Source organism: Onychostoma macrolepis, chromosome 04 (assembly GCF_012432095.1).
Source record: "Onychostoma macrolepis isolate SWU-2019 chromosome 04, ASM1243209v1, whole genome shotgun sequence".
NCBI lineage: Eukaryota > Metazoa > Chordata > Actinopteri > Cypriniformes > Cyprinidae > Onychostoma > Onychostoma macrolepis.
In genome coordinates, this window is record NC_081158.1 from 1,283,866 (window position 1) to 1,355,954 (window position 72,089).

A 72,089-nucleotide genomic window follows, 5' to 3' on the forward strand; every position below is an offset into this window, starting at 1 on the left:
ATTAACCACTTGACCAGAAGGGGGAGTCCTTATCATTGTACTTTTTTTGTAACGAATGAATGAATCTTTATTGTCATTGGGCCTCATTCATGAAACATTCGTAAATATAGGAGTAAATTCTGAGTAATTTACGCGTAAAACGGACCTTCATGAAAACTCTCCTCCGGATTTACAAACGCTTCGTAAACATTAAACATGTGTATGTTAATGAATTCCAATCATTCGTAAATAGGGCGCTCGTGCACGCTCATTCACAATTAACATAATCCCCGTCTATGACTACAGCTACGCGAATTTCGAGTCCAGGAACGCAGTGGAATATTCTGGTTCACTTTCTCAAGTTTGGCTCCAGTACAGGTGCTGGTCATATAATTAGAATATCATCAAAAAGTTGATTTATTTCACTAATTCCATTCAAAAAGTGAAACTTGTATGTTATATTCATTCATTACACACAGACTGATATATTTCAAATGTTTATTTCTTTTAATTTTGATGATTAGAGCTTACAGCTCATGAAAGTCAAAAATCAGTATCTCAAAATATTAGAATATTTACATTTGAGTTTGAATAAATGACCATCCCTACAGTATAAATTCTAGGTCTCTCTTGTTCTTTGAAACCACAATAATGGGGAAGACTGCTGACTTGGCAATGATCCAGAAGACAAACATTGACACCCTCCACAAAGAGGATAAGTCACAAAAGGTCATTACTGAAAGATGTGGCTGTTTACAGAGTGCTGTATCAAAGCATATTAAATGCAAAGTTGACTGGAAGGAAGAATTTGGGTAGGAAAAGGTGCACAAGCAACAGGGATGACCGCAAGCTTGAGAATACAGTCAAGCAAAGCTGATTCAAACACTTGTGAGAGCTTCACAAGGAGAGAACTGAAGCTGGAGTCAGTGCATCAAGAGTCACCACGCTCAGACGTCTTCAGAAAAAGGGCTACCAAGCCACTTCTGAACCAGAGACAACGTCAGAAGCATCTTAACTGGGCTGTGGAGAAAAAGAACTGGACTGTTGCTCAGTGGTCCAAAGTCCTCTTTTCAGATGAAAGTAAATTTTACATTTCATTTGGAAATCAAGGTCCCAGAGTCTGAAGGAAGAGTGGAGAGGCACAGAATCCATGTTGCTTGAAGACCAATGTGAAGTTTCCATAGTCAGTGATGATTTGGGCTGCCATGTCATCTGCTGGTGTTGGTTGTTTTCTGATGTCCACAGTCAACGCAGCCATCTACCAGGAAATTTTAGAGCACTTCATGCTTCCTTCTGTTGACAAGCTTTATGGAGATGCTGATTTCATTTTCCAGCAGGACTTGGCACCTGCAAACACTGCCAAAGGTACCAAAAGCTGGTTCAATGACCATGATGTTACTGTGCTTGACTGGCCAGCAAACTCGCCTGACCTGAACCCCATAGAGAATCTATGGGGTATTGTCAAGAGGAAGATGAGAGACACCAGACCCAACAATGCAGAAGAGCTGAAGGCCACTATCAGAGCAACCTGGGCTCTCATAACACCTGAACAGTGCCACAGACTGATCGACTCCATGCCACGCCGCATTGCTGCAGTAATTCAGGCAAAAGGAGCCCCAACTAAGTATTGAGTGCTGTACATGCTCATACTTTTCATTTTCATACTTTTCAGTTGGCCAAGATTTCTAAAAATCCTCTCTTTGTATTGGTCTTAAGTAATATTCTAATTTGCTGAGATACTGAATTTGGGATTTTCCTTAGTTGTCAGTTATAATCATCAAAATTAAAAGAAATAAACATTTGAAATATATCAGTCTGTGTGTAATGAATGAATATAATATACAAGTTTCACTTTTTGAATGGAATTAGTGAAATAAATCAACTTTTTGATGATATTCTAATTATATGACCAGCAACTTTATATTGGATAAATGCAAAAAAGACTAATAGGCCATATGGCTAACAATAAATATTCAATAACGTGTGTCCACCAAAGTGTTTTTAGCCACCTGAAAAATGACAGGAGCTCTTCTGAAAACGGCCAGCTGGTGGCACTTGAAAACGCTTTGGTGGCACAATGTTTTTCCCATAGACTGTAAAAATAAAAGGCTTTTCCAGCTGTTCCGATTTGGTTGCTATGAAGTGGAATATCCACGGTAGTAACGTATTACTAGTATCTCATTTTGAAGAATATTATTGAATATAAAAGAGCAGTAACCAGTAATATTAACGTCTCTATTGTTGTTCAGTTGTTGTACAAGTAAGATGATTGGTCGGTGTGGTATTTGTCCCACCCCTCCTCCATTGATTGGACGGCTGGCTAAAGAGTGACAGTGACAAGCGCTGCGTTCTACCCAAAGCTAAACCGGAGCTAAACAATTTATCAACTCTTAGCGACAAAAAAAACAATAAAAAATTAATAAAAAAAACCCAGAGCAAACGACCTTGTAAAATATTATAATGGAAGTGCATCAAAATTCAGTGTCATCAGTTTGCCAAAAAGAACACAGAACCTTTTACGCACCATTTACACCTGATTGGGAGCAGGTGTAGATTTCTTTCGTACCAACTAACATTTTGAAAATACAAACATTTTCATGAATGTGAAAATTTACGTCAGAACAGCTTTACTAACGATTTACACAAAAATCCGTTCTGCTCGTGTTTCATGAATGAGGTTCTGTGAGCGATTAATTGCCATTCTGAATCAGCTAGCATTAGCCAGTTGTCGAGGTAGTTCAGTATGCGTATTCCCATCTGTCTCAGAGGGGAAAGAGCAGCGTCTACGCACTTCGTAAAAGTGTGTGGGCCAGAGACAGTCAAATGGAAGGACCGTGTACTTATAGGCCACTCCTTCGAAAGCGAATCTCAAGAATGGTCTGTGACGGGGCGCTATTCGGATATGTAAGTAAGCGTCTTTCAGATCCACAGACAGAAGCCAGTCCTTGGGCTGTATTTGCGCGAGGATCTGTTTCAAAGTTAACATTCTGAACGCCGTCGCATGAGAGCCCGATTCAGACGTCTGAGATCGAGAATTGGTCTGAGCCCGCCGTCTTTCTTGGGAACAAGGAAGTCTGGGCTGTAAAAGCCCGACTCGCTGTTCACTAAGGGGACCGTTTCCACGGCACCTTTGCAAGCAGTGTATGTACTTCGGACTGAAGAACATGCGTTGTCCGATACCGAAGTGTGAATAATACCTCTGAAACAAGGTAACCTGCGAGCGAACTGGAGCAAGTAACCTCGTTCCATGGATTTTTTAGAATCCAGCTTGACACGCCGGGGATGGCTTTCCAAGCTAAAAGCCAGGCGCTAAGCGGTTACTTTCCTACTAATGGCAGTTCACAGCACGGGGCGGGGAACTGGCATTTGCAGTGTGAGGAGAGGAGAATTGCTCTTGCGGGTCCAATTTTCATCTGCTCAGTGTTGAACGGAGGGATGGAGAGAAATCGTAAACTTACTTCGATGAATATCCGGCCTCAGCAAGAACTTATCCTTTCCTTTTCTTCTCAAAAGTTTGACTGTCTATATGTTTTTTGCAACAGATTATTAACCAATAGTCAGCTAACTTTCTGTAGATTGTGTTACCATCTTCTAAGTTGTCTACCAACTACTCAAAATCAATGTGTCAGTTGAAAGTCTACAGTCATGTCAACTTATGATCAAGACCATATTACATCATCCTTAATCAAGAGTCTCAAACGTATCAGATTAATAAATATTTAACACCTTTTTTATCAAAATCACTAGTTTAATATCTGTTGATAGTCAACTAAAGATTAGTTGCTTATCTGTTGCTTTTCAACTAATCTAAAGTTTACGATCAGCAGACTATTAGTAGGCATTCTCAACTAAACATTTGTAGATATATTTTAGGACCATCCAATTAAAGTGAAAAACAGCTGATAACAGTAGAAAGTAGGGGTGTGCAGCGGAGCCATTATTTGTATCTGTATCTGAAGAGCTCTTTTCCAAAACGAGATAAAGGCCAAATTAAAAAAAATCATGCCATTTTGCTGTGTACTGAACCTATTCACTGCTCCATCAATGCTTCATGCCAAATCGCTATATTTCCTTGTTTAAAACGTACTGCAAGATGCAGTTCCTTTCCAAACCGCTATAAGCGCCAAACCTGTTTCTAGCCTAAATGCGATATGTCCTCTTGACCAATCAGAATTTGTTCGATGCAATCCAACATGGCGACGCTTTAAAGCATTTGTTTGTGCTGCTCAGTCTTCAAAATGAGTGCTTTAAACTTTATTAACACTTTTGATGGCCTGGATGAGCCAGTGAGATCTACACCTGGGGGTAGAAAACGCCGACTGGACAAAGAAAATCACAAAAAAAAAAAAAAAAAAAAGGATTCAGGTTCGTCACTCAGGTGGCGGGTTAATACCCATTGTGGGATGTCAACACAAGGCTGGTGCGACCGGTTTCTGTCAGGCCGAGAAGCTGTCACCGGATGACCTGATGATGAACCTGAGTTACTTCCAAAGCGGACCTCTGTGAAGGCCGCAAAGAAGCGCGATGTGCTGGCACTATTAGGAACATTAGGTGTGTCTGATGTGGTGAGGGCTTTTTATGATGATGCACTGTATCAGGTGACTGACAATGCAGGCCATAGTGATGAAGATGCAGAGTGATCCATGCTCACGCACTCTCTCTTACTCTCTCTCTGTCCTCTCACACACTCAAAGCACATCTCTCACACACACACACTATGTGATTTGTTTTATGTATAGCGGACAATGGTCCTACTGTTTACGGGTTTGACACTTTACTGAATGCCAATGTATTACTGAATGACTTGCCTATTGAAAATCGTTATCATTATTGAATATTTTTAATAATTAGTTTTTTTCATGCACATGTAGTGGACAGATTGGTCCTACTTGTTACAGGTTTGACACTTTACTAAAAAAAAAGACGTTGAATGTATTACTAAATAACTTGCCTGTTGAATATTGTTATCATTACTGTCATTACTTTTTACAGGTTCGGCACTGAATGACTATTAGCCTAAATGTGTTACTAAATTATTTGAATGTTAACATTGTTGTATTTTTATTTAATTAGTGGTATTTGTATGTGTTATTTTTAAATTAATTGTTTTATGTGGTGGACAATATTGAAACATGAAATTGAAAATATTTTATTTTACCATTTAGTTTGTTACTATTTATTTTATTTGGCTGTTATTCATTTCATGCATTTGCATTTATTTGATTTATATTAATTTATAGCATGAGTCCCTGATGTCGTATGTTGCATGTTCTCTTGTTTTTATAATCGACAATATTGTTTCATTTAAGTATCATTGTTGAACATGTTCAGAATGAGCCAACAGACCATTTTAACAGGATAAATTGAATATTAACAAAATGTATGGGTATAGGTAAAAAAAAAATTGGAATTTATAGCATTTTGGAAAAGAGCTCTCTTGACAATCAGAAAATTATTTGTAGCCTATCTGTATTCAGATAGATCCGGAAATTACATGAAAATACCATTTTAAATGCAAAGCTGTTCGATTTGTAGTTTTCATTTAACAAATATGCCTTGTATAACTAAAGTAAGTATTCTTTTTTTAATTAAAATTATAACTTTGTAAATATCTTCTATTTAAAACTTTAACAAAAAGGAAAAATAACTTTATTCTTATTTTCCAGAGAAACTGTGTGTACAAATTTGACAAGAGACAAGCATCCACAATCTTAAATAAGAGCACTAGTAGAAAAAAAGAAGCTGAAATAAAAAAAATAGAAATGGAAAGAAAGTGTTCAGTAGCCTACTCATAGCAGAATTGTCAGGATGCTCTCGGAGCCAGGGAAACGAGGAGACGAAGAGCTCAGTAACAAGGATTTTATTACCAACTCAAGGCAAGGCAAGGCAAGTTTATTTATATAGCACATTTCATACACAATGGTAATTCAAAGTGCTTTACATAAAAGGAAGTGAAATAGTCATTAAAAATAATAAGAGATTAAAAATAATAAAAATCACAACAATAAAAACAAAGTGATTTAAAAATTGATTTTAAAAGAATTAAAAAAATTCTAGAGGATAAGGATAGAGAGTGATTATACATAGTGCAATCAGTTCGGACGTAGCACATTGCTCATTCAACAAATGCACAGCTAAACAGATGAGTTTTGAGTCTGGATTTAAAAGTGGCTAATGTTTTAGCACATCTGATGTCTTCTGGAAGCTGGTTCCAACTGCGGGCAGCATAATAGCTAAAAGCAGACTCCCCTTGTTTTGTGTGAACCCTTGGTATTTCTAACTGACTCGATCCTAATGATCTGAGTGGTCTGTTAGGTTTATATTCAGTGAGCATATCTCCAATGTATTTAGGTCCTAGGCCATTTAGAGATTTATAAACGAGTAAAAGTACTTTAAAATCAATCCTAAATGTAACCGGAAGCCAGTGTAAGGACCTGAGGACTGGTGTGATATGCTCAAATTTTCTGGTTCTAGTCAGAATCCTGGCAGCAGCGTTCTGGATGAGCTGCAGCTGTCTAATTGTTTTCTTTGGAAGGCCGGTGAGGAGACCATTACAATAATCCACCCTGCTGGTGATAAAAGGCATGAACCAGTTTCTCCAAGTCTTGACTGGAAACAAAACATCTAATTCTTGCAATGTTTTTGAGATGATAGTATGCTGATTTAGTTACTGCTTTGACATGACTACTAAAACTAAGGTCTGTCTCCAGAAACACCCCAAGATTTTTGACTTGGTTTTTAGTTGATTGACCCCTAGAGTCAAGGTATGCATTCACCTTGATAACTTCATCTTTGTTTCCAAATGCAATGACTTCAGTTTTCTCCTTATTTAACTGAAGAAAGTTCTGAGACATCCAACAGTTTATTTCATCAATGCATTGGCAGAGGGAGTCAATGGGGCTGTAGTCATTTGGAGATAAGGCTAGGTAAATCTGCGTATCATCAGCATAGCTGTGATAGGCAATTTGGTTCTCTCTCATTATTTGACTTAGTGGGAGCATATACAGGCTAAACAAGAGCGGTGCAAGAATTGAGCCTTGTGGGACTCCGCATGTCATGGTTGTCCACTTAGAAGGGAGATGTTATTATGTGAGTATAGGAGAGCATAAGTCTAAGTATGACCTGAACCATTTGAGTACCATCCCAGAAAGCCCGATCCAGTTTTCCAGTCTCTCTAGAAGTATGTTATGATCAACAGTGTCAAACGCAGCACTAAGATCTAGTAGTACCAGCACTGATATTTTGCCTGAATCAGAATTGAAGCGAATATCATTTATTATCTTAATGAGTGCTGTCTCTGTGCTATGATGTGCTCGGAAACCAGATTGAAAATTGTCCAGGTATCCATTTAAGTTTAAGTGGTTGTTCAGCTGATTAAAAACTACCTTTTCAATAATCTTACCTATGAACGGAAGATTTGATATTGGTCTATAGTTGTTCAACATTGTGTTATCAAGATTGCGCTTTTTCAGAAGGGGCTTAACAACTGCAGTTTTCAGGGAGTTTGGAAAAGTCCCAGAAAGAAGTGAGGCGTTCACCACTTCTAAGAGATCTGCTTCTAAACAGTTAAGCACACTTTTGAAAAAAGATGTGGGAAGTGTGTCAAGATAGCAGGTTGATGATTTAAGGTGCTGTACTATTTCTTTCAATATTTTGCAATCAATTGCTTCAAAAACAGACATAGTCACTTCTTTTTGAAATTGCGGTCGAATCTGTGTGACCTCTGCAAAAGTAGATATGCCAATCTCCTTTCTGATATTATTGATCTTCTCAGAAAAGGAGGAAGCGAACTCATTGCATTTACTGTTGGAGAGCATTTCACTGGGAATCTGACTTGGGGGGGTTCGTCAGTCTCTCCACAGTAGCAAAAAGAGTGCGAGAGTTGTTTAAGTTACCGTTTATAAGGTTTGAGAAGAAGGTCTGTCTAGCTGTGGCTAGTTCCACATTGAAAGCATGAAGGCTGTCTTTATAGATGCTATAGTGAATTTCAAGTTTTGTCTTCCGCCACATCCGCTCAGCTTTTCTGCATTGTCTTTTCATACTCTGAACTGCTGTTGATTTTCTCCATGGTGATTTTTGTCTGCCATTCTTCTTGCAGACCCTTGTCGGAGCAATATCATCAATAACATTCTTAACTTTTTAGTTAAAAGAATCCAGGAGAAGATCAACAGAGTCTGCAGAAATGCTTGATGTTAAAGATATAGCCTTCATAAATAGCGCACTAGTGTTCTCATTAATGCATCTCTTTCTGACAGAGACAGATCTAGATTCAGTGGTAACAGAGATCAATATATCAAAGAAAATACAGAAGTGATCAGATAGTGCTACATCCTTAACAACAATGGATGAAATGTTTAGACCTTTACTGATGAGTAAATCTAGAGTGTGTCCACGATTGTGTGTGGGTTCATGCACATGCTGGATCAGATCAAAAGTGTTTAAAACAGTAATAATTTATTTTGCAGTTTTGATTTCCGCATTATCTATGTGAATATTAAAATCCCCTGCAATAGTAAAACAGTCAGGAAAGGAGGAAATCATTGATAACAGTTCTGTGAACTCTTCAACAAAGGCTGGAGAGTATTTTGGAGGCCTGTAAATAATGATAAACAGAATGCGTGGAGCACCTTTCAGCACAATACCTAGATATTCAAAGGACAAATACTGACCAAATGACACTTGCTTGCATTGATAAACATCTTTAAATAGAGCAGCTACACCTCCACCTCTCCTAACAGTCCTGCAGACACTTGTAAAGTTAAAGTTAGGAGGGGCTGTTTCATTGAGGACTGTTGCACTGCAGCTGTCTTCAAGCCATGTTTCATTTAGAAACATAAAATCCAGGTTGTTTGTGGTTATAAAATCATTGATCAGAAATGATTTATTTTTTAGTGAGCGAATGTTTAAAAATGCTAACTTGATGGAATTACATTTTGTCTCTACAGCAATCTTAGATTGACGCATTACAGGCCGCAGATTAGATGGGTCAGCCGTACGGCTTGAGAAGGCCTTAGATTTTCTATCACGTGATAAAACAGAAATATAAAAAGCTACAGGCACACTGGGTTCCCGCTTGTTCTGTGAACATTTGTGAGTGTTGCTGCTAATATAGCGGGGACCCGACACATATCACTGAGAGCTGTTATCAGTTGTTTTTGGTTCACCTACAGCCGATGGAGGAGGGTTTGGGCCCTGGCGTTGTGGCAGCGGTCGAAGAGCTCTCACAGTAGGAGGAGGGAGAGCTGGGCCTGAAGTCTTTGGTGGTTGTGGGGCCCGCCGTTTTTTAGTTGATATCTGGGGGCTTGCAGCGAACGAGTGGGAGAGTTTGGTCCCAGCATACACCAGTTCCTCCATTTTCTGTGAGAAGCTTAGAAGTGGAGATTCTGGAGAGAGGGATAGTGTGATAGTCTAGTTATTATAAACTCAGGAACACAGGAGACATCAAACATCCAAAAACGACAATTAACACCTGACAAGACAACAGGGAAACGTAGGGCTTATAAACGGAACAAAATCAAACAAGGAGAACTGTAACAGGTGGGGAACAAATCAAACACGGCTGGAGACTAAAGAACTCATAATGACAGGAACAGGAACAAACCAAATATGGGCACGAGAGGAGGGGAAACACAAGACAGGACTGACAAGAATGACAATAAAGCTGGCTTGAACTAACTTAGATCATGTGTTGCGGGAGTCTGTGATCATTTACGAGTTTTTTTTTTTATCAACAGAGCGCAACAAATCATTTGGACCCTCCAAAAGCCTTGATCAAACATTGCTTTTCTTCTTGTATAATTAAATGTAATGCCATTCACGAAAAGGGCTAATGTAATGCGTTTTTACAGTTCGAAAAGGTTTGAAGTTAGGAGCGTTTTTAGGATATTTTTGTCGAGTTGATAACTCCAGACAAAGCTCTGATTTCTGAGACACACGCATAGACCCCAACGCGGCTATTCATTTGCGCTCATTTCATTCATATAGGCTAGTTTACACTCATTCAGTTTACACATCCAGGCCCATAGCCAGCTATGAGGTCCAGACCTCCGTAAATGTTTCATGTTCAAAAATAAAATTTGAAAACATATGAAAAATTATTTAAAATCATGTTGCTGAATAAATTCATGTGGCTGACTCGCAGCAGCTGCGCAGCGCTGGAGTGAAGGAGCTTGGCGCAAGTGCAGCCTCTACTCTGCTCCTCCATGTTGCCAGATCTAGTTATTATAAACGTTGCTGGACTTGTTTTAATACTTAATGTAACAGCGTTAATAAAGTAATTAAGGCATTAATAAAGTGGGAAGATGAAGGTTGAGGGTAGAGATTATGTATCCTATTTGCAAAATACAAGATTTAAACTTTTTTTGGTGCATTTTTTAGGAGTTTGGATTGTTGTGTGTTGTCTTCACTGAAACATGGCTAAAGAACAACATCCCGGACTCCGCCATTCAGCTGCACGGGCTAAACTGCTACCGAGCGGACAGAGATTCATCACTGTCTGGTAAGACTCGCGGCGGTGGCTTGTGTGTGTATATCAACAAAGAATGGTGTAACAATGCTGCGTTAGTATCAAAACACTGTTTGTCGCTGGTGGAGTTTATGTTTGTGAAGTGTCGACCGTTCTATCTGCCGCGGGAGTTCACGGCCATTATTATTGTCGCGGTTTACAGATGTTACTCATCCAGAATAATACTTCTACCGCCGCCGTTCCCGCGGTGGTAACATTTAAAAAGTGTATTTGCTGCCTTTTACCGCTAAGTGGCGCTTTAACCACAGACTCTGAAAAGTACGAATTTGAACGCGTTGGAGCACATTCCCTCGCGTTTTGCATAGCACTCTGCCGAAATTGGTTGCAGTTGGTCTATAATCTAAGATAAACTAGTTAAAATAATTCATATTCACAGAAGGAAATTTAGTACTTTAGTGCGTTTGTTATTCAGAACGAACTCAATCAGCATAGTAAATGTCAGTGTCACATTACTTCTCACAAATACAAATGTTTAAAATCTACATTTAATTCGTACAATAAACGTTACAGTTTCTACATGTCACGGACCTACTTTGTTATCTGTCCTTATTTAACAGGAACTAGCTACATTAGACAACTCCTGCACATGACATGCCCGAATTAGGAAATCGTAGAATTTTTTTATTTTTATTCATTCCTTCCTTAATTTTAGTGAAAATGTGAGCACATTGTATTATTTAATTCCCATTATTAAACAAGAAACGAATAAATAAAATCTGGCCAGGATTTAGCCAAAACAATTAAACAAAATAGCCTATACTGGACAAATTAATAAAACGTCTGTAATTTTAAACTCACAAGTTCTTTCATTATTCAACAAATACATTATATAACGAAATAGTATTTGTAATATAAAAACTAATAAAATTGTATTTATTTTTATTCGTCAGGATACAATTCGTTTTTAACAACGAATTTTCGTTTTTAACAAAACATTTACAACACAATAGGAAAAAGTGTCGCAGAGAGAGAGAAAAAAAGTAAGTTGTACAAAAAAGCCTGTTAGCTATTTTTATTCGTCTTGTCAAAATACTATAAATTCGTTTGACATTTTTCTGTTAATACAGTAGGAAAAGTGTCGCAGAGAAAAATAAATAAATAGGACATCTGTCATTTAAAATTATAGGTTAAGCAAAATATAAACAAAACCGAGTCCGTCCTTCAAGGACAGCGCATCATCCACACTTTGCTCCATCCTTATTCTACTGTCACTGATCGACAACCTTCCTGTTCTGTCTGAGGGCCGTACATCACCATCAGTAGCCTGCTCTGAGCATCACTGCGCACAGACCCCGCAAACAAAATACATGTTACCGACCGCTACCGCATTATTCCCGCGGCGCAAGAAATCTGGTCGGTCCCGCAGTTACTGCGTTAATGCAGTTAATGCAGATCTACTTTGCAGCCCCTACTTCGGAGCTCAACTCTCCCAAACCCCAACCTTCAACTGGAATTACACAAATGAAAATTCAGTCACACTGCTGGAGGCTATTTTTTATTTTTATTTTTTGCTTAACATAATATAGACATGTTCTATCTAAAACAAAAATAATTATAATGTGTAACATTAAGCAGTGTGTTTTCAGCTGCAGAATACACACACATTTCTGATAAAGATCTTATTTCAAGTTTTTCCGTGCCAGTGATCCTGCTGACCACAACTGGACGAATTAACTTTGGTTTTGTGTCCGAAAAGCAAGAGAATGGTTAGTCATTAATTTCACTTCATAATAATAAAGGCGTAATGCACCTCAAAAAATTACGTTTATGTATATGTAACCATAACAATTACTGTGTATAACATTAAATCAATGTTTAATTAGTTAACCCGCACCTGGACGCCAGCGCACTGAACGCTCTCTGTTTGCACATGTCATTGTTTACGAACAGATTAAATGAAACGTGACAGTGAGCAGTAATGGCGTCGGCGCGACGCCACGTGGGGGATGGGAAATGCTGAATGAATTCTCGAGGGATCCACCCTGCTTGCAGCTCGAGGCAGGGCTGCATCTCGTGGTAGTTTGATGTCGTGGGGGATGGGATCTCGTGAGAAAGTTGTTCATGGGTTCACCCATGTGGGCCCCAGATAAAATGCCTATTTTGAGCCCATGCCCACTCTGTAGCCCATGTGAAACCAAGGTGAATCCAAGGTGTTCAGTTCTTGATAATTACAGACCGGTGTGTTGGAGCAGGTCTATAAAATGCCGCTTGCTACCCGACTCCCGAGACAAACTTTCTCTCTCTCTTCTCCTTTACACAGCTGCTGTTGCAGCCATTACAAAAAAGTTCAGTTTTGGTTTTTAATGGCAAAGTGATTATATTTCGTTTCGTTTCTTTATTAAGTTCATTTAGAAACATGATTGGAACATTTTATGTTTGTTAATTACAAGTTGTATTTATTATCTTTTTAAATACCATGCGGCCAGCGCCAGACAGTGAGTTGAGCATATGTTTGATCAGTTTAGCCTTCTCAAATAAACAAGATATGGGACATAAAAAAACGTCGTGCATTTCACAATATACATTTAAAAATGTCAGATAAATGTGTGATACATATCAAATCGTTTGTGCTAAAGGTGGAAGCTGAAGCGCGCTTTGAAGGACATGGAGGCGCTAGCGAGATCACTTGCATTTTGTTTTTCTTAAGAATGGAAAATTAAAATGCGCTGTAATTTTTCCTCATAAAGGTAAGAGTATACATCATTAAAAGCCGCAAATAGTTTTATTTGTGTGCACTCACAATATTAAAAAAATGTGTTGCTTTTTAAAATAAAGAAAACAAACAAGCTCTTGATCTTGAGCAGGAACACTTCACAAAAATTGAACCGAAACTCAGCAAATACTTGCCTCACTGACATAATAAATGTATTTATAGAATGCTATAAAATACTACTTTACAATGAAATATTTCAAATCGAAAATTAAAAAGTCTTTCATTAGCCTATGTAATCCATGAAGATGCATTTCTCTCTAAAGGCGCACCAGTGAGGAGATATGGGGAGTAAGTGTGGAGCAAAGTGTGGATGATGCGCTGTCCTTGAAGGACAATCAACTCGGTTTTGTTTATATTTTGCTTAACCTATCATTTTAAATGACAGATGTCCTATTTATTTATTTTTATCTGCGACACTTTTCGTACCGTGTTAATGGAAAAATGTCAAACGAATTTAGTATTTTGACAAGATTAATAAAAGCCTATTTTTGTTCAACTTACTACAAAAAGTAAGTTGTACAACTTTTTTTGTACAAACTTTTTTTCTCTCTCTGCGACACTTTTTCCTATTGTGTTGTAAATATTAAACGAATGACAAGACGAATAAAATAACAAATACAATTTTGTGCAGGCTACACTTTTATTCGTTAGCCTATATCTCTCTTTCGGTAGCGGAAATTTAAATGTGAGATTCTGGAAACGAGATCTAAATTTAGTGAGAACGGTCGGGTCAGGAAGAAATTATTCTAATTAAGCAGACAGCGGGTGAACAAAGAGTGAATAGCGGGAGCGGGTGGGTGAAGGACAAAAAAACCCCAGCGTGTCAACCGTCCCTTTGCGCCACCTGGTGGTGATTTCGCGAACGACTTTCACATCTGAGTGATTTGTATTTGCCGCGGCGTTAATAGGCATTCTGGTTGACTACCTACTGTATATACAGGTGCATCTCAATAAATTAGAATGTCGTGGAAAAGTTAATTTATTTTAGTAATTCAACTCAAATTGTGAAACTTGTGTATTAAATAAATTCACATTTAACAAAAACCCACCAATTCACTATCTCAACAAATTAGAATATGGTGACATGCCAATCAGCTAATCAACTCAAAACACCTGCAAAGGTTTCCTGAGCCTTCAAAATGGTCTCTCAGTTTGGTTCACTAGGCTACACACTCATGGGGAAGACTGCTGATCTGACAGTTGTCCAGAAGACAATCATTGACACCCTTCACAAGGAGGATAAGCCACAAACATTCATTGCCAAAGAAGCTGGCTGTTCACAGAGTGCTGTATCCAAGCATGTTAACAGAAAGTTGAGTGGAAGGAAAGAGTGTGGAAGAAAAAGATGCACAACCAACCGAGAGAACCGCAGCCTTATGAAGATTGTCAAGCAAAATCGATTCAAGAATTTGGGTGAACTTCACAAGGAATGGACTGAGGCTGGGGTCAAGGCATCAAGAGCCACCACACACAGACGTGTCAAGGAATTTGGCTACAGTTGTCATATTCCTCTTGTTAAGCCACTCCTGAACCACAGACAACGTCAGAGGCGTCTTAGCTGGGCTAAGGAGAAGAAGAACTGGATTGTTGCCCAGTGGTCCAAAGTCCTCTTTTCAGATGAGAGCAAGTTTTGTATTTCATTTGGAAACCAAGGTCCTAGAGTCTGGAGGAAGGGTGGAGAAGCTCATAGCCCAAGTTGCTTGAAGTCCAGTGTTAAGTTTCCACAGTCTGTGATGATTTGGGGTGCAATGTCATCTGCTGGTGTTGGTCCATTGTGTTTTTTGAAAACCAAAGTCACTGCACCCGTTTACCAAGAAATTTTGGAGCACTTTCATGCTTCCTTCTGCTGACCAGCTTTTTAAAGATGCTGATTTCATTTTCCAGCAGGATTTGGCACCTGCCCACACTGCCAAAAGCACCAAAAGTTGGTTAAATGACCATGGTGTTGGTGTGCTTGACTGGCCAGCAAACTCACCAGACCTGAACCCCATAGAGAATCTATGGGGTATTGTCAAGAGGAAAATGAGAAACAAGAGACAAAAAAATGCAGATGAGCTGAAGGCCACTGTCAAAAAAACCTGGGCTTCCATACCACCTCAGCAGTGCCACAAACTGATCACCTCCATGCCACGTCGAATTGAGGCAGTAATTAAAGCAAAAGAAGCCCCTACCAAGTATTGAGTACATATACAGTAAATGAACATACTTTCCAGAAGGCCAACAATTCACTAAAAATGTTTTTTTTTTTTATTGGTCTTATGAAGTATTCTAATTTGTTGAGATGTGAGCCAAAATCATCACAATTAAAAGAACCAAAGATTTAAACTACTTCAGTCTGTGTGCATTGAATTTATTTAATACACGAGTTTCACAATTTGAGTTGAATTACTGAAATAAATGAACTTTTCCACAACATTCTTATTTATTGAGATGCACCTGTATGCATTGCAAATGTGGTACAATTAAAATGAGTGAATAATCAGTATGTCAGGGGTTCTCAACTCTGGCCATCAAGGTCCACTGTCATACAGAGGGTACGTCTCAATCAGCTTCATAGTTCGCTAGGTTGTGAATTAATTTATTGTGTACACAAACTCAGGCACTGGTAAGCACAGTGGCTCTCTACACACAGGTGACTATTTCCATCCTCATTGTACAATATCACTACTGACATCTATGCACAACAGTAAAACTGATATATTTTTTTTAATGCTATTTACAGCACATTATGATAAATACTTTGTTACATGTATGTGCAAGATTTCAGTCATAAATAAATATTTGCTAGATTAGACATTACCTGTCTAGTGATATATGTTTATGCTGAAATAAAATATTGGTTTGTGTTTTAAAATCTATCATGTGTCATTTTATAGCAAATTTTCTCTTAAGTTTTGAGATTCAGAACTTCCTATAAGGGAACATAGTGAGCATTGATGCTTCCTGGTTTTCACAGGTTTTTTAGGGAGCAAAATAAATTTTGTGATTGAGACAGCCCTTAACCACTGACTACTGAGCAAGGGACCCGAGTGATTCACACCCAGAGTTTAGGTCCACACCTGATCACGCTCACCTGTTTGTGACTTTATAGTTAGTAAAACTGATAAGTACTTGATTAGTTTGTTCAGGTGCACTGCACTATGTTGGAGCAAAACTCTGCATGTAAGTGGACCTTGAGAGACAATGTTGAGATCTCCTGCAATATATTCTGAACATGACAATTCAGAGAGGCAGGATAACTTCTAGATAGATGACTTACAACACTGGTGTCCAGTCCTGGGCATGGAGGACCAACGTTCTGCAGAGTTTCTGGTGATCCTTGATCAGCTGCTCAGGTCTGCTTAATTGGGGTTGGAGCTAAACTAAACTAAAAAAAGAGAAAGAAGACAACCAATTAATATGTTAATTTGATGTTAAAAAGTTAAACAAAGATAAAGTAAAAAATTTTGATTCATAAATATGCACAACATCTGAAAATGCACAAAGATGGGAAGAAAGCAATGTGTTTAATGAGAACTTTCAACCCACTGAAAAATAAGAAGCAATATTAAGTCAGATGCATTTTTATTTATTCTTGTTATTCTTATTCTTACTCTTGAAATAAGTTATAATTAACTTTTGGTTTATTGATGATTTTCAGTCTCTGAAATAGAAACGTTCTATCAATTATGGATGGCATCATACATACATCATATGTAACTATATTTAATAAGATTTCTAACACCGTGTCTACACCGGACGGCGCAACAAAATACAATAGAACCTATTATTATATGATGTTGTCTACACTAGATGCAGCGCGGCGCGACACAACAAATCCCTGACAGTAATCTGATGCCTCGTTCTATTTATGATGTACTGACAAAAAGTTCAAATGATTTTTAACAGTCCCTTTGTTGCATCCATTGTAGACACGGTGTGAGAGCGTGAAGCTTGGAGATAGAGAATGGGAATCTACGGCACTGTGCATTGCATTCTGGGTATACAATACAAATCACCAGAGGAAAAAATTACTATTTAAGTTAATATTTTTAAGAGCTTCTTGCATTTTATTAGAATAAATGTATTAATATTCAAATCCCTTGTGTTATTAAAGTTTGTGGTCAGTTTTTTATGTTTGTAAAATAAGTCTCTTATGTTCACCAAGAAAACTGCATTTATTTGATCATAAATAAAAACAGTAATGTTGTGAAATCAGTGTTTCCCCTAGGTTTATGACTTTGGCGGCGGCTTTGCGGAGGGGGTGTTCTGCTTTTTCTCGACATAAAAATAAAGGGGATTTAATATTGATAATAACATTGAAGACATTGTATGATTATTCCTTAAAGAATAATCAAGGGCGGGCCGCCCCCCTAAAATAATGGTAGGGGAAACACTGGAAATATTTAAAATAACTGTTTTCTATATGAATATATTGTAAAATGTAATTTATTCTTATTTTCGCAAAGCATGATTTCTGAAGGATCATGTGACACTGAAGACTGTAGATTCAGCTTTGATCACTTTTTAAAACATACTGAGATGGTATGGTATGAATGGTAATTTCACAATATTACTGTTTTACTGTATTTTAATCAAATAAATGCAGCAGTGGTGAGCAAAAAATACTAATGCATGACAAATCTGACCCTTAAACTTTAGGTAGTGTATATTTGAGGTATTACTTACTAGACAGATGGTTCATAATGTCTAGAGATGTTCTTCGACAGGAGATACGCTCCAACTCTTGTGCACGGCCGTCAGCATGGAAGAATCTAGGAACATAAACAATCTGTCACAATGCCAGGTTTATTTAAACTATAGCAGAGGTGAAATGCAAAAAAGAAAAATAATAATTTACAGAATATACAATTTAATAACAGAATGTACATTTTTAGGTTTACTTATTTAGTAATGCTCTTACAGTGTTATTTATGTTTGAACATCAAAGCCCTTTTAAAATAACTAACTAGCAAACAAACAAACAAACGCACACAAACACACACACACATACATATATATATATATATATATATATATATATATATACAATTTTGCAAAAGAAAATTATAGATGCATGGTGATATAGGCGATATCAGATCACCTGTGTTTTCTATTCAGAAATGTTGCTCCCTTCAGAAATGTTAAAATCAGGAACTTCTCCTGTGTCCTCCTGGGTTTTTTCTGATGCTTCTGAAATCACAGAACAAGTGGTACCAATATGTGTTTACCATGAAAGATCAAAACCTGTTTTCAGTTTCAGCACATTTTCACGCTCCATGTAACTGTGCGTTCACACCAGACGCGACTTGCGTGAATAAATCGTGCTATTCGCGCGTAGTTGGACGCTTGAACATTTTGAGTTTACTCGCTTTATTCGCGCGTGAAATTCGCTTCATACTTCCGACTGAGCCGGTCCCAGTTTGATGACCTGTTGTCCCGTGTCGGTGGGAGGATTTCCCGCCAGGACACCAACTACAGGCACTGTATTCCACCTGCAGAGTGCCTGTCCATCTGTCTCCGGTCAGTAAACTCTTTAATATTCTGTGTGATTACAAGTAATTAATGAGTGAGAACCTCCACAGACATATAGTCTTCACTCTTCTGAACACACAGTTATCAATACAGCACTTTAATGAAATGGCAATTAACTTTAGTCTACAACAGTCAGAGTGGGTTTTGAATTGTGCAGGTAACTGCTATATTATAATATTGAATAATAGTCTGTTTTTGCAATGTAGCAAGCAAATCAGAGCAAATGCTAAATAAAGGTGAAGTATTAAGGGCATTTTATCAAGCTTGTTGTTGTTTAACTGTAAAAAACTAAAGAGAAATGAAGATGTCTCAAACACCAGTATTATAAATTTATATTTGCTAATATGGAATTGCAGTCTGCATTTATAACAATGTTTATTTTATTTTTTATTTTCTCTCTCTCTTTCAGATATCTTGCCACTGGAGACTCCTTCCGGACCATCGCCAGCAGCTTCCGTGTTGGTGTCTCCACAGTCTGCAAGGTTGTCCCAGACGTGGTGACCGCAATCTGGGACTGCTTAGTGGAGGAGTTCATGGCTGTGCCCTCCACAGATGAATGGAGGTCCATTGCAGAGGGTTTTGAGAAGAGGTGGAACTTCCCGCCTGCTGTGGAGCACTGGACGGCAAGCACGCCCTGATGAAGGCACCCCAACACGGATCCCAGTTCCACAACTACAAGGGAACTTTTTCCTTAGTTCTCCTTGCTGTTGTGGATGCAAGGTATTGCTTCCGGGTGGTTGATGTCGGGGGATATGGGCGGACGAGCGATGGTGGGACTCTGGCCAACTCAGCCTTTGGCCAGGCACTCCGTGGTGGCACCCTCCATCTGCCACCTGACTGTTCTCTCCCAGGAGCTGACCACAGAGGACCCCAGCCCCATGTCTTTGTGGCAGATGAGGCCTTTCCCCTCAGGAAAAACCTCATGAGGCCATTCCCTGGGCGCAGCCTTCCACGAGAGAGACGAGTCTTTAATTACCGTCTCTCCAGAGCCCGGCTGGTGGTGGAGAACGCCTTCGGGATCCTGTCCTCACAGTGGAGGATGTATCACCGCCTCATAGAGGTTCAGCCTGATGTTGTGGAGAGGTGTGTGAAGGCGACGTGTGTCCTCCACAACTTCATGAGGAGATCTGCAGAGGCACCTGCTGTGAGGGGGGCGGTGCCAGGTGCAGAGGACTCGCTGCTGAGTCTCGGTCGGGTTGCAGCCAATAATTCTGCCAGAGAGGCCATCCGGGTCAAGGACAGCTTCATGGCTCACTTTTCAGCCGAGGGAGCACTCACGTGGCAACCGACCGAATAGTTTTTGTTTATTATATCTTGTGCTGTTTATGTCCTTTATGTTTTGCTCTTGTAAATATTCTCATCCTTTTGTCTTTTCTTTTGATTTACACCCTTTATATATTGTAAATAATCACATCTTTTCAACCTCTCTTGTAAATATTGCTATTTTTTTTTCATCCTTAACTCTTGTACATTTTTCATTATTTTTTGTTCAAGTTTAGATTGTTATATTTTTCTTGTTTTCAAATGATAAATGGAGCCAGCCTCCAAAAGGAATCCCTGTCTCGTTGTTGCATTCTCATTACACTATACCACAACACTGGTCCAATCACAAATAACTATTTTTAACTATACTATTGTGAGTGTATTTGCAATAGAATATAATTAGAATGAATGTACAAATGTTTGGCATAAGTATTCTAGTCTTAACATAGAAATAATATTTTTATGTAACAAATATAAATTATGATTTACTATGTTATGCACAAAGTAACACACCAAAAACTTTGATCATTGTATATAACATTTATTTATACAAAATAAATCAAATCAAATAAAAAAAATATATATAAAAACTATATACAAAGAACATTTACAACTATTTACATGCAGGTATAAAAAGGATCTTGCTACACGCGAATCAAATAAAAACTATATACAAAGAACATTTAAAACTATTTACATGCAGGAATAAAAAGGATCTTGCTTGGAAGAGGGAAGAGTGAGGGCCAAAGTGAAGGAGAGGAGAAAGGTGAGAAAGTCTGGTTCATTCCCTGCAGAGATTGCTGCCTCTTTTTTAAAACTTCTATTGAGGCTCCAATTGTTCCATATTAAGCAGAACTGTGCTGCTTTCGTAAATTAATTTGTGAATTTGAAATTTTATGAAATCTGTCGTCCGAGGCGGCAACTTCTGCAGGGAAGGGACCAGACTCAAGAGGAAGAGCTCATCCTCTGAGCGTGGAGGCGGCGCTGGAGCTTGAGGACGGGTCCGGAGTGCTTCCAGGAGCTGCCGCTCCACCTCCGATGGCTGCTCCCTAGGCCTTTTCTGAGCTCTTCTTCTTGGTGGCGCTGTATCAAATGATAACACATTTTGTACAATGAGAAGGCAGAAAAGGAGTAAACTCATTCACAAACCATCAGTGTTGTGTGAGGCCGAGTGCTTACTGTAAATATAATATGCATGTAAACATGGTCATTATTGCCTGTACACACCTGTGGGCACAGCAGCAGATGTAGTTCCAGGCAGCTCTTGACCGCATATATGACCATATCACTTCGCCAAATGATTTCTGTTATTTCAAAGGTATTACAACAGCAAAATAACCAAAACCCACAATGACACTGGCCAAACAAATAAATATAGTAAACAATATGATAAAAACGACAGATCATGTCCATGTTTTTGCCACAAAATTACGCTTTATTATGAACGGAAAGCACATACTCTATCTCTCCCGCGATCTCTCTCACAGACCGCACATACATAACAGTTACAGTTTGCACACACACTAGCATACATCGCGCTAATGTTGTTAGCGCTACTCTGACGATTTTATCAGTAAACAACTTAAAAACTACATGATTTCTCACAAGCGAGGTAACAACAACGGCGCTGTTCGTGAACAAAAGGAACTAAGTTTCACTATAACTAGAGACATTGCTGTCGAACACTATTGAGAGACACACAGAGGTAACCTCTCTCTCTCTCTCTCTCTCTCTCTCATAACTTAGTTATTAACTGTATTAACTGCATTAATCTGTTATTAACGGCTCAAGCCTCTGTTAGTAGGTTTAAAAATGACGTTTTGGGATTATCAACGGTGGCGCTGGATGAAATGCGGAAGAAATAATCCTACTCACAATAGCGATTTAAGTAGAAATACTGGACGAATGCCTTGAAATATATCATCTGATCGATGTCTTGAGGTGTGGCAACCGTAGTATAAGCGGAATAATTGACTTCGGTCCATTGAATTATTAGAAAAATAATGCACACCCGAGGTGTAACGGCCACTCCACTTCGCGTCGTGACCGCATCACCACCTCGGGTGTGCATTATTTTTCTAATAACCCAACGGCCCGTCGTCAATTATTCCTTACATATAATATAATATAATAGCTTTAGAAATGGTAAACGTGGTGTAGAAACAACGTTGAAAAAAACATTCATTAAAAACTAAGGCATAGGAATATATTTTTTCGTACACATATTTACAATACACATGTATCATGAGGAACAATTTTTTTACTTTGTTTTATGTATTTTTAAAATATATTTCAACATATTTAACAGTGCTGTATGGGTGTAATTTATGTGAATTTATTAATAGGGCTATACAAAGGCATATTAAAAGCAATCGTCCATATTCTGACTTGGTGAAAAGAAACACATTTTATCTTCAAGGAACATTCAATCTTGTGTCTGAAGTTTAATTACACTTTTTAAATAGCATTATGGTAATCAGAGAGCATAAAGAACGTACAAAAATCATGGTAATGAAATTACGTGCATGCGACGTTGAAGTTACGTTGCCAGTAAGTCATTAAGTTACCAATATATTACGATTAGAGTACCTTTCTGGGACGTTCTTGGTTATCCTGTTACGTTAGGAGGACGTACTGCTGACGTTGTGAGTTGGTAATGAGATGGTAATGGAATTACTTGCATACGACGTCGTGGTTACGTTGCCTATTGGTAAGTCATGAAATTACCAAAAATTACCAATAGGTTACGTAACAGTTACGTTGTGTGTTAGCTGGGGTAGTGCTGTTCCAGCAAACATGTGATTGTATCTGCCGAATATTTTTTCTGTTATTCGGATAAATCCGTTATTCGTTTTGAAGCCATTATCCGTGCCTTTCCGAATAAGGTATTCTGTTTCGGGCACATCCCTAGTAGAAAGTCTATAAACTATCAACAGAACACATACAGTCATCCATTAATTATTGTTCACTAGAGTATCAGATCTAATGAGTCTGATTATATGTGGCAAACTTTACATGAATTAACATTATATGAAAAAACTACACTGAGAAAAAAAAGAGAGAGAGAGAAAAAAAACATGCTGCACATATGTCTTTACCATGTTGCACATATGACTTTACCATGTTGTCTTATTGGAGGTGTGGCATAGGGAAAAAACAACTTGAACAACAACCACCACCATTTTTGAAATTATGAAAAATAAATGTATCTAGTTAACAATAATCTACTGAAACTTACCTAGTTAACATCCTGTTGCCTACAATCAGTCTTTCTTGGCAGAAAAGGGAATGAGGGGATGGGTTTGTTGTTTTTCATTTCAATGATCTTTTCTGCCGGTTCAACAAAGTTGTGCTAGTTTCAAAAGTGTGTATTTACCCTTTTGTCTGCTATGTAAATCTCTGCGATTGCTGCTGTGTCTTTCACAGCATTTCTTGAAACGTGAGCTTTCTTGAAAGCTGTGGTCATCCTGAAGCCTCTTTGCACAAGTTTGAGGACCCGCCGATATCTTTTCACCACATCTGGGATTGAGGCAACTGAAAAGAAAACAATGCAAATAAATCACCAACGATTGTTGTGTCTTTTGTGCTGTCATAGTTGAAGGGATGGATAACTTGGATGAAAGTGTGTGTAGCTTATCATTTGATTCAGAACATTTGTCGTATTTTATAGTAGGTAGTGTGAGGGCAGTCTGCCAATTAAAGCAAGACCATTTGCTGATTATTTGTTCTAAAATATTCTGGTAAACACTGACAAGAATAACTACAGGTTCACCTCATCCAGCCATAATAGGTAAGTGCATACATAGTGTATCTCTATTTGCTTCATTCATAACATATGTAAGAAACCTGTAATAAAAATACAATCTAGATATGGATCATCACTGATTCAAGAAAAACAAACAGCACATAATTGTGGAACACTGGCTCTGGCTGTAACAAAACAGTTAAACTTTTGACATGTCAAAGGGTTAGTTCACCCAAAAATGAAAATGATGTCATTAAAGGAACACTCCACTTTTTTTGGAAATAGGCTCATTCTCCAACTCCCCCAGAGTTAATAAGTTGAGTTTTACCGTTTTGGAATCCATTCAGCCGATCTCCGGGTCTGGCGATAGCACTTTTAGCATAGCTTAGCATAGATCATTGAATCCGATTAGACCAGTAGCATCGCGTTCAAAAATGACCAAAGAGTTTCGATATTTGTCCCATTTAAAACTTGACTCTTCTGTAGTTATATCGTGTACTAAGACCAGACTAGTTAATATAGCTGGGGACTACTTTCAGGCGCTGCGTAATATCACTGCGCCTGCTGCGGCCATGGTACGGCAGCAAAGTTCCTTGATTATTACGCCGGAATGAGAGTATAGTTCCTAGCCAAATCGCACTAGAAAATCGCAACTTTTCATTTTCCGCCGGTCTTAGTACACGGGTGACCTGAATCTCGTCGCCGCCTATACCACTCACCAGTACCTGGAAGAGTTACATCATCACCTGAGAACGACTTTCGCCTTCGCGCAACAGCAACTCCAAAGAAGCGCGGAAGGTCGTAAAGCCTACTACGACCAAAAGGCCTCTCACCATGAGTTCAGTGTCGGAGACAAAGTGTGGTACTACAGCTTCGCTCAACCAAGGCAGAATGCTTCTCATCGCCTGTCAAAGAAGTTCCTACCTCACTGGACAGGACCCCACGAGATAACAGACAAGCTCTCACCTGTCGCCTATCGAATCAAAATCAGACAAGGGCGCAGCGAGCCGGTCCTTCGATGGGTCCATCGAAACCAGATAAAGAGGCGCCAGGGCTACCACCGACAGGAAAAGGGGGAAGATCAAACCCACTGACACAGACCGACAATCATATGCTCTAAACCTAACTAACATAATTTCTGTCGTTCTAGGAAAACATATAGCGACCTTGCTTAGACAACACTTACACTCTCTCCTCAGCTGCACTGCTAGAGCCACCCTCTAGTAGAGAGGAGTTACTCCACACATGTGACCCTTTTTTGCTTCCTCACCTCATTCGTTGTCCTTGTGTATCTTTGTGTTTTTTTTTTTTTTCTTTGTGTCTCTCTTGGTGTTTTTCCTTTTCCTCTCTCACTATAATTCCCTTTCCACTCTAGTCCCCTCATCAAGGAACTCCCTTAGCCAATCCTTAAATCCAGGTCCCGAAATTGAGATTGACTCCCTTCTCTAAAATTGTTGTAAATCCTTGCGAAACACGTCGCCAACTAAATCGAGGCGACCTTCCAAATCATCGTCTTCGCAGCTAATTGTGCCTTCTGTCTGTTCTGTTACCAGGAAGATGCTCAGACTCGCTGCCTTGTTACTCTGCATGATCGGGGTTACGCCCCAGCGTCAGGGATAGTACTCCGTGAACAACCGGGGTTATTAATAACGAACTGCAAAACCTACGCCCAAAAGGTGTATGTTCGACTTGATCCCCGTGATGTTGTCAGAGCTCACTACACCCTCTCAGCCGCTCAAACCACGTGGGCTGGTGCCAGTTGGACTCGAGAAGTCCTCGTCCATGCCCAGGTAGATGTGAACCACATGCTTCACCAATTGCAGAAAATGACTGTAACCCAAGCTGAATTAAGCGGGTACAACCGGCGTCCCAAACGATTTTTGGGCGCCCTGCTGGGGGCTGCTGCGGCTGTAGGAACTCTGTTTAACATTGGCATGAACACTGCTAATGCTGTAAATCTGGCCACCGTTAGGCGGCATGTTGGCGAAATCCAGGCTGAAATGCCGGAGATACAACAACAGCTCTTAGTCCAGAGCCATGCCCTACAGACCTTCGGGAAGTCTCTGAACGGCACCATCACAATTCTAAATACCCATAGCACCCTTCTAAACCAAACTATTAAATCCATTAATAAACTATTTTCGGTTGTGCAAAACGATGTAGCTCAGACACAACTCCTAACGACCCTCATGACTGACATGCTACGTGAAGTAAGTTCCTCGATTGATAACTTAGCCATGGGTAGGATTCCACACTACTTGATACCTCTTAGCCTTATCCAAAACATCCTAACTTCGGCCACCGTGGGCCCTGCTAGTCCCATCCAAACCCATCTCACCTTTTCCCTGGGTAGCGCTATTCCCTTGTACGTAGACCCGGAAGCAGGCGACTTGGCCTTTCTCCTCAGTTTGCCCATTATCGACTCTAATAACATTTACCGACTCAAGGACATTGTGAATGTGGGAATTTGGCAAGGGAACACCTATGTCAAAATCCACACTCCTGAAGTCGTTGCGTATCACGATAACAACGAGCAGTTGTATCTGGCCCCAAACCTAAAAATGTGTACGCTCACTAAGGACATTCATTACCTCTGCCCGAGTAAACCCTTCATCCGCGATAATACCGAGGGCATCTGCGGCCTCGAATCTATTCGACCCGACACTAGCTGCCCTGCTGAAGCAACACCACGTTCTCAAGTTGAGGTAACACAAGCCGAAAACCGATGGCTAGTCAACACCCCCGCGCGTACAGCGACCCTCACATACGACCAACACGATACAGCCACGCGCATTATCCTGCCCAACCAAACTCTATGGATCACTGTCCCTAAGGGCTCGATCCTCCATATTGACGAGTCAGCCTTGTATCACCTTACCGACGACGAGTATCAGGCCGAAATTGAAATCTCACCCTTCTTCAAACTTCGTCCTCGATCCAGAATTGGAAGAAAGGATCAAGGAGGAAGGAACGCAACTCATTGATTTGACTCCTGTTGATACAGCTCTAGAAGCTATTGCTCGCCTTCTGCCCGCTGGCGCGCCAATCATTCGGTCTTGGTCTGCCGCTGACACAGCGCTTTGCATCTCTACTATTGTAGGATATGTTGTGACTTTGACACTGGCCTTCCTCCTACACAAGCGAGTGAACGCTGTTCAAGAGTCTTTCAACAAATGCACGTCAGGCGTCCCGTGCGTTTTCCGACGTGATAAAATTGACCAAGAACCCAAACCTGAGAATTCAACCAACCTGATCGAGATCACGACAAAACCTCCTCGTCGAACCCTTGACAATTAAACCACAGAGAATGACCCCATTGCAAATAATCCAAAAGAATGCATCCCAACGTCTTCTCAAGTTTCTAACCCGTTCATTCCCAAATTACCCTGCACCAGGATTCAGTCAGTGATGGAGATGTTGTTTGTGTCTTGTGTGTGCCTGTTCTCTCTGCCTCTTGTTCCAGTGCCCGGCGACATTCGCAATTGGGAACCTCACCGAGCAAAAGGGGGATATGTAGGACCTCAACAAACGGACACACAAAATTAGTGCGAAAACAGCACAGTCCTTAAAAGAAGCCCTCTACCAGCCATCTGCGTTCATGAGACTAGTTAACGATTAATCTCAGACCACGGTTTGAGCCGTTTCCTGTCAGCGTTTTCTCATCCACTCAGAGGGAACTTAATCAGGAAAAACAAAGCCCCTGTGTTTTGAAGAACTGCAAGAGTTTTTCTTGCAACCCGTGGAGCAACCGCGTGATTTAGTCAAGATATAGGGATCCATACATTTCAAACAGGAAAAGGGCCATTAAAGGAACTTAAAGCCCTCAGGCCGTCAAAACCACGAGATCTGTAACATGACTCCCGCATGCTCGGTCTCCAACTTTGCTCATACAACAAAAGAAACACTAACTTACACAAATGATCTCTAAAGACAATCATTTATTTCCATTGCCATTGATGCAAGTGTATGAACAAATAACATGTTTGATGTCTTACATATATGCTTGATGTTTTATGTTATGCGTGGTGTGCTATATTTCGATCTTTACCTTATAACTTTCTTTTGAATAGATTGCCATGTGTAGTATCATATTAGAGCGTATTTCAAATGCAGGAAGTTGGAATTAATGTTATTGTCGATGTTCAGTTTCATATGAAGGGTGAATAGCCGTGCGGGGCGTGGCTTCGCCCTGTACAGACAATCTGGTTGGAAGATACCTTTAGTGGGTGGACAGAATCCAGCCCGTTAAAACTCCGTGACACAAAGCTCATAGGGCTGCTAAAAAAAGAACTGGGCTGCTGCTGCTGCTGCTGACAACTGGGCCGCTGGAAGAACTTTGCGGCTGGAAAACTTACAGCCTACAGCCTTAACATCAGGTTGACCATCCAAGACTTCAGCACTATCAACTTCTGACAAAGGAACTTGCAAAGCCTGCAGCATAAGGACTTCAAAGCCTTGCCAGTTGCGCGCGGCCAGGAAGCCACCAATCCAAAAGGATTCCCCGAGTGACGTCACGCAACAACGACACCGCAGCCACAAAATCAGCTCCGGAATTCCCTCAAACAACCATACAGAGAGCCAGCTCAGCCTTCAAGTCAACTTAACGCAAGTAACCAAACAAAAACATCTCTATTTGCTGAAGCTGATGTGCATTAATCTTTAAGAGTAAAGTCAAAGCCTCTGTTTGTGACTCCATCAGGTCTTAGAACCTTTCTTCAAATCGCAACCCTCTTGCCGAACGTGTGTATGTGTGTGTGTGTTTTGTGTTAGTATTGTATCATAGAATAGTAAATAAACTCTTGTTTCATTTATGATGAATGGTTTGGTGCTGTGTTTTTCAAGTTTGAAACTATTTGCCAAAGATCTTGTTACCTGTTGCTCAAAATTACCCAACAAATTCTGTATTATTATCGGGGCCACAAAATAAACAGAATTGCTAAAATATACTGGTTTAATGCTCGCTGGCTCGAGTCGTTAAGAAAGTATAAATTATATGTTTTGATTAATACCAATTAATCAGATCCAGCGAATCTCTATGATTCGATTCCCTAAAGCTAAAATTCTAATTAAAAGCTTCAATAAAGAGCTAAAATTATTACACCACCTCCTTTCATGTTAAATGTGGACATAAGAGAATTTTGCAAAACCCTAAAACATATTACAAATAAAGTGTTTAACAATTACGGACAAAGAATGATATTACAAAATAAGTAAAAGGAATTCTTTTTTTTTTTTTTCTTCTAATTTGTGTTGTGACCACATGAAAGACTTGAGTATTGACATCACAATGTTTGATTAATGTTGCACGTTTTGTAGGCTTTACCTGTCCAGCATCCTTCTGGTACAGTCTTTGATGTTTCTTCCTCCTATTTTGCACAACTTTGACACCTGAATAGCACATGTCAATGTCAAGCAGGTAGTATTATATGCTTCAGTGTACAAGTGTTTACCAACTTTAAACGTTAATGCCCATTGACCTGCAAGTTTTCCCATCACTAACCCTATAAAACCCTTTATTACAGCAGATTGCAGGCCCGCACCTCCAGACTGAGAAATAGCTTTTTCCCTATAGTGCCCCCCAATCACAATCTGCCTCCAGAATTGTCTGGCACAACTGACTTAACAACACAGTGATAGCTGCTGTAACTAAAGAGTAGCCCAGTACACATTTTAACCAAGTGTTCATTGACTAACACATTCACTAGGGATGAGCGAGTACAGCATTATCTGTATCTGTATCTGTTAACCATATGAATTGTCTGTATCTGTATCTGTACTCGGACTGGGCGGGGCCTAACCCGGAAGTGGGCGGGATTTAACCCGGAAGTGGGTCGGGTTGTCTTGAAATGAGCGGGGCTTTAACCGGTATGTTATTTTAAGCATGCAATTGATATGTGTTGATCAGAAATTGTTATATTTATTGCTGATTAGAAAACTATTTACATGACAGCATCAGCATTGAGCTTCAGATCAATGGTTTTGATCACGATAACAAACGAACTATATACAGAACAAGTTTTGCAACAATGAATACAACACATGCGGTTGCAATTATGAAGTAAAATGTAATGAACAAGAGTTTTCATCTCAACATAACTTTCTTTTTTTAACTTTTAATTTTTTTATGATCAGTGTGATTTTTATTTTTTGGGTTCTTTTTTATTTTTTTTATTTCCACACCAGGTATGTGTGTGTGTGTGTGTGTGTGTGTGTGTGTGAGTGAGTGAGTGAGTAAGTAAGAGAGAGACAGAGAAATAAACTACCTTTATTTTTTTTTTATAAAATACAGCAAGAAAGTGTCACTCAGTGCATGAAGTAAAAAAAAACTGGTTAGAACCAGCAGACGGTTAAAAAAAAAAAAAAAACTCTGATGACCGGCAGGGAGAGAGAGAGTGTGTGTGTGTAGCTAATTAATTTGTAATATAATTTTTTTATACCACTACTTCGAACCAGCAGATGGTTTAAAAAAATAAAAAAAACTCTGATGACCGGCAGAGAGAGGGAGAGAGAGAGAGAGGGAGAGAGTGTGTGTGTGTGTGTAGCTAATTAATTTGTAATATAGTTTTATACCACTACTTCCTTTTTTTGTTTGTTTTTTATGAAATACAGCAAGAAAGTGTCAGACACTGTTTTTAAAAAAAAACTGGTTAGAGCCAGCTGACGGTTTAAAAAAGAAAAAAAAAATCTCCGACAGGCAGAGACGCGAGTCGCATTCTACCAAGCACCACGTCTGAACAAACCCCACGTTTACCAAAACTCTACTGGTTAATAAGTAAGTACTATAAACAAACCAAAGTAAAAAACAAACCTGAAGCTGAAGAAACCCTAAACGTTAACGGAAAAAACCCGCAAACCTGAGTAACTGAGGAAGAGACGGAGAGAGAGAGCGCGCTGTTCTGTGTGTGAGTGAGCAGAGCGGGACACAGCAACACAATAAATCTGTATGTGTGTAGGGGAGGGGCGCTGTGACTAGCCTATCACAGAACGCAGACACAGTCAGCTACCCAATGAGAATTTTTATTCAATCCGAGCACAGATATTGACTCCTATTACTCGTATGATACTTGTACTCGGCAAAAGTGCTTTATCCGTACCGGATACTCATTTCAGCCGAGTATCCGGCTCAACCCTAACATTCACCCATACCCTTTTGTATTACATTATGTGTTCTGTTTGTACTGTTTAGGTTTTAATGCTGCACTGCACATCTGAGCTATTTGCACTATTCTAATACACCCGGACACTTTTTATAATTGCTACTTTTATATTGCAATTTTAAATCTTTTTATTTTTAAGTTTTTTTATAAAATCATTTTGGAAGTTTCAAACTTTATCATATGGTACTTGTGCAATGACAAAAATATTCTGTTCTATTTGCTCATGCTCTCTCTGTATGAAACAAGCCATTGTTCTGTCATTCATTCAATATTACAGATGAAATTAATGATGGACTTTATCAAAGGTGAGAGCTTTAGTTAGGAAATGTTGTTTTGGAGTGTTTTTTTTTTACCATTGCTGCTCGGGTCTCCCCACTTTCCAGCTGCCTTTCAAAGTATTGGAACTCCTCCATAGACAGGTGGAACACAGTGTCTGGTTCCACCCTTTGCCCAATTCTTCTGACCACTTCTTTTATTTCTATAAGATGCATCAGCACCTTTCTTTGGAATCCTAAATGCAACAAAGGCAGTGTTACTTTCAAATACAGTAAGAGGTAATATCACAACACTGACGTATAACCACTCAAATACATCCTTAATAAAAAGTTAGCATGACAAAATGAGCACAAATCTCTGTCTAATCATCTGTAGGAGACAACAATGAGAAGGTATCAACCAGCAGATGAAAAATAATGTGGAGAATCTTTATTTAATCCCACGGTCATGATTCAGGAAAATCCTAAAATATTTTAATAACAGTCTATTGATACTTACTTTTGTCTGACATTGGGAATTTGTCTTGGTTCTCTTGAAAAAAGGATTAAGACAACACATGTAATAGATAAGCAATTTTAAAAAACAGGATTCTTCTTACAAATTGGGGGAAAGTAGTTTTGCCGCCCCCTGATTTTTCATCCATTTCAACATAGTAAACATTGAGAAAGTACTGGATATTGTGTTTTATTGCTTGTGCCAAATTGCTGCAATGTATAAGTATTTCCGGTAACACTTTAGAATACTGTTCCATCGTTAATGAATAACTAAACAGGAACAAATGACTAATGCACTATTAACATTGTAGTAACTACTATTAACTAACAAGAAACTCTGATTAACGATTTATTAAGTAATAGCGCTAAGTTGAAACTGGTAGTTCACCATTAGCTAACCAATAACTACTATTTTGTTCATATATCCTGAGAACTCCCAAGAACTACTTCATACAGGTTCATGATTAATGTGAATTATGCATAATGAATAATTAATTCTAAAATGAAGATCATGGTAGCCCACTAGTAATGATTTAAGTGTTACCAAATCCAGCAAAATGAATTACTAAACAGGACTTTACAAAAACCTCAAAAGTTTACAATGACTTCAGTAATTACTAGGGAGTTATCACAATCTTCACTTTAGAATACTGATCCAAATAATGACTAATTCCTTTAGAAGAATTTGGTAATACTTGAGTCATTACTAGTGGGTTACCATGACCTTTACTTGAGAGTGAATTATACATTATGTATTATTCATATTAATTATCAACCTGTATACAGTAGTTCTTGGGGAGGTTTGAAAAAAATAATAGTTACTGATTACCTATCAGTAACTATTGGCTAGTACTGAGTACCCCGCCAACAAAGAATGGTGTAACAATGCTGGGGTAGTGACAAAACACTGTTCATCGCTGGTGGAGTATATGTTTGTGAAGTGTCGACCGTTCTATCTGCCGCGGAGTTCACGGCCATTGTTATTGTCGCGGTATACATCCCACCGTGCGCAAACGCAAAGGACGCGCTCATGAGCTGTACAGCGCCATCAGCGAACAACAAACAAATAACCCCGACGGCTTTTTCATCATAGCCGGTGACTTCAACCACGCAAACCTAAAGACAGTTTTGCCAAAGTTCTACCAACATGTGAACTTTCCAACAAGGGGAAATAACACACTGGACTTTGTTTACACAACAGTTAAGAGCGCATACAAAGCTGAACCCCGCCCCCACCTCGGGTACTCAGACCACATCTCTGTTATGCTAATCCCAGCATACAGACCACTTCTGAAACTGGCCAAACCGGTTCACAAACAGATCAAGGTATGGCCAAACAATGCCACCTCAGCACTGCAGGACTGCTTCCAGGACACAGACTGGAACATGTTCAAAGAGGCGGCCACCTACAACAACCACACAGACCTGCAGGAGTACACTGAAACTGTGACTGCTTACATCCAAAAGTGCACTGATGATGTGACAGTCACCAAGACCATCACCACACGCGCCAACCAGAAGCCATGGATGACAGCAGAGGTTCGTGGGCTGCTAAAGACCAGAGATGAAGCATTCAGATCAGGAGATAAAGCAGCCCTCAAAACAGCTAGAGCCAATCTGTCCCGCAGCATCAAAAATGCAAAACGGTCATATGCTCAAAAAATCAACAATCACTTCACAGACAGCATTGACACACGGAGCCTGTGGCAAGCTATTCAGACCATCACAGACTACAAGCCCCCGCCACAGGCCTGTGATGACGACACATCCCTCCCAGATACACTCAACCACTTTTACTCACGGTTTGAAATGCAGAATGACACACCTGCACAAAACTGCCCACACCTCCCAACGACCAGGCGCTCTGTCTGTCTCCAGCCGACGAAGGAAGTCCCTATCTAGGATCAACCCACGCAAGGCTGCGGGTCCCGACAACATACCTGGCCGTGTACTGAAAGACTGTGCTGCACAGCTGACAGATGTCCTAACAGATATCTTCAACACCTCGCTGAGCCAGGCAGTCGTCCCCACATGTCTCAAATCCACAACAATCATACCGGTACCAAAGAAATCACCTGTGTCCTGTCTAAATGACTACCGTCCCATAGCACTGACTCCAATCATAATGAAGTGCTTTGAGAGGTTAGTCATGCACAACATCAAAACCAGCCTCCCCAACACACTCGATCCGCTCCAGTTTGCATACCGTCCGAACCGCCCACGGACGATGCAATTTCTCCACTCTCCACCTGGCTCTTACCCACCTAGAAAATAAAGACTCCTACGTTAGAATGCTGTTCATTGACTTCAGCTCAGCATTCAACACAATAATCCCACAACAGCTCATAAATAAACTCAACCTGCTGGGCCTTAACAATTCCTCTGCAATTGGATCCTGGACTTTCTAACCGGAAGACCTCAGTCAGTCCGTGTCGGCCACAACACCTCGAGCACTACCACACTGAACACAGGTGCCCCACAAGGCTGTGTGCTCAGCCCGCTGCTCTTCACGCTGCTGACCCACGACTGCACTGCCAAGTCCAGCTCCAACCACATCATCAAGTTCGCTGATGACACAACAGTGGTAGGCCTCATCAGCAACAACGATGAAACGCACTACAGAGAGGAAGTGGCACAGCTGGCTGAATGGTGTGGCACTAACAACCTGTCCCTCAATGTGAGTAAGACAAAGGAGGTTGTGATGGACTTCAGGAGAAACTCCGGTGATCACCCCCCACTGACCATCGACAGCTCGACTGTGGAGAGAGTCAGCAGCACTAAATTCCTGGGGGTGCACATCACAGAGGATCTCACCTGGACCACCAACACCATGTCACTCTCCAAGAAGGCACAACAGCGCCTACACTTCCTCCGCCCGGCTGAAAAGAGCAAGTCTCCCTCCACCCATCCTCACCACTTTCTACAGGGGCACCATTGAGAGTGTGCTGACCAGCTGCATCACTGTCTGGTACGGGAACTGTACTGCAGCAGACCGCAAGACCCTCCAGCGGACAGTGAACACCGCTGCAAGGATCATCGGTGCCCCTCTCCCCTCCATCCTGGACATTTTCCTCACACGATGCTCCAGCAAAGCCAACAGTATCGTGAAGGACTCCTCACACCCCTCCCACAGTCTCTTCCAGCCCCTACCATCAGGAAGACGGTACCGGAGCATCAGAGCCTGCTCTGCCAGACTGCTCAACAGCTTTTTCCCCAGGCTGTGAGAGCCCTGAACTCAAATCACCCCGCCCCTCTCTGAACCCCCATACAAACCCCCTACCTCCTGTAACATGTAACGTGCAATTCGAAGTGTGCTACACACAGGTGAGTGGGCCTGTACAAACCACCTGTAGTAGCACACTCTCCTCCTCTATGCGCACTAGTCACTTTTCACACACACTGCTGTGTGTACACAAATCCCACAAAAAGAACTCAGTAATATATGTATGTTTACATGCTCATGCACTACAAATCCTCCTGCACTGTTCCCCAGCCATCTGTTTGAACTCAATGTTTCTCCTTGCACATGTACAGTATTTATCTGAAGCATTCGTATAGTTTGTATAGTTTGTATTTTTTAGTTTGTATAGGTACTTTTTTATAGATAGTATATTTATATTTATAGTCAAAATCTATCAGTAGGATAGTTGTGTATAGGTTTATATTGTCTTACTCCATTGTTGTATGCCTGTATTTATGTAGCACCGTGGTCCTGTGAGGCACGACATTTCGTTCCACTGTATGCCCCCGCATGTAGCGGAATGACAATAAAGCTCAACTTGACTTGACTTGAACTTGATTAGTTAGTTGAATGTGGTAGTTCACTATTAAACACTATTACTTACTAATTAATTAATCAGAGTTGCTTGTTAGTTACTAGTAGTTACTAGAGTAATTATATTGCATTACTCAAGTGTTCTTGTGTAGTTATTCATTAATGATGGAACAGTATTCTAAAGTGTTACCGTATTTCCTATTAACTACCACCAGAAGCGGTAGTCTTAGTTCTTACTACAACTACAAACACAAACTGTGCTCAAGCAGTAGGAGACAAAATGCTAGCTTAAACACATAAATTCTAAGATTTGTAAAAAAATCAGGTTGAGTGTGTTTTATTTAACATTAAAAAAAGGTACTTGTGTTATTTAGAGTGATACTCCTTGACTGAGCTTAACAGGCATAACATGTCCATACCGACCTTGGGGATTTCTGCCCTGAGGAGTCCTGGGAGTCTGGGCTGACTGGCGCTGAGTCCCAGCAGCTGTAATGATATTGGAAAATATTACTAGTGTACTATTTCACCACCAAAGGAAATCTCCGCCTCTGGTATGCTGAGTCCTGACCCATCTGTTTTAGTTGCCCATTACTTTACCTGGGGTTGAAGTTAGGGTTGGTAGTTCTAAAAAAAAAAAAAAGACTCCTGAATGTCTGCTTTGTGTCAGGGTGTGGGTGATAGAGGACTCAGACGCAGAGTTAGAGAAAGGAGAAACTTTTATTCTCGCTACAAAACACAAAATAACATAAACAATATTTAACAGCCGCTTAGGGAAGCAGAGATACCAGAGCTGGCCGGCAGAGTCTGCGGACCACACAAGCTGCTGGATCTCCGTGCTACGAGTCCTGCAGCACAAAGGAACAGAGGGTCAGAATAATGATGCGTGATTCTTACACAGAACACGAGCAAGGACAAAACAATCTACTCACAACGAGGAACAGAAAACAGGGACATATATGGGAGTGGGGGAATAAGCGACAGCTGGGGAGAGTCAGCTCATGATCTGTGCACTCCCGCTGCACGATCAGCACTGATTGCCCAGACCACGAGCTGCCGAACATGACAGGACAACACAGACAGCAAAAGGAGCCGAGAAGGCACCCTGAACCGTGACAGTACCCCCCACCTCAGGGACGCCTCCTGGTGTCCCCGGAGGACTCACCACGATGCTGATGAAACTGATCAATGAGAGCACGGTCCAGAATGTCACGAGCCGGAATCCAGCATCTCTCCTCCGGACCATAACCCTCCCAGTCTACCAGGTAGGTGGTAACCTCTACCCCTACAGTATAGGCTGGCGACCCCTCGATGAGTCTGGGAGGCGGAGGGGCGGAGATCAGGGGCTGGAGTGGGGAGTGATCTTGGAAACATGGAAAACTGGGTGGATCTTCTTAAACTGTGGGGTTAATTTGAGCCGCACCGTCACCGGACTGAGCACCTTAGCAATAATAAACGGTCCAACAAATTTGGGTCCCAGTTTACGTGCGGGAAGTCTGAAGTTAATGTCCTTAGAAGACAACCAGACCTTCTGACCACACACGTAAAGTGGGGGCTTGGTACTTGTTCCTCTCGCCAGTCCAAGTGAGGGCTTCTCTGGCGATCCTCCAAGTATGGAGGCATCTCTGAATAAACGCATGTGCGGAAGGAACAACAGCATCGGATTCTTGAGAAGGGAATAAAGGTGGCTGGTAGCCTAAACAGCACTGGAAGGGAGTTAAACCCGTCGACGAGACCGGAAGGGAGTTATGAGCGTACTCGACCATGGTTAACTCTCTGGGGTCGGCTGTCTCGCCGGCGAGACAAACTCGTTTTTTTTAAGATCAGTGCAAAAGACACTAAAAATACTCTGTTGATTTTGGTCACACAAATAAGTGTTATACATCAATCGAAACTGTTAAGTGTCTACTTTTTTTTGGGTACACTCACAATAACAACACAACTTTGTGCTTTTGGAAAAATAATAAAACAAACAGGGTGCGCTCTCTGTCTTCTCCGTCTCCGCGAACTGTTTTTAGAAACGCGTCACTAAAATGAACTGTAACTCAGCGAATACTCAGCACACAGACATGAGGGTTATATCTATAGAAAGCTTGAAGTGTCTACTTTGAAATGAAGCAAGTCTTATCGAAAACAAACATTCTGTGATGAAGTAATCTGTATGAAATCAACACGATGTTCAATCTGTCCCGTCTGACTCATTATCGCTAATGTGACCCCGCCCCCCGCGCGACTCACGCTGTTCATATGTAAATAGCCACGTGGTAAGTGCGCGCGTGCAAACGCCCAACAACACAAACAAAGAGGAGGTCCTTCATCGCGGCTACTGTTCGTTTCTGGAAGACGCACTGAGTAAAAGCAGGATTTCCCTCGCAAGAAGAACACGATTTCATGCAGAAGAGGAGAGCAATCTGATGAGTAAGTAGTTTTTCTTTTTTTGCATTAGTTAATGTTTTATTGTGACATAAACTTAAACACATTTTACTAGTTGGGTTTTTCCCAAACGACAACATGATGAATGCTGTGCGTCTAAGAATGTTTAGTACATGTTTATTATTACTACTCTGTTCACAAATATATTTTAATAGCGTGCACAATAATAATTAGTTTCTCAGATATAAAATATCATTTTTTATAATACAAAGTACATCCTTTTATTGTACAAAGCATGCTTGAGTCTGTGGCTACATAATCATATCATAGACTACTATAAAATAATTCATACTAGACTATATGACTACAAAATCATAGTTGGGTTTTTCCCAAACTATAATTCCTGACTACAGTGTTTGAAATAGTGTAAAACATTTTGAATATGATAGGCAATTCATTGTATTTAAATTTCTTATGGCGCGATGATGTTTTCATGCTCTATATAAAACAATGAAAGTAATATGAGTGTACACTGTAACATGATGAATGCTACGAGTCTAAGTATGTTTAGTACATGTTTATTATTAATAGCCTACTCTGTTCAGAAATAGATTTTAATAACGTGCTAAACAATAATAATTAGTTTCTCAGATATAAGATTTCTTTCTCTTTTTTTTATGATAGTACAAAGCATGTGTGAGTCTATGGCTACAAAACATATATATACAGATGTTCCTGATATTAACATGCTCACAAATGTTTTTTTGTTTGTATTTTATTGAATCAGATACCAGCACCAGATGTATCCTGATGTCTCTTCAAACTGTTTTCCTCTGAGAGCGCTGTACCAACATCAGATGTTCAACTACACTGATATTCTATGTTAAAACAAGCTCCTTCTCTACTGATTGTTTTTTCTTCTTGAATCCATGGAAAGAAGTAGAAACACTTAAATAAAACGCATAAATATCAGGTATGATTTACTTGTTTCACTTGTTGAACAGAATCTGTTGCAGGAATGACTCAAAGTCTGTTCACATCTCTGTGGTTAGATCAGTGTGCACAATAATGTGTCTTTGACCTTCATTATGTATGTTTTGGTTATACTGTGTTGTAAATAAAATACAAATAATTTAAAAAACCCTTTTTTTCAATCTCCTCACATTCTCTCTTACCTGCCTCACAGTCACAGTCACACTGATGGGCCATTAGGGGCCCATAGGGGAGGGCCCTTTGTCTCTCAGGTGAAAATCACTTAATATTCATGGCCATTACCACTCCCTCGCATATAGACCCTCGATCACAAAACATGTCTTGAAAATTTTAAATCAATATATTGTTTTCTGTGAATGAGTAAGCAGAATGATTTTCACATAATTCTGAAGTAAATATTCAAGGCTACAAGACTGATTACTCAAAAGTCTTATTCACAACTATTTAGTGTGGGTTTTAAGGCCTTATTTCAGCTACTTTTTTTTCCCCAAAACTTACTAACCACGCATAATATTTTTTTTCTAAAAAATGCAAACATGCACATCCATCTTGGTCACATATTATTGTAGCACAGTTTGTGCTGAATACAAAAAAAATTACATGTTGGTCAATAGTATGTTTTAAGTAGCTGAAATAAGCACAAATATCAGGGCATGTCAAAACATCTCAAGGGCCCCAAAATGACCTCAGACCCCAGAGGGTTAACCTTGAACTCCAAGATGACGGTTCAGCAGATGCCACACAGCGCAGAACCCTCTCCAAATGCTGGTTGGCACACTCAGCTTGACCGTTAGGGCACCCCACGGGAACCGTAGCGTTGCATAGCGCCGTGCGGACCTTGTACTCCACCCCCCAGGTGACAGCCGCCACAACCCGTTCGGGATGCAGAATAGCCACGGGGGGGTAGGACTAGCCTCAGCCTCAAAGATACGTGACAGTGCATCAGGTTTACCATTCTTAGAGCCAGGGCGATAAGAAATGGTAAACCTGAAACGTCCAAAAAATAATACCCAGCGAGCCTGCCTAGAATTTATCCTCTTGGCGGTGTGGATGTACTCCAGATTCTTATGGTCAGTCCAAACCATAAACGGAAACTCCGCACCCTCTAGCCAGTGACGCCACTCCTCCAGTGCCAACTTGACAGCTAGTAACTCCCTATTCCTGATGTCGTAGTTCCGTGGGGGTTAGACGATAAGAAAAGAAGGCGCATGAATATATTTTCTCGTCTGAAGATGATCTCTGAGACAACACTGCCCCAACCCCCACCTCGGACGCATCCACCTCCACAAAGAACAGCCGAGCCGGGTCAGGGGTAGTTAAAATGGGAGCCGAAATTAACCAACTCTTTAAACTCTCAAACGCAGTTTGGGCCTGCGACGACCAACAGAACCGTTTCTTCAAGGGCGACTTGACTAAAGTTCTGAATGAACCGCCTGTAAAAATTGGCAAACCCCAGAAAACGCTGGACCACTCTACGATTATCTGGGGTGGGCCAATCAGCAACAGCCTTTACCTTGGCGAGATCCATTCGGATACCTTCAGGCCAGAGAATAAAACCCAGGAACGGAACCGACCGTGCATGAAACTGGCACTTCTCCACCTTGGCAAATAAACAATTCTCCAGCAGCTGCTGGAGCACTCACCTGACGTGCTGGACATGATTGCTCTTGTTCTGGGAGAAGATCAGGATGTCGTCAATGTATACAAAAACAAACCTATCGACCATGTCTCTGAGCATGTCGTTGACGAGTGCCTGGAAGACCGCCGGGGAGTTCGAAGGCGAACGGCATGACCAAATATTCAAAATGCCCCGAATGGGTGTTAAAGGCAGTCTTCCATTCGTCTCCCTCCCTAATCCAAACCAAGTGATAAGCACTGTGGAGGTCCAACTTAGTAAAGATGGTTGCCCCCTGCAAGAGCTCGAAGGCCGATGACATCAACGGCAACGGGTAACGATTCTTTACCGTGATGTCATTCAACCCCCGATAGTCGATACAGGGACGCAGCGAACCATCCTTCTCCACGAAGAAGAACCCCGCCCCAGCTGGAGAGGAAGAGGGACGGATAATGCCTGCTACCAGAGAATCGTGAATATACCTTTCCATGGCCTCCCTAGGTGGAAAAGTGCCAGGCAAGAGGTCAATCGCACAGTCGTACGGGCGGTGCGGAGGCAGAGATGAAGCTTGGGACTTACTGAACACCACTCTCAAGTCGTGGTAAGCCTCCGGTATATCCGCCAGGCTCACTGGCTCCTCCTGCAACACAGAACAAGACATGACCAGGGAAAATGCCGACAGTATGGCCAGCTTCATCAACTGGCACAAAGCGAAGTCGCAGCCCTGCTGAATTCACCTGATATCAGAGTTGGAGATGCGAAGGCCTTTCAGAGTTTTGCACTCAATGTTGACTTGCTAGTTGGTATGCTGAGGTCACTCAAGGGTCCACAGGGGCGAGAGTTCGGGGCATGTCGACAGACTTCTGCGTAAATTGCCCAAACACTACCGAGATAGTTTTATAGAGCACTTACATTTGCGAGGCCAATTGCACACTGACAGCCTCAACCCATATAACCTGCATGACCTTGCTGACTGGTTGAAGATCAAGGCGGAAGCGAAGCGTTTATCGACCAAAATGGTGCACCGCTACCAGACCGAGAGAGTACAGGTCTCACGTAAGGATCGCCAACCTGTTCCTAAGCCCCAGACTCAATCCACTGCAGTCTATCATGGCTGTGATCAGCCCACAGAAGCTACCACAGGGCAGTCTGTCTGTATCGATGCTGCTCATGCTCAGTCATCAACTAGGAGACTGAAACGTTTGTGTCTGTTCTGTAAGAGTCAGGAGCATTACCTGTCACAGTGTAACAAAATCACTGAGTGCACACCTGATCAGATTCTAAAGTGGATAAAGGATGGCAAAAGATGCTGGAAATGTGGGCGCACAAGTCATAAATGGGAGGAATGTACATTGAGGAAGCCCTGCAAGGACTGTGGTAATATACATCTCGGAGTCCTGCATTCCGTTGCCCAGGATGGTCCTAACAGTGTGCTGCTGACAACATCTCACGAACGAGCATATCTTACTTCCCCTAGTTTGACTGGTCGTGTGTACCTCAAAGTAGTTCCAGTGCTGCTGTGGAGAGGCAAGAGGTCTGTTTCGACGTACGCTATCCTGGACGATGGGGTTCAGCGGAGTATCATCCTTCCTGCAGCAGTCCAGCAGCTAGGAATTGTGGGAAGGGAGGAGATTATGGCCCTTCACACCATCCGACATTACATCACAGAACTGAAAAGGGGCAGTCAATTGACCTGCTGCTTTCCCCGCAGTCGAGGCCAAAGGAGAAGCACAGCCTTACGGGTGTTTTCGCCGCTCCTCTCCTCACGTTAACCGAGCAACCCTCCCCCGTCAAGAGGCTTCAGCGATGTTATCACCATCTCAGAGGGATACCCATTCCATCTTTCAATAGGGTCCAACCCCTAATTTTAATTGGGTCTGATTGCCCCTAAGGAGCCCATCAGATTGGGACCAGCGGGCGGACCAGTCGCTGTACGCACGCAGCTCGGTTGGGTCCTCCAGGGACCAGATGGATTGCTCCCACATCAGGTATCTTCCCTACAGTGTTTGTTCACTTCTCTTACACCCCTACGAGACCCTGTCTATCAACATGTCGATGTCCTTCCGCCTCTCAGCGAGAAAGTGATAACTCGGTCTAAACAGGATCAGATGGCTGCAGACATGTTGGAGACCAGGACGCGACGAGTAGAAATTGAGTCTGGCGCTACGCTACTCCACTCCTTCGTGCTCCAGACGCTCCACCGCTAAAGGGGACTATGGAATCCGTTCTGTCCAGCCTCAGCAATACTGAGAAGCGCCTGAGTAGAGACCCCGAGAGGGCTAAGGTGTACGAAGCTGAAATACAGAAGCTCCTTGACTCAAGGTATGTTGTCAAGGTACCACCAGAAGGCCAGCAGGTAGACGAGGAGTCGTGGTTCATACCACACCACCTCGTGCACCAAAACAGCAAATACAGGTTGGTCTTCAATTGTTCCTTTGTGAACCAAGGTGTCTCCCTTAACCAGCAGTTGCTTCCAGGTCCTACCCTCGGTGCCTCACTGCTAGGAGTCCTCCTCCGGTTCCGGCAGTACGCAGTCGCCATTAGTGGGGATATTGTAGTGTCTTCCGCCGCTCATTCGAAGAACCACGCTCAGTCTTGGAGTTTGATACCAGAAGATAGACTTTATTATCTATTTAACAAGAATAAAGCCGAGGCCCCTTCTGCAGAAGAGTCTCCCGAATGCCTCTGGGCTCTGGTATATATACACAAGTTTTTGAGGCGGGTTCTTATACATTTGGAGTTTCTCTTATGTATACAATTCCATAATTCACTTACGTATGCAATTTTATATTTCTCTCTAAGGAGAAGAGACCTCCTAGATATATTTCTCCCTAAGGAGAAGAGACCTTCTAGACTTGTTATGGTAAAGGAAAAAGCCCCCCTATTTCTCCAGATGTTTTCTTGTCTGCACAATTTTGCCACGTAGATGCTTTTTACACAGTGGCCTTCGAACATAATGGAAGATTAAATAGATATATCAATGGCAAGATTCCCCTTGATTATATTTGATTAATTCAGATCTTTAACAATAAAAATCTTCTTCATTCCTCCCTTTGAGACTTTATTAAGTCTCACAATTGCTTATGTCTACCCAGAGTGCTACTTCATAATTCAGTCCTTTTAGTTAACACTATCTAGTGACTAAATAAGTCACGCAGTCTTATCATCAATGACTAGATGATGCAGAAGCACTCTGGAGGAGAATCAGAACCAAACGTCTCTCTCTCTACACTTGACTAAGAGAGACTAAGTGAGCTAATTCAGTTTTAATGTGCATCTAGAATGACTGCAGATGAGGCATTAAGTGCATGGCACTGCGACCAACTTACCATTTTACAGAGTTTAATATAGCAATGTGGTCGCTCAGTTTTTCAAGATCAGTTTTAATCGTGTAACTGTTAATAATCGATTTGAAAAAAGAAATGAAGTGTTACTATGCACAGGCCGTATTGATTGCAAACAAAAATAAGAGAAGTAAAGAAAACACGGTACTGTGTGTGTGTGACCATGGACCACAAAACCAGTCTTAAGTGTCATTTTTTTCTAAATTGAGATTTATACATCATCTGGATAGGACAATATTTGGCTGAGATACAACTATTTGAAAATATGGAATCTGAGGTTGCAAAAAAATCTAAATATTGAGTAAATCGCCTTTTAAGTTGTCCAAATGAAGTTCTTAGCTATGCATATTACTAATCAAAAATGAAGTTTTGATATATTTACGGTAGGAAATTTACAAAATATCTTCATGGAACGTGATCTGTACCTAATATCCTAATAATTTTTGGCATAAAAGAAAAATCAATCATTTTGACCCATACAATGTATTTTTGGCTATTGCTACACATATACCCCAGCGACTTAAGACTGGTTTTGTGCTCCAGGGTCACATATATAGGATTTTTAAAATTGGTTTACAAAAATAAACTCATCCTATTGTTTTCATCATCTATACATTTATAAAAACTTAGAAGGTGGTCCACTATTGCATTCTAAAGGGAATCATTAGAAGTACACTACCTGAATGGTCCATAGTAGCAAGAGGTAAATTTAGCACTGTAGCTCAGCACTGACACCTAAGAAAGGAAAAAGAGATCGAGTCAGTATCTGCTGTATTCAATTTAACACTTTTGTTTGCAACCAGAAGTGAGATTTCTCTCAACCTTGTTTCCAAGATTATTGGCGATTAGAGCTTGCTTAATGGCTGCAATTCGTCCATCCATCATATCTGAAGGGGTGATGATATGGCATCCTAGGGGAAGAAAAAAGCATTGACAGAATGTGATTATGACTTCTTTATACCTATTACTCAAAAATACACATATTATGTGTAAATGGCTACAGATTAATAGAATTTAGAACTAACCTGCTCGAGCATAAGCCAGAGCTACTTCAGCCAACCCCAAACAGCTGACAGCATTATCCAAGCTGCCATCTTCATGCAGGATTTCTTAAAGGTGCCATAGATAAAGTCACAAATCACACACTATGGTAGTATCACCGTAAAGAGTTTATTTAAAAATGCCAGGCAATTCATTATTTGTTTATGTTTAAATGTGTAATTTGCCTTTTCACTGGCAGCTACAACGGTGCTCTTGGGCTCTATATATGGATGCTGCATCATGCTTAAAGGGATAGTTCACCCAAAAATTCTGTCATCATTTACTCACCCTCAAGTAGTTCTAAACCTGTATGAATATCTTTGTTCTGCCGAACACAAAGGAAGACATTCTGAAGAATGTGGGAAACAGAGCAGTTCTGGGGCACCATTGACTTCCATAGTATTTTTTTTTTCCTACTATGTAAGTCAATGTTGCCCCAAAACAAATCTTTTACAAACTTTCTTTAAAATATCTTCCTGTGTGTTAGGCAGAACAAAGACTTTCATACAGGTTTGGAACTACTTGATGGTGAGTAAATGACAGAATTTTCATGTTTGGGTGAACTATCCCTTTAAAGGGTTACTCCACCCCAAAATGAAAATTGTTTCATTAATCACTTACCCCCATGTCGTTCCAAACCCATAAAAGCTTCGTTTGTCTTCAGAACACAATTTAAGATATTTTTGATGCATTCTGACAGCTCTCTGACCCTCCCATAGACAGCAATGTAATTAACACGATTAACGTCCAAGGAGATCGGTAAAATAATCCATGTCACATCAGGGGTTCAACCGTAATTTTACGAAGCTACGAGAATATTTTTTGTATGCAAAGGAAACAAAAATAACAAATTTATTCAACAATTCTCCTCCTCCTTTTTGGAGAGTATCCACTGCACACAAACAGCGTACGCTGTTCTGTGTCAGCTGGGCCACGCGTGTGGTGCGTGTGGACGTTAATCGTGTTAATTACATTGCTGTCTATGGGAGGGCCAGAGAGCTGTCAAAAATATCTTAAATTGTGTTCTGAAGATGAATGAAGCTTTTATGGGTTTGGAACGACATAGGGGTAAGTGATTGATGACAAAATTTTCATTTTGGGGTGGAGTAACCCTTAAAGTAATGTTTTTGGATAAAAATGTGAATGGAATGAAAAATAAGAAATTATAAGCCAGTAGTGTTCAGATGGTCATGTGATCTCAACATGGCAGCCACCATTATAGGGAGTCTTTCTGTCATATGAAAAAACTGTGTGTTTTGTCAGAAGTACTATTTGCTAAAAAAACTAAAACAAAAAACTGGAATGCAATATTGATTATCAGTAGCATATTGTTATCAGACAATATTAAAGTTTATTATATTTATTTAATACATTTATTAATAATAATAAATGTAGAACATTTATAAATTTAATAATTAATAAATTTAGTACATTTATTTCTTTATTTATTGTTTGTTCATTTGTTAATGTTAATTTCCCCTAATTTTACATTTTGATTGCTTTTTCCACGATCAAACACTTCTTTAAGTAAATTTTTAAAAACAATTATAATTTAATAGCACTGATAAATGTATGTTTAGAATCTTTTAATGTATCTTTAGAATTTTAAACTTTTTTTTTTTCATACTGTGCATTTTAATGTTATGATGTCTAATTATAAAAAAATATATAATCCCGCACACTATCAGTCCATACTAAATATAGAAATGTATTATTACAAGAAACAGCAACTGTTTCTTGTAATAATAAATTTCTATATTTAGCATGGACTGACCCTCATCAGGCATGCCTGATGAAGGTCAGTGGACCGAAACGTTCTTGTTTCTTGTAATAATACATTTCTATATTTAGCATGGACTGACCCTCATCAGGCATGCCTGATGAAGGTCAGTGGACCGAAACGTTCTTGTTTCTTGTAATAATACATTGCTATATTTAGCATGGACTGACCCTCATCAGGCATGCTTGATGAAGGTCAGTGGACCGAAATGTTCTTGTTTCATACTGTGCATTTTAATGTTATGATGTCTAATTATAAAAAAAATATATAATCCCGCACACTATCAGTCCATGCTAAGTATAGAAATTTATTATTACAAGAAACAGCAACGTTGCTGTTTCTTGTAATAATACATTTCTATATTTAGCATGGACTGACCTTCATCAGGTCAATTAGTTATGGGAAAAATATCACATTAAAATTATTAATTCATTTAAATGACATAAAACCCCTGTTTCAGCACCGATTAGTTTCCACTACAGTTTTGAAAAATGCTGCAAACATGAGTGAAAAAAACTCATTGAGTTAAAAGCATCGAGGCATGCTGTGATTCACTATTACACTGGACAAAATGAACATATATTTTACACAAATATACACATCCAATAGACTTGTTCAAAATCTGCACACAACCAGTAATCACCACAAAATGCCAGTTAGAATTGTGAAGATATTTTGAATTGTTATTGAATATTGTACAATTGACTTTCATTGTATGAACAACAACAAAAAAATTATGTTCCATAAAAGAAAGTCATACAGGTCTGAAACAACAAAGTAAGTGACGACAGAATTTACATTTTTGGGTGAGCTATCCCTTTAATACCCATTTAAAATCCATTAATCTCATAGAATTATTTATACAATTGTAATTGCAGTGTGAATGTATTCATGCTACATCTACGCTGCAATAAACAGTCTGTAAATACACTATATTGCCAAAAGTATTGGGTCACTCCCTTCTAATGAACGGCTTTAACTACTTTAGATCTTAATATACAAATCTTAATGTTTAAGCATATAATGATAATGATATAATATAATTTAGTCAGTGTGGAAGAACTTGACTGGTCTGCAGAAAGCCAAGTTCTAATCCAAGCTGAACACCTCTGGTGTGACTTTAAATGCAGATCTTGAGCCAAAACACCAATGACTTGTACATATGCAACCTGATCTCACAGAATTCCGTGTAATGTTCACGGACTTAATTAACCCCGAATCTGTGGTGGCATCACGGAATCGCCGAAAATTCCGTGATGGGCTCACAGAAGGCATCAGCCGTGGTCCATGCACGGATTCACTGGTTCAACACCAGCGCTGCATCGGACCACGTAAAAAGAGTGACTCCGATGCAGTTATACTTTCACTGGAGTACCTGACCCACCCCTACCCTAAACCTACCCAGTTCTGAACAATAATGATGACGATAAATTTCCCAGTATCGCGTCGGCATATTGATGCTAAGGGTTTCCGTGCGTGGAGCACGGCTGAAGCCTGTCACTGACTTACATTGGTATCACTTCTGTGAGCCCATCACGGAATTTTCGGCGATTCCGTGATGCCACCACAGATTCGGAGGTTAATTAAGTCCGGTTGACATATGGGTACAGTCATTTTAGACACTTCCAAAACTGTTGCAAAAGAGATGGAAATACAATTTTTAAATACATGAATTATGTTTCCATCGTTGTTGCCACGGTTTTGGAAGTGCCTTTTTCTGTTCTAAAGAAGGAGGTGTCCCAATACGTTTGTCCATATAGTGTATGTACAAGTCATTGGTGTTTGGTAAATAGTTTTTGGCTCAAGATCTGCATTTAAAGTCACACCAGAGGTGTTCATCTGGGATTAGGACTTGGCTTTCTGCAGACCGGTCAAGTTCTTCCACACTGACTCAATCAATCATTTCTTTTTGAACCTTGCCTTATACACAGAGGCATTGTCATGTTAGAATAGAAAAGGGTCCTGTCCAAACTGTTGCTTTAAAATTAGAAGCACACAATTCCCTAGAAGATCATTACATGCTTAAACATTAGTAATTTCCATGAGTACAAATCTTAAAGTAGTCAAACCTGTTCATTAGAAGGGGGTGACCCAATACTTTTGCCAATATAGTGTATATCTAAATACTGATTCAGATGCAGCTTCTGAAAAAAAAATCATGAGCATTGTTGCCTAAAACTCTGTAATAAATTCTATGTTGAATCTAATAAAATCTTTCTTTCTGAAGCTACTTTTTGTAATGTCTATTTGATGCCTCTCTCATTTAACACAATAATAACATTACATTTTCTTTCAGGGGTAAAGTGTTAAGTCAAAATTGATGTGCAATTACTTGAATTAATCACCACATTGTGTAATTAATTTGATTAAAAATTGTAATAGCTTTACGGCCCTAACTTCTTCATAATATACTACGACTTACATTATTGATGACAATATTACTGAAACTGTAATATAAATTAAATATAACTAAAACTTTTCACCAACCTTCGCAACTTTTGCTGGAACTCCAAAAATCAGCACACACTTCAGGCCTTTATCCACAAGGGGACAAAATAAATCCTCTAAATCTTATTTACACCATATCTGAAAAATACATAAAAACATCATATGTAAACTTGACTAAGATGTCTTAACAACACTATGGCGTGAGTTTTTTTCTATATATGTATGATATACTAGGGTTATGTGCCGTTCTAAGCACAAGTTTCAGGATATTACCCATTTTACTAGAGCTCCCATATTGGGCATTGCATTCATAAGGCTTGTTTGAGATGTGCCTCGCCTCACCTGAAATGTAGGCGAGAGTAGGCGGCTGCAGTGAGGGGAGGAGTGAAATAAGCGCAGTCAAGACGGAAGTAGAACGAGATCAAAGGCAGATATTGCGTTATTCTCACTCATATGCTGTGCTGCTGGTAAACATAATATGATTTCAGTTCTGTTGCTTTTATATGAATATAAAAATGATGAACAAGACACTCAAAGTGCTTGCTATTTAATTCCATACGAAAGGCGTATTTATCATTCATTTTTATTTATATAAAAATATAAATTATTGTGAACAAGAACATTTGATTAACAAAATATTTGTACCAAATTTAACCCTCTGGGATCTGAGGGTGTTTTGGGACTCCGGAAAAGTTTTGACATACCCTGACATTTGTGCTTTTTTCAGTTGCTTATAAATATTTTAATGGCTAAAGTCTAAAAACACTGTATTCAGCACAAACTGGGCTACAATAATATGTGAGCAGCATGTACGTACATGATTGTGTTTTTGAGAAAACAATGTTTATGCGTGGTTTGAAAAAAACGAAAAAACGAAAATAAAAAACTGAAATAAGGCCATAAAACACATACAGAACATTTGTTCACAAGACTTTTGAGAACTGGATCTTGTAGCCTAGAATATTTGCTTCAAAATGATCTGAAAATAATCTAACTCACTCATTCAGAGAAAAAAATATATTGATTTAAATTTTCTAAGTCACTTTTTGAGTGGAAAGGCTCTATGCAAGAGGGCGTGACTCACACCTGAGAAGACAAAGGCCCACATAATGAGCTCCATAATGAGCCATTCAGTCAGGTGTGTGACTGAGAGAGAAGAGTTACAAGAAAGAATGTGAGGAAAAAAGAAATGTGTATACATATAACTATCACATAAAATAACTTGAGATTCACTTGCGAGTGCAGTTAAACAGTTTATTAGGAACAAACAAACAAATAAACAACAGAAGAGTCAAGACATAGTGGGTGCAATATCCAAAATATCCAAAACAGTGGCAGGAAACTGGATCCCAGGAAAACAGGAGACAGCAGAAACTGCATGAGAAAACAAAACAGACGTGAGCAACACAGTAAAGATTGGTCTAAACTTTCTTAGACATTACTTTTATATCATTGTTTATAGAGCATATAACTATCCTCACATCGTGCACTCGATTTCACACATTTTATTCTGGAGTTATAGTTTGGGAAAAGGTCACCTAGTAAATGCCTTCAACTTTGTCACAACAACACATTATTGAATGCCAATAAGAAACATTACTTACTCGGTATAAAGTATCTCCTACTCTGCGGCTCCAGCTGCGCTCGCGCTCTGTTTGTGAGGTAAAACAATAAGCGTCTTCTGAGGTAAATATAACTCTTTTTCCTCTCAGCGCGTTTCTGAGGTAAATATAACTCTTTTTCCTCTCAGCGTGTTCTTCCAAAACTGAAAAGTATCCGAGATGAACGCATTGCTTCTTTGTTTATGGTGGTGTGAGCGTTTACATGCCGCGTGGCTCGCGTGGAGATTTGTAATAACAATAGCGCGAGCAGCGCGTGGGCGTGACCTAATTAGAGATAATGAAACCAGACGGAAAAACTGGACATGTCCTTGGTTTCATACGGATTACTTTATCACCGAATATTTGTTTTCGGTAAGACTTACTTCATTTAACAGTAGACATGTCAAGCTTTCTATAGATATATTTCTCATGTCTCTGTGTGAAGTATTTGCTGAGTTACAGTTCATTTTAGTGACGTGTTTCAAAAAGCAGTTCGCGGAGACGGAGAAGACCAAGAGCGCACCCTGTTTGTTTTCTTTATTCTTCAAAAGCACAAAGTTTAGTTGTTATTATGAGTGTATACAAATAAAAGTAGACCCCTTACAGATTCGAATGGTGTATTGCTCTTATCTGTACGATCAAAAATGGCAGAGTAATTCAAGCTCATTTCGGCCTTATCAGGAAAATCTGCCTCAAAGCGCGTATACGCGTTTGTCGACCCCAGGGGGTTAAATGTGTGTCCATGTATAGTGTTACAGCCCACCTGACCTACTATCACAACTCACATTATTAGCATGTTTACACATTGGATTGCTTCAGTCTGTTGTGCTGCTGAGAGGTTTGTGATTGTAGCTCTGTGTACCTTTGCTTTTTATTGAATCTCTACCTTACTTTCACTCCCTTTTGTCTAAAGTGATAATATATAACTTAATTCCCACCATATTTCTGGTGTTATCTTTCAAACTAATCTAATTAATTTGATCGTTTGCTTTTAAAACCGCGAGTGCAGCTCGTTAGCCAGTTAGCTTGTCACTCGCGATTCCATTTGCGTTTCTATTCGTGCCTATTATTATTTTCTTTTTTTTCTCGCTCCGTTTTTCACGAGCTCATCAAACAACAGTGGTAAGTGGTAAGTTAAGTTGGTATCATTCATCGATCACGGTGAGTAATGGCTTCTTCTCCTGCTATTGTTGTTTGCACTGCTTGCCACATGTACAGTTTATCTGTCTCTGTCAGCAGCGAGGGATTCACATGTGATAAATGCAGGGAAATAGTTAGGCTGACAGAGAAGGTTTTAGAACTAGAGACACGCATCCAAACTTTATTTGAGGATAGTACGAATGTGAGGGCTGTAGATACTGCTTTGGATGCGACTAGCTCAGGGAGTCCTGTACATTGTTCGGTTTCGGTTGAGCCTGTGCAGCAGGGCAACTTGGTGACTGTGAGGCGGCCTAGTTGCGGGTCAAAACACCACTCTTCAGTTCCGATCAAAACATCAAACAGGTTCTCCCCACTCAGTGAAGCACCCACTGAGAAACCTGATGAAAGTGCTCTAGTTATTGGTGATTCTATTGTACGGAACGTGAAAATAGAGACACCAGCCACCATAGTCCATTGTTTACCAGGAGCCAGAGCGCCTGACATCTTGACAAATTTAAAAGTGCTGACTAATGCTAAACGTAAATTCAGTAAGCTTGTTATCCACGTAGGCGCTAATGATATTCGACTTTGCCAGTCGGAGATCACTAAAAATAATGTTAAGCTTAAGGGAACGGTGCCTTGGGATAGAGTACTATTTAATATGGTTAAAATAAAAGATTCAACCGTCCTTAAAACCTTCAACTCAACCTTGCACCATCAAACCCATCATTTCATCACAATTTCACTGTCCAACCTTTCTTTCACCAACCTTGGAGAAATTACTGATGATCAGCTGACTTTCTCAGACCAAATTGCTAAAACTGCCTGGTCGTGCAGATTTGCTTTATTCAACATCAAGAAGATCAGGCCCTTTCTTCCAGAACAGGCTTCACAACTCCTTGTTCAAACTCCTGTTCTGTCCAGGCTGGACTATTGCAATGCTCTCTTGGCAGGTCTTCCAACCAGTGCTATTAAACCTTTACAAACCTTTATGTAATCCAGAAAGCGGCAGAAAGAAAATTTTTTAATGAGCCGAAAATAATGCACGTCACATCTCTGTTTATAAATTTGCACTGGCTACCAATAGCTGCTCGCATAAAATTCAAGGCATTAATGTTTGCCTACAACTCAATCCGAGCAGCTGAGTGCTTTAAGTCAGTTGCTGTGTTTGCCTCTATCGCCACTATATGCTCATGTTTACATTTCCAGCAGCCACAGCCGCAACCATATTTATTTTGGATCGTACAAGCAACATTCTCTTGCGGAGACAAATACGCTGCCTCCTGACGGTGACTGGGGTTGTACTGGTCATGGCGGGTACTTTTAGTATAAATAACAAAAATAATGAGTTCATTTTTGGTGATAGTTTGGCTTTGTGTTACAGCCGTTAAATATCATTTACCATCGACTGGGGAACAGTTTGAGTTTCTGGTTAGCAAAAAAACGTTAGTGATCCATTTGGGATACTATAATTCATACACTACACGGTTGAGTGCATAGTGCATCATGTCTTAATGCAAATGCTAATTTGCGCTGCTCTTGGTAGATTGTGTTGGTCATTATGGAGATGATCTGCCTGCATATGTGCTCTTTAAATGCGCATTGTCAGTAAATCACCCGCAGAAATTTTCAATCCCATTAGCACTTTTTTGGAATTGCGCTCTCACGCTAATTTACCCCGCTTAGTAAATCTGGCCCAGAGTGGAATATAATAAGTGTTAATATTATTATATGTATTGTACATTTATTCTTTAATTTATTATCTTGGATAATCACTGACCAGGGTTCCCTCTCATGTATCCCCCTCATTTAAGATAGATACTACTTTTTTTTCTTCTTCAGTAATTCAATTGAAAATGTGAATTATTTCATCATAATTTTCTCAATAATCAGCAAAAATATTTTTAAAGCACTCACACAAAAATAAAACCTATGAAAAGCATGAAAACATTTTTTATGCAGTGGAATATTTATTCTTCAAGATAATGATTTATATATGACTACAATAAATAACTAGGATGATGTGCACATTTTTGACAGCATACTTTCATAAATGTTCCTGGCTTTTTATAACATACTATTCAGATGACACAGAAGGCACATTTGGTTGGGAGGGGACTTCAGCCAGTTAGGCTTGTTAAATAAACCAGTATTTCCTTCAAAGCGGATTGCTCAGACAGACACTCCAGCGCTAGGGCTTCAGTGAGGTGGACACTTTCAGTCCAGTGATCTCCATGGATTCCAGGCGAGTTGAAATTCTTCTGAAATTCTACCACGGTGCGCGCTCATCACGCATAATGATGCATTTTAAAACATTGTGTCAAGTTCAAAGGAGTTACTTTTTTAAAACCACTGTTCTCTTTTCCATTCCACCGTGCTGCCTCTCACATTTTTATAAGCAAAAAGCTGCCCCTTGAGCCCAAAGTGTGATGCAGGGTCGGAAATGTCGGACGTGACAAAGTCTATGGCAATGTGCGACCATGGGAAGCAAATAAAGCAAATAAAGATGCTCTGAGTTACCTTAAAGCTGGTCTGACAAAACTTTTCCTTGGTGTGAAAGGCGGAGAAGACAAGAGATGAATCAATGAAAATAAATAAGACTGCTTAAGGAAATGAGGAAATGAGAAGAACCGCTGAAGCTGAGGAAGCAAATAAAGATGCTCTGAGTTACCTTAAAGCTGGTTTAACAAAACTTTTTCTTGGTGGGCAAAGTTGAAATTCCTTCAATGTGGGGGGAGGAGTTTAAAGAAAAAAAAACGATAATATTTCATGACTTACTTTAAATGAGTATTTTGGGTACTGGATGATAACGATGATGCAAACACAAGCAGTCATCTCAAATTTAATATTTTCTTCATTTGATTACAATTTCAGTCAAGACTTTCAGAGTCAAGCCAGCTGACCTCTTTAACTTTTACTTAACTTGAGTATATATAGCTTGGTAAAAAAATTACGGTGCTCCGATCAGAAGTTTTGGGGTCGACCATCGATCACTGGAAGATGTATTGGCTGACATAGATCACGATCACCAATCATGGTGTCAAACTTTTTCTCACCTAACATTATTGATAGGGATGGTCCAATAAGATTTTTTTCAAAACATTATTTATTTAGCCATTTTTATGACACACTATTTTTATGTAAAGACATTCATCTGAGAGCTCTTATTCACAACGTTTTAAAGAAAAGCTAGTAAAACAAAATTGACAGAGTAAGAAATCACATATAAATTAACCAAAACCAAAGCATAACACGCGTACAATAGAGAACAAAATCAAGCAGTATTTCATATTTTTAATGAATCCACCGTTTTGGCTGTTCATTTACATGACAATGGATTTTTGTTAGCCGGAAAAGGCAAACATTTGAAAACCGGTTTCAAAGTTTTTGAAAATGGTATCACATCTGTGTAAACAATGTAAACTCTAATTCGTGAAAATGCATAGCCGTGCCTATTATGTGTTCAAAAAGAGTATGTCAGCAGGTGTGTAGTGTTTGTTTACCAAGTGACACTGCCAGCTACTGGCCTGACATGCATAATACAGTGTTTTTAGTCATCTTCATGGATCCATGTGAACAAGGATTGTTTTGACAATGCTGTTGTCAGTTTTTAGAACATTGTTGTTGTGTAAACGTGTCCTAAGGTTCTAGCAAAATGTTTGGTCTGGTTTCATAGTCAGACTATGGTTTATATCTGTACTTGCAGCCATGTGATGAAGTTGAGAACCACAGTTGGCCTACTGTGACACATGCCGGAAAATAAAAAGGTTCAATTTAAACTACAATCTAAAACTTCGGCTGTAAGCTTGTTTCACTTTCTGTATATTGTCCAATAGTAATGGAATAGTTCACCTACATATGTTGGCTAACAACTGAATATGAGCTGATGCTAAACAAATTATTTTATTGGTTAATTAAATTAATAAATAATGTGTTATGAGTAACTATAAAATTTACACAAGAAAGTCTGACAACTTTGTAACCTGATTAAAAACTAATATTTAAGCTAAACATTTTTTTTTTTTTTCCAAATTGGTTTCTTAAAGAACACTCCACTTTTTGAAATAGGCTCATTCTCAACTCCCCAGAGTTAATAAGTTGAGTTTACCGTTTTGAATCCATTCAGCCGATCTCCGGATCTGGCGATAGCACTAGCATAACAGCATAGATCATTGAATCCGATTAGACCAGTAGCATCGCGTTCAAAATGACCAAGAGTTTCGATAGTTTTCCAATTTAAAACTTGACTCTTCTGTGGTTATATCGTGTACTAAGACCGGCGAAAATGAAAAGTTGCGATTTTCAGGCCGATATGATTAAGAACCATACTCCCAGTCCGGCGTAATAATCAAGGAACTTTGCTGCGGCAGGCGCAGTGATACGCAGCGCCTGAAAGCAGTCCCCAGCTATATTATAACCAGGTACCTGGCTGGGGACTACTTTCAGGCGCCGCGTATCACTGCGCCTGCCGCGCCATGTTACGGCAGCAAAGTTCCTTGATTATTACGCCGAATGAGAGTATAGTTCCTAGCAAAATCAGACTAGAAAATCGCAACTTTTCATTTTCCGCCGGTCTTAGTACACGATGTAACTACAGAAGAGTCAAGTTTTAAATAAGAAAACTATCGAAACTCTTTGGTCATTTTTGAACGCGATGCTACTGGTCTAATAGGATTCAATGATCTATGCTAAGCTATGCTAAAAGTGCTATCGCCAGATCCGGAGATCGGCTAAATGAATTCAAAAACGGTAAAACTCAACTTATTAACTCTGGGGGAGTTGGAGAATGAGCCTATTTCCAAAAAAAGTGGAGTGTTCCTTTAAGGTATAACTCATTAAGATGAATGCACAATTGTAGAGGTGGCTGATTTCCTGGATCAGGCCATGTGAATACCTAAAACCCTGGTGTCGAAGTACTGGTGTGGACAGACTAAAATGGTCTGAAACAAACATCATTCAACTAATTGACTACTTATTAACCATAATTTATTTGTTAAACTCTGTGTTTAGAGTCATGTGCAAAAACAAATAGTCCATTTATAATTATGACATCCTCAACCTAATTAATGTGAAACTTTGGATATGTTTTTAAGTGTAGACGTTATATGTGTAATAGCTATTAGGTCATATTTGACACTAAAACACTAGGCTCACTTTTTCTTTTGATACATGTGACTTACGATCCCACAGGCCTGAATTTATGTGTCATTTATTCTTATGAACACTATGTTGATAGCTGCAGTGGTTGATCCAATCATACACACAATTATTCAGTATTTTTAATGAATCCACCAAAACCCTAACCCAACACAAAACTTGGTGCCAAGTTGTCTGTGAACAATCCCCAGGGCCAGTGTTTTGTCTCCCTTATCTAACACACCCATTACATTTTCTGGATTTTCTTGTAATGCGCTGATGAGTTGAAACAGGTGTGTTCGATTAGGGAGACGTTGAAAATATGCAGTGTTATGGGTTCTCCAGGAACATGTTTTGAAATGCACTGCCCTAAGCCACAACTAATACTCAGTTGCAGAATGGGGGCATATTAGAGGAACTTAAGATATTATAATTGAATTTAGGATTTTTCACAAATTTATACTAGAGAAGGAAATCTTAAGTGGATTTAGGATTCTTATCTTATCTTACAAAATCTTATGGTCTAGTTAGAAAATCTTAAACCGCTCCAACGAGTTCAATAACTGTCACATCTGTTAGCAAGCAACCAACTACACGCAAGTGGCTGCTGAGGTAAACATAAAATCAAAATGGAGAAACAATGATTTGATTTTAACTTGCATAATGACCGGTAATTCTCAGTGGTGGCAAAAACACATATACATAATGTATGAGGACTGTAGAGAGCGTGGGTGTGTTCGACTTGAAGCGGCGCTGCGCAGACCGATCAGTGTATGACATCAGAGAACCATGAGACCTGTAGAGAGCAGATGCTCCTTGTGCTTTCGAATCGCTCTCACGGTACTTTGATGTCATACACCGATTGGTTTGTGCGAACACACCTGACGTCAAAAGGAAAACAAAGCCAAAATGCAGACATTTTAGGCATTTTAGAAGTCCTGGCCAAGACATGTCCTGGAAAAAGAAGTATGGTCACCCTAGTGTAGCAAAACTATGCTTAATTTGTGGTTACCACGGTTTAACTATAGTAACCATGTTTTTAGGGGCCAAGCACCGAAGGTGCGGAGGCACATATTGTTTCTGTTAGCGTTCTTATTATTATTCTTCTTCCGTTTCTTCTGCCGCAAAGTCAATGGCAGCCCATAGAACCGATTGCGGGAAAGTTGTCAAATTTGGCACACTGATAGAGGATAGTGTCAATAGTAACCACAACAAATTTGGAGTCTCTAACTCAAACTCTCTAGCGCCACCACTTGTCCAAACTTTCACTCATGTTTATGTTAATAACTTTTGATCCGTAAGCCACAAAATGAAAATTCCATTTTCCTCTGAATCCTCAAACCGAGTCAAATGAATTCCAAATTTCAAAAATTGTAAGGTTTAGTTTTTTCGCTATTTTAAATTGTTCATAAAACCTACTTTTTCGAACTCGTCAGGAGATACGAAAAATGCATATTTTTGCTTATAACTTGTGAATGGTTTGGCCAAAAATCACAAAACTGGTCAAAACAATTTTCCCATGTCAGCCATTTTGGGCATCGGCCATGTTGAATTTTGTAGTAAAATGCTATATTTTATGAACGCATTGACGTATCGTTACGAAACTCGGTATGCTTCTTCGGCACCATGCCCTGATGGTACTCAAAAAGTTTGGGGTGTTATAATGTTATAATTAAATTTCTAAAAATGCTAATAACTTTTGTTTACATTAGGCTATTGTAATCAAACTGATGTTGATAGATTCCTTGGTTCATACCAAGAACATCGATACCAATTTTGCCATAATTGGCTGAACTTCCTGTCCGCCATTTTGATTCATGTTGAAAACCTACTTTTTCGAACTCCTCCTAGACCGTTAGTCCGATTTTCACCAAATTTGACTCGGATCATTTTCAGACCATGCTGGCAAAAAGTTATGGATTTCGTGTCGATATACCAAACGGTTGTCGTTTAGCGCATCAACGAATTTGCTGCAAATATGGCAAACTGCATCTGAGGCTGTATCTCAGCGAAACTTTGACAGATTCACACCAAATTTTGTACGTGAAATTGTCACCTCACACTGACCATGCCACATCTGTTTGGTAACAGCGCAACTTATTGGTCGAGTAATAAACCATTCATTAATTATTAATAATGAAATTTCCAAAAATGCTAATAACTTTTGACTCCATTAGCCTATTGTAATGAAACTGGTCTCAAATTATTCTGTGGGTCATGCCGACAACATATATACCAATTATGTCATAGCCGCCATTTTGATTTATGTTGAAAACTTACTTTTTCGAACTCCTCCTCAACCGTTTGTCTGATTTTCACCAAAATGGAATCATATCATCTTCATACCATGCTGACCAAAAGTTATACCACGCATACCACAGCAACGAATTTGAAGCATGATGCCAAAATGACACTTGAGGCTGTATCTCTGCAATGCTTTGGCATATTGACACCAAACTTTGTGTGTGCCATTGTCACGTCACACAGAACACTCCACATCGAACAACGCCACCTATTGGTCAAATGTGATAAGCCAATAAATCATATTGCTATAGGTTTATATATGATTTTTCAGCCGTTTTGACTAAAAGCATTGTACAATGTCATCAATTACTCATTTCTGCAGTTGGTCTGTTGCTTGCTTCTGTAGTGCTTGGCCCCGTAATTGCTGCTTGCAGCTATATTTTTGGTTAAATTTGTTGTAAAACCATGGTAAATTTTCATAAGGGGTTGGCCCCTGTAATGTTGGTCACAACTGGTGCATTACTATATATACTGTACTATTTATTTGTGTCTATATGTAGCACTGTGGTCCTGTGAGGCATGACATTTGTATGTCTCCACATATAGCGTAATGACAATAAAGAACTTGAACATTATTTGGCTCCTCCCAAAGTCTCTCTACCATCAAACGTTGTTGCTCTTCATCTTGTATAAAGGGCTAACGTAATGTGTTTTTTTACAGTTGGATTTCAAAAAGGCTTGAAGTAGGACACTAGTTGGGTTATCCTAAAGTTAAGACAGTTTTTATGATTTTTTGTTTAGTTAGGATGCTTCTGTAATACCCTTTTCCTATAGATAATGCACTTAGGAAATGTTGTTTTTCAATAGCTTTCGTCCTAAATGAGGTCCTAACTGAAATTGCCCTGGTTACATAACAGGTAAGATAGGATTCTAAAGATAAGATCTTTCTGTAATACGCCCACAGGCCTCTGACTACCATTGCAACATAGACAAATCATTAAGATGAGACTGTTTTACAACCCAAATGAATTTAGAGACTTTCCCTCTAACTTTTTTCATTAGTGAAACAAACATATAATGCCCATGAAAATTATTTCTCTCCATTAATTCATAGCTAAACGTTTCTGTTAATGAACATACCCAGTCAGCAAACAAATTTGGCCCAGATTTGGCATGCATCTGGCACAGCTGGCATTCATCTGGCACTGGCATACAGCATGTGGGCCAAACATGGCCCGGGTTTGGCAGAGATGGTACTGGGTTTAAGACGGCACACATGACATGGGCCAGATGTCAAATGTCGAGCACGCAGGCTCTTCATCAGACAAATGAACAACACTGATATGCCTCTCTTTATACCTTTGATCACCTGGAGGTATAAAGAGAGGCATATCAGTGTTGTAGATTTGTCTGATGAAGAGACTGCGTGCTCGAAACGTAACACACTATGAAATTTTTTTTAAATAAATTTCTTTGATACATTTGGAGCTTTGGTGTTGCCGACTATGCATTTCTAATATGCTTCTACTTGTTTTTTAGTCAAGCACCCATTTGAGATCGATGTGCGTGCTGTTGCTTGCTCTTACTGTTACTTTGTCAATAGATAAATGGAAGTCACTATAAGCTAATTAATTTAACCTAAAAGTCTGCACTGTGGGGTCAATCGGTGACATCACTTACATGAACTAATGGGCTGAAACTATTTCAAACAACTTTTGAACTTTCATTGCAAACAAATATTGATAAATTGTACTGTGATTTCAGGAGCATTAGAAATAAAATACCTAAAACAGGGGAAGTTACAAGAAAATTTGTAATGGGAGCTGCTGACAGAGATGCAGGAAACACAGGTGATTTGAGAAATCTTATTAACTCTTTGGGGTCGGCTGTATCGCTGTCGATACCAACTTGTTTTTTTTAAGATCAGTGCAAAAGACACTAAAAATACTCTGTTGATTTTGGTCACACAAATAAGTGTTATACATCAATCCAAACTGTTAAGTGTCTACTTTTATTTGTGTACGCTATTTGTGTAACAACACAACTTTGTGCTTTTGGAAAAATAAGAAAACAAACAGGGTGTGCTCTCTGTCTTCTCCATCTCTGCGAACTACTTTTAGAAATGCGTCACTAAAATGAACTGTAACTCAGCAAATACTCAGCACACAGACATGGGAGTTATATCTATAGAAAGCTTGAAGTGTCAATGTTTGAAAACAAACATTCTGTGATGAAGTAATCCGTATGAAACCAACACGATGTTCAGTCTTTCCCGTCTTATCTCTAATGAAATCCCGCGGCTTGCACCGTTCATATGTAAATATCCACGTGGGACGTGCACACATGCAAATGCCCAACACAAACAAAGAGCGAGGAGATCCTTCATTGCGGCTACTGTTTGTTTCTGGAAGAAGACGCGCTGAGTAAAGGCAGGATTTCCGTTGAAAGAACACGATGGCGGCGCGTTCAGACACAGCGGCTGCTCCAGGTCCCAAAGACGGTGCTTTTTTGTCTTTTAATGTCGTCTGTTCGTCTCCAAATAGTGTAAATTTACCGCTAGTTCATAAGGAAATCACTCCTAAACTCATCTATGTTCGCCAAAGACTTTTGGATATCGGCAACGCATACAAAGACCAACTCTCGCCGGCGGCTACTGAGAAGCTACGAGGCCTCTGTTTACTGCTGAAGCCGGACCTCGAGACCGCGGCCTCGCCTACTGATGCTACCCGCACAAGGCGGTGTCGCAAGCGGTGTGAGAGAGGACGGAAGCGCGGTAAGCGCGGAGGTATACGAGCTAGGCTGAGGGAAAACCCCACAAGACCGGCTCTTCCAAAACTCATGCTCTCAAACGTTCGCTCTCTGGAAAACAAACTGGACTTAATTCAACTCAGTCGATCTACACAGCATGAGACAAGGGATTGTTGTGTGTTTGTTTTCACTGAAACATGGCTGAACGACAACATCCCGGACTCCGCCATTCAGCTGCACGGGCTAACTTGCTACCGCGCGGACAGAGATTCATCACTGTCTGGTAAGACTCGCGGCGGTGGCTTGTGTGTGTACGTCAACAAAGAATGGTGTAACAATGCTGGGGTAGTGACAAAACACTGTTCGTCGCTGGTGGAGTTTATGTTTGTGAAGTGTCGACCGTTCTATCTGCCGCGGGAGTTCACGGCCATTGTTATTGTCGCGGTTTACATCCCCCCGTGCGCAAACGCAAAGGACGCGCTTCGCAAGCTGTACAGCGCCATCAGCGAACAACAAACAAATAACCCCGACGGCTTTTTCATCATAGCCGGTGACTTCAACCACGCAAACTTAAAGACAGTTTTGCCAAAGTTCTACCAACATGTGAACTTTGCAACAAGGGGAAATAACACACTGGACTTTGTTTACACAACAGTTAAGAGCGCATACAAAGCCGAACCCCGCCCCCACCTCGGGTACTCGGACCACATCTCTGTTATGCTAATCCCAGCATACAGACCACTTCTGAAACTGGCCAAACCGGTTCACAAACAGATCAAGGTATGGCCAGACAATTCCACCTCAGCACTGCAGGACTGCTTCCAGGACACAGACTGGAACATGTTTAAAGAGGCGGCCACCTACAACAACCACACAGACCTGCAGGAGTACACCGAAACAGTGACTGCTTACATCCAAAAGTGCACTGATGATGTGACAGTCACCAAGACCATCACCACACGCGCCAACCAGAAGCCATGGATGACAGAGGTTCGTGGGCTGCTAAAGTCCAGAGATGAAGCATTCAGATCAGGAGATAAAGCAGCCCTCAAAACAGCAAGAGCCAATCTGTCCCGCAGCATCAAAAATGCAAAACGGTCATATGCTCAAAAAATCAACAATCACTTCACAGACAGCAGTGACACACGGAGTCTGTGGCAAGCTATTCAGACCATCACAGACTACAAGCCCCCGCCACAGGCCTATGATGACGACACATCCCTCCCAGATGCACTCAACCACTTTTACTCACGGTTTGAAATGCAGAATGACACACCTGCACAAAAACTGCCCACACCTCCCAATGACCAGGCGCTCTGTCTGTCTCCAGCCGACGTAAGGAAGTCCCTATCTAGGATCAACCCACGCAAGGCTGCGGGTCCCGACAACATACCTGGCCGTGTACTATGAAGGTAAATTTGGTGCAAAACAACTGAGTGTCTGTGGCAGCGGAATTTGTAGTTGTAGAGAAGAGTCACACATGTGTATCAGTAAATTTGAGGCCACAGACAAAAGTTGCAAACTTGTAGATTTTTTTCTCTCTCCCACAAACACAACACAACTGTTACACCTTCTCGAATCCTTCCTTGCAGATACACAAATCCTATTCTACGAATCACAAATCAAGAAACTCGTACGCTCACATGTTTTGCTGCTATTGCTGCAGTGAATATGGTGCAAAACACACTCACACACCTGCATCAAAAATGTGAAGTCGCGGACGAATTTTGTACATCCGCAAATCAGTATTTGAATTCTTGCACTGAGATTTGCACACTTGTAGAATGTTTTCTTACATATATATTTTTTTGTCTTGGATGCTTTTTCGAGCATAAACATAAGTGCATAACGACAACGGCTTGAATCTGCTGCTACGAGTCTCAGATGCTGTTTTTCACTTGCAAATGACAAGTTTTGCGCACTCTCCCTTTTGCACCACATATCTGTGTGACAAATGGTGCAAAAGTGATTTGTGCATCTGTAGAGGCAGCGGCGGCCACTCTGCAGAGATCAGAGAATTTCGGCCAATCAGAAGAGCTAGTTTGGGCGCCTATCAGATACGCACTACCGGCACATCCGGGAACTTAACTGTCAATTTCGTTACCGCCCTTTTTTGTTGGGAAAACAAACTAGACTTCCCATAGGCTTCAATACAAAATAGCGGCAAAAAGCAAAGTCCATACACAGCCGACAGACGTGAATAACTTAAGTAATCACTAGGATTAATCATGTCAAGTAATTATATGTCCACCCTGCCTGCCATAGAGCGTGAAAGATACATCCATAAACTTAATTTGGTCAATTTAAAAACTCATTATCCCAGCGTCAAATTGGTGTAACAACCCCACCCAGTGGCCAGAGGTGTCTTGCCGGACATTTACTTGTACCTAATCTAATCACCAGGTAAACCAGTGAATGATTTTACTTCATTTGAAAGTAAACATCTTTAAATGTATATATTATGTCCTTATATTTAGAGTACTGAGTGCACTTTTCTGTCCAGCCATACAACTAGCCTGGCTTCGCTTTCGATAGCATCATCCGTAATACATAATATTTCCATAACAGCAAGATATGGATGATGGTGGCAGGTAGCCTGGGCTAAATTTGGGTTTTTACAAACATTATTGGTGCACCCAACCACACAACAACTCTTTGGCATGTTGTAAGGTTAGTCCACTTCCTCGATCCGATGCTGTATGGCGGTTTGTTTTCCCCCAAAAGTGGGCGTGAACCTGTTCAGAGACATTCTATGACGTTGCGCCGGTTGTCACAACAACCCCAAAAAGGGGCGGTAACAAAATTGACAGTTAAGTTCCCGGATGTGCCGGTAGTGCGTATGGCGCCGAAACACGCCCCCTATTTAAGCCACAACCCCCGAAAAATCGCGAGCTGCAAGCGTCTTCACGGCGGCAACGGAAAGTGTCAAAAAAGGTACGTTTTTTCTTTCTGAAATCATTTGTTTATAGCTTAAATATAGCTACATTGGTAAACAGTGTTTCTTAGTTAGGTTAGCAAGTCTTATTTCACCAAAGGTAAGCTAACGTTAGCCTACCTGCACTGTTTGCTATTCAGTCGTCTCGTATTAAATTACAGGCTAATATAACGATTTATTCCTTGTATTTTGTTCTGCTTTGCCTTACAGAAAAATGACAGATCAGGGTGCATCTTCGCAGGTGAGTAAAACCAATAACGGTACCATGTCTTTTTTTTATTTTTTCCCCCAGTGAATAGTCATTTTTATTGCAATACTATAGTAAACTAAAGGTAATTTACAGCAGGCAATCTATAGTAGGTAATTAATTAGCAGGGATGGCCGGCCACTATCTTGCAGAGTTTAGGTTTAATCCTGATAATACTGATATCACTCCCATGTGCAGTATCCCACTAAATAAGTCATGCTTGCTGACCTGCAACAGAGGCTTAACCACATGAAAACATTTGCTTCCTCCCAAAACTAAGCTAGAGTTTAGTAAGTGAGTGATAATGAATTCCAGTATTTTCATTTAATGTTTTTTTTTTTTTTTAAATGCAAAACTGAAAAATAATTACATACCAGTCTTGTTTCTTTTAATTGTTTATTGACTTAGTCTGAATGTATAATTTAGGCAGCCAACATTGTTGAGATGTTAAAATAATTTGTTCAAACTAGTTTTGTAACAATATATTTTTTTTGTTCCCTCTAGGAAATGCTACTCAGTCATTTACTGGACAGGCTCTACATCAGACTATCAAATTGCCTTGATCGTGCCCCTCTGGACCTAGATTATTTGGAGTTTATATGCTCACAAGAGCTTGTTGTACTCCGCACACTATCAAACCAGCTTCAGATCCCTCAAGCAGTCTATGATGCCCTTACTGAGGTGCATCGCCTTGTCTCTGGGCAAAATGGCAAGGAAACATGTATAACAGTTTCCCTGGAGAGAGGAAATAGTGGCCGCCCCACAGTTGTAGTATCCAAGGAATATGTGTATGAACTTCTTAATCTGGGCCTGTCTGTGAAGTGCATTGCAAATTGTGTAGGGGTTTCTAGGTGGACACTGCAGAGACGTATGAATGATTGGGGATTCTCGGTGAGAGATCTGTACAGTGACTTGACTGATGATGAACTTGATGCCCTGGTGTCAGACATTCACGCCAGCAACCCGCATGCTGGGTACCGAATGATGTTGGGACTGCTGCGGGTACAGGGACATCGAGTGCAGTGGCAGAGGGTTCGTGCATCAATGCACAGAGTCGACACTGCAGGAATTGTGTCAAGAATGTCAGAGTTGCGGTATGTGGTACGCAGGACATACTCTGTCCCAGGCCCCAGATCACTGATGCATATCGACACAAACCACAAACTTATAAGGTTGATCGTGTTTGACAAACAAATCTGTTGCTTGGGCACAATGTGAAAATTGATGATAAATGATACACAGTTTTCCCTTTCTCATTTAAGGTACAATATGGTAATATTCGGCGGAATTGATGGATTCTCCAGGAAGGTAGGGATAGTCATTTGATGAAGCCATTTTATTTCACAGTATATCTTTTAACAGTAGCACAACAATTACTTAAAGAGTAGTTATTTGTTAATGCTGAAAATCAGTATTTTAATATGGAAACTTAGTTATTACTAAAGAATGTTGTTATAGCTCAAAGAAATTAATGTTATCATACTTGCCTAAATTAAACTTAGAAAATTAAAATGTTTGTTTTTGTGTATGAGTTGTTCTTTCAGGTGAAAAAAAGTGCACGTCCATAATGAACTTAAAGTGCTCTATATTCATGTACTAATTTTGTACTTTATATACTAAAAATTATTCTTTAGTACTTAAGATAATCTTAAGAACATCTAAGTGTACTCAACTGCTATTTTGAGACACCATGAATATGAACTAAATATACTTTTAACATACTTTCTTTGTATTAAAAGATGTACAGTATTTAGTTACCATTTGTAGTACACTTGAACCAATCAAGTTTTTGTATATTAAGTATATTAATTTTATATATTAAGTGCGTGAAAATAGAGCACTTTAAGTACATTATGGAAGTGTACTATTTTTCACCTGGGCTGTATTATTCCTGTAGATAATGTATCTTCGTGTTGCCAATAACAACAAGGCCTCCACTACCCTTGCCTTCTTCAATGAAGCTGTTGAGAGATATGGCTTACCACAAAGGTGAATCTTGTACAGTTAAATTGAATATTTAACCCTTAACCATGCCATTCTGATTGTCTTTTGAATCAATGGCCTCTTATATTAAGCTTAAAGTCATTATTTAAGTGAATTGTAAAAAGTTATGCAGTCTTGAATTTTGCAACATTTTACTTCTCAAGGGTTCGTGGTGACCATGGGGTGGAAAACGTTGATGTAGCCCGCCTTATGTTTTCCATCCGAGGATCTGGGAGAAACAGCTTCATTGCGGGGAAAAGTGTACATAATCAGAGGTAACCTTGAAGACACACAAACACACACGTTGGGTTCCCACGTTTTGAGACATTCCATTCCATAGAGACATTCCAACTGTATTTTCTATCCTTACTCTAACCCTACACCTAAACCTACCCCTCACACAAAACTTTCTGCTATTTTACGTTTTCCAAATATGTCATTCCATATGATTTATAAGCTTGTTTCGTCATGGGGGCCAAAAAATGTCCCCACAAGGACAATAATTTCAGATATTGGCTTCTTTGTGAGGACATTACATATAGCATAAGCCTGCATTTATTTGATCAAAGATACAAAAAGAACTATAATATTGTGAGATAATAATAATAATAAAATAAAAAATAATAGATTTATATTTTAAAATATCAATTATTTCTGTGATTCATTAGTGTGTGTGTGTGTGTGTGCGCGCGTTTTTGTGACAAATCAGGACATAGATGTGTATAATGACAAGGGTATGACAGGTATTACAAGGTGAAGGTGACTTTTCAGGACATTGACCCATGTCCCCACTTTTCAAAACGCTTATAAATCATACAGAGTGAGGTTTTTTTGGGGAAAGTTGAAATGCACAGTCTCCTGTAAGGGGTAGGTTTAGGTGTAGGACAATAGCACATACAGTAAGTACAGTATAAAAACCATTACGCCTATGGAGAGTCCCCACTTTTCACAAAAACAAACGTGTGTGTGTAATGTGTATAGATGGATAGATTCCAGGTTGTTTTTTTGTTTTGTATTGATACTGATACAAAAATTAAACAGGTCAAAATTTTACATATGCTTAATTTTTTTTTTATAGTTATCTGAATGATCCACAACTGTTTTTTTTTTTTTGTGTTAAACCTATCAAAACAAAAGTAAAAATTTACATCCTCTTTCCCCTTACTTACCTTACACAAGTACTACTTTTGTCCTTATTGATAAAAACAGTACTATTATATTGCAAACTATATACAGTCAAACCAAAAATTATATATCACCAGATATAATTTGATATTTAGCAGATTATGAAGAAGCCAAGTCCTGTTGGCTTCTGTTAATACAGGGAGATCCCATGCCAGTGCCAAATCATTTACAGCTGCCCTCTGATCCTCAGTGAGTCCACTGCATTGGTTTTTGGATTCTTCATGTTCATAAAGCTTTTAAATGAAGATGAGATCACAATTACATCTAAATTGAATACACCACATCTAAATACAGTGCAGTCCGAATTATCTTCAGTGACAACTTTAGTTTTAGCTTATGAAATGCAGCAGATTTGTCATTCTCAGTAGAAGAGACTGGTCAAGCTTGTAATTTGAAGGTATTTACATTCATACCTGGTGGACTCTGTTTGAATTATTAACTTTTTAAATTATATTCACTCAATTGTTTAATTTTTTTTTTTTTTTTAGTTTTTATTGAAAAAGGTGTAGGTTTAATTCATAATGTGGCATTTACATTTTGAGTTTGTGTTGTAACCAAGACCAGGGTTTCTACACATTTTCCTTTTCAAAATACGTTACATAAATTTCCATAATCAAATTTCCAAACCACTCTGTACATTTTCCAGACCATATTTAACAGCATTATTTTCCACGTTATATCCTATATATATATATATATATATATATATATATATATATATATATATATATATATATATATATATATATATATATATATATAGAAACAGTCATATGTAAATTTTTTCCTCCTTTGGTTTTGAGTACATGCACTTATATGAGAAGAAACTTAAAAGACTAAGTTAAAACTAAAAAAAAAACTAAAACACTTAAGACACTTCACATACTTTACATTTATGCAATTGTGGCCTAATGGTTAGTGACTCTGACTTATAACCCAAAGATCACAGGTTTGAGTCCCGGTACCGGCAGGGATTGTAGGTGGGGGGAGTGATGGCACTCACTTCTACCCTCAATACCATGACTGTACTGCCCTTGACACTGAACCCCCAACTGCTCCCCGGGCACTGCAGCCAAAAAATGGGTGTGTGGTCACTACTCACACCTGTGTGTGCATTTGGATGGGTGAAATACAGAGCATAAATTCAGATTATGGGTTACCATACTTGGTTACACATCAACTCAGTTTGATGCTGTAAATATGGTTTGATGTTGCACAATCACCCAAAAACAAAGCACAGTCTGAGTGAAGTTCAAAATAGTTTTGCGTAATGGGTGCCAGGAATTGATTCAGTTGTGTCTGACATACACAAAATAATCACTAAATGTTTGCCAACAAAACACTCTGCTTTTATGATAAATATATTTTTAGTAATTAAAATAAATTTCTATTTTTATTAATTTCTAAAAATTCTTCTTTTTTGGAAATTGATAAAGAAGAATTATTTTTGGCTCTGTTTTCTTTTTACCCACACTTCACCTGACCTGGAAATGACTGTGATCAAATTTCATACTTTTCCAAACTGCATAGGAACCCTGTTCAGTCCTAAATACGCTGGTGTTATTTAAGATACAATAAATTGTCCCATTCATTTTGTTAAAATAAAAAGTGGACTTTAAAAAAAAAAAAAAGGAGAAGCAATTTGAACACAGTTCACCAGATATGGATGTACCCAAAAAATTAAAGCACTTAATATGCACTTTCACATCTTAATTTAAAACTAATATATTGGAGTACAGAGATTAAACAGCAGAAACTGTCACAAATGGATTCCATTGTACTTCTTGGTACACACCGGTCTTATGGTCTCCTTGATGTCTATATCTGCCACATCGTCGAGGGTGATGGTGGCTGTCTGGGGTGTTCCACCTAACAGCACATGAAGAACCGCTTGGCTAAGTCCTGTCAGACGAGGGCCGCCATGAAGGAAAGAATGGCCTATCATTCTCCCTGCCATGGTAAACATTTCATTCTGTGCCAACACTTGGGAGGTGGAAGGGATTAGGTGGTCAGGTTGGCCCTCAAAGAGCAAAGTGCTGGATGCATTTCCTACAGGGAAATAATCAAACTATAGATTTTAAGATTGAATTTGACAGTTTTATTTTTCATTTTATTTGACAGTCCCTTTGGGTACAGTTTAAAGTCATCTGTAAACATAAAAAATCAACTTAATATTTGGATTTGCTCTGAGGTGGAATTATTAAAAGAAACCTAATGTGCTTCTAAATGTAATAAAATATTTAATTACTTTTTTGGCTAAATTATTCACTTATATTTACAGTATGTCTGTTCAGACAGCAGATTTGTGCAGCAGACTTACCAAAATCAACAGTGAAACCATGCTGCAATTTGTGCATTACCATACTTAAGAAGTGTCGATTAACGCCATCCCCAATAGCCAAATCTCCTGAAAAACAAGAAATTACAAACACACAAAGTCAAATGAATGCACTACAATATTGTACAAAAATGTCATGTTCTCCTATATTTTCCCCCACTGCTGGCTTGAGCTGTGAACTGTTTCAGATGGTTCAGAAACAGTAGGCAGTAGATGCTCAAAATTTGTATAAGAATATGATCTTAAGAAAGGGGGGAGGGGGAAAAGCAAGAAAGCAATGAGTAGACAATAAATGCTCTCTTTACATGTAATTAAACCAACAACACCATGTCTACACCAAATGCGACAGTTGTCGCATCGTGTCGCACCGCAACAGCTAAAGTCTGTCTACACTGGACGCGACAAAGTGACCGTTGCAAATTATTTGTACTTTGTGTCAGTACGTCATAAATAGAACGAGGCATCAGTTTACTGTCGGGGATTTGTCGTGTCACGCCGCATCCAGTGTAGACAGCATCACTGATTATAATGGGTTCTATTGTATTTTGTTGCACCGCGCCGTTCGTGTCTGGTGTAGACACAGTGTAAGGTGTACACTACATTACAGTACCCTGTAGTTTAGCTTGGAATGGTTTGGCCCAGTCGATGTTGGGAGCCTTGTAAAAGTTGAAGATTGTGCCCTCTTGCTCCTCTACATCTTCTCTGATATCTATTTTAATTTTCAGGGTCGGCTCATCTTCTTTGTTTTGCAGGCACTGTCTTCTGTAGTGATCTGCTGCTAGTTCTGGACTGACAATGCTCTTCCAAGCTGGAGATGAAAACAGAAAAGTTGTTTAAAGTCCTTCCTATACAAAAGGTTTATAAAGTCCTACCTATACCAAGATGTCTGAATCAATATGATCTGCCTTCTGTGCACACTCAATGCACTCGAGTCAATAAAGTCTCCATGAACAAATGTACTGTAGACCACACACAAACTCATACACTTAACAACACAGTCCACATGGCTACATTGTCCACATTTGTCCATATAGGCCATGTGCACTAGTCAACTATTACAAGTATATAAAAAATGTGGACCAAGCTGACTCAAACATTTTTTGATTTCTACATTGCAGATTTGGAATTTTACATTAGATTTCTCAATTGAAGCATCTTTCATAATAATGGCCAGTTATTGAGTAAACTTATTTTTAACAAATGAATGAATCAACGCTAACCCAGATCATCCATTTGTACAGGTCTGGACCCTAATGGGATATCCTCTGCTGGAAGGGTCGCTGATGTGCTAGGTCCTGTGTGAAGTGTTGAGTCGACAGAGAAAAATGAGGCACTAGTGCTGCCTTCAGAGACCATTTGCACACCTTCGGAGTCAGGCAGTGTAGATGTGGAAATAATTTCTGCAAAACTTAAGATAAACATATATGAACAGTCTATAGGGAGCGAAATTACACTTATACTCATTTATAACGTCTACATGGCATTGTGAAGTGTGACAAC

The 72,089-nt window shown here is 39.7% G+C and overlaps 2 protein-coding genes and 2 long non-coding RNA genes across 4 annotated transcripts in view; all 4 read right to left on the reverse strand.

The window, feature by feature from the left end:
- Positions 1-5,759: 5,759 nt before the first annotated feature.
- LOC131539493 (uncharacterized) lies at positions 5,760-19,327 on the reverse strand. The gene is made up of 4 exons (XR_009270886.1): positions 18,301-19,327; positions 17,886-17,971; positions 16,477-16,584; positions 5,760-9,362 (listed from the first exon to the last, which is right to left on the reverse strand). It is a non-coding gene; the product is annotated as an uncharacterized LOC131539493 (long non-coding RNA).
- Positions 19,328-29,058: 9,731 nt separating this feature from the next.
- On the reverse strand, positions 29,059-41,537 carry LOC131539180 (uncharacterized). Its single transcript, XM_058773539.1, has 8 exons — positions 40,999-41,537; positions 36,604-36,801; positions 36,227-36,286; positions 36,039-36,065; positions 35,865-35,927; positions 31,671-31,703; positions 31,250-31,407; positions 29,059-29,127 (listed from the first exon to the last, which is right to left on the reverse strand). Exons 1-8 carry the CDS (start codon positions 41,114-41,116, stop codon positions 29,059-29,061), a joined length of 726 nt encoding a protein of 241 aa, XP_058629522.1. The 5' UTR covers positions 41,117-41,537.
- A 2,871-nt stretch (positions 41,538-44,408) lies between these two features.
- Positions 44,409-49,356, reverse strand: LOC131539494 (uncharacterized). The gene is made up of 5 exons (XR_009270887.1): positions 49,306-49,356; positions 49,072-49,170; positions 44,789-44,872; positions 44,586-44,674; positions 44,409-44,498 (listed from the first exon to the last, which is right to left on the reverse strand). It is a non-coding gene; the product is annotated as an uncharacterized LOC131539494 (long non-coding RNA).
- A 17,911-nt stretch (positions 49,357-67,267) lies between these two features.
- Positions 67,268-72,089, reverse strand: part of LOC131539495 (uncharacterized) — a 7,906-nt gene continuing 3,084 nt past the window's right edge. Inside the window, exons 6-10 of the mRNA XM_058774102.1 lie at positions 71,810-71,997; positions 71,200-71,397; positions 70,572-70,658; positions 70,047-70,300; positions 67,268-67,346 (exon numbers count right to left, since the gene is read on the reverse strand). Of these exons, the coding sequence (XP_058630085.1) occupies positions 67,311-67,346; positions 70,047-70,300; positions 70,572-70,658; positions 71,200-71,397; positions 71,810-71,997 (763 nt within the window). The 3' untranslated portion in view covers positions 67,268-67,310. The remainder of the gene's footprint in view (positions 67,347-70,046; positions 70,301-70,571; positions 70,659-71,199; positions 71,398-71,809; positions 71,998-72,089) is intronic.

Bases quoted from the DNA above. Each gene is read 5' to 3' on its own strand.
- LOC131539180 (XM_058773539.1), bottom strand. From the start codon at position 41,116: ATGAAGCTGGCCATACTGTCGGCATTTTCCCTGGTCATGTCTTGTTCT. The intron at 36,287-36,603 runs GTGAGTCCTCCG...TTTGTGCTGCAG, and splicing joins TCAGTTTCATCAGCATCGTG to GACTCGTAGCACGGAGATCC. The intron at 29,128-31,249 runs GTAAAAAAAAAA...TGTGCTATTCAG, and splicing joins GGGAGACCCGAGCAGCAATG to GTGTCAAAGTTGTGCAAAAT.